The sequence below is a fragment of the Clarias gariepinus genome, chromosome 23 (assembly GCF_024256425.1).
Source record: "Clarias gariepinus isolate MV-2021 ecotype Netherlands chromosome 23, CGAR_prim_01v2, whole genome shotgun sequence".
Taxonomy (NCBI): Eukaryota; Metazoa; Chordata; class Actinopteri; order Siluriformes; family Clariidae; genus Clarias; species Clarias gariepinus.
This window is the reverse complement of record NC_071122.1, coordinates 8,862,909-8,932,123: the sequence shown is the minus strand read 5'-3', so window position 1 is coordinate 8,932,123 and position 69,215 is coordinate 8,862,909. Positions and strand designations below refer to the sequence as shown.

Genomic DNA, 69,215 nt, shown 5'->3' with positions numbered 1-69,215 from the left:
TAGCCTAACGTGCATTTCTTTGCACTGTGGGAGGAAACCGGAATAACATGAGCAAACAACACCAAGCACAGGGAGAACATGCAAACTCCACACACAAACCCGAGGCAGGGAATCGATCCCTCGACCCTGGAGGCCACAGTGCTAACGACTATACCAGAGATAATTGTAAAACTGTAGTAGACATAGATAATCAGTTGATCCCTAACTCTAAGCAAGTTCGTAGGTGATTTAAGGCACTGAACATTTCCTATTTTTCTATTCCTGGCATGACTGTGTTGTTATTAAGGTGTTAATTTTCCAAATCTTGAATTTTGTAAATCTTCCAGTTTTCTTTAAGAATCAGTGATTTTAAAATAAGTTTGATTTTGTTGAGCTTCCGTAAAGGTTGTTGAAATCATGAGAGTCATAAGAAGAAGAAAACAATGAAAAAAGATTAAGGAAGTGGGTGAGGAAGTAAAGCTGGACATGGCAAGGATTTAAACCCAAGCTGATCTGTAGCCAGAATGTTAAGAAAAAGAAAAATAACACTGTGTTAAACTTAAAAATAGAAAAAAATATGATGATTACAGTACACTAATATTGTCCATAATTAATGCTAGATTAAAAAAAAGCTCTGTACACACACAAACAATACAAAACTGACTCCTAATGTACTCATTCTGTTTAAATACATATAACGCTCCCCTTTGTTAGTTTAAGTATATTATTTATCTGCTCAAAGTTAACAGGGGTTGTCTCCTTTCGCAAATGTCTTCCTAACCCACTACAAAAATGGCCTATATAGAGAAGCAGACAATGAGTTACCAAGTGCACTATATATCTAAAGCTGAGTGATTTGGGATACAGCCTTTGCTTATGTATTGTAAACACTCTCTAATCCAAACATTAACCCATTTCCACAAGGCCTGCTTTGGAAAACGACGTTTTATTAACATTTTTAAAAAAAACCAATATTTCCTGACTCTCTAGCGACGACCGTTACAGATAATACAATAAAAATGAGTTGCTATGCTAGTTCTTTAGCTAGCTAGTGATAAAGCTCGAATGCTACTAGATCCAGAGGGTTTGTACCTGAGGACTGTCCTCCAGTGCTTCTTCTATCGGCAGTTTGTCAATTCCTGGCATGGTTGTGCTGTTATTTATGTATTATTTTACAAAAATATATCTAGCTTTATCTCTTCCTGTTTGCTGAAGATCCAAGACAAATCCAAGACAGTGCCCTTCCCACACACACACACATACACACACACACAGATTTTGCGCTCTCTCCGCCTCTCTGTGGCAGACAGACTGAGTTGTGTCCCAAATTACTCAATAAAACCTTCGCAAGGGCAGATTGTAGGAAATTGCCTTGTAGCGCTTTTGTAGTGCACTTTGTAGTGCACACGTGAAGATTTAATGGGTTTGTGATTCAGCCATGGGTGCTTGTGATGAGCAATGTTTGCAGTTATGGCGTCATAAAATAAAAGCCATTTTAGTTAGACAAATTTGGATTTTCCAGTTGTGTTTTAATGTTATTATTATTAATGATAATATAAATTTTAAATTAGTAGAAATTATAAAAAAGTATGTTTACAAACACCTCCAGATCAAAAGGTTCGATTACCACCTCACGTCTCCAGGGTTGATGGTTCGTTGAGGGTTCAAGTTCTGCCTTGCGCCTCCGAAGTTGAGGGTTTGATTCCTACCTTGCACCTCTGGGGTCGAAGATTCGATTCCTACCTCACACCTATGGGGTCAAAGGGTTCAATTCCCACCTCATGACTCCAGGGTTAAGGGTTTGATTCCCGCCTCGCTACACCGGGGTTAAGAGTTTGATTCCCACCTCACACCTCCAGGGTCAAGGACTTGACACCTACGTCGTGCCTCCAAGGTTGAAGGTTCGATTCCTACCTCGTGCTTCGAGAGGCGATGTTGAATTCCTACCAGGGTCTAGGGTTTGATTTTAACCTCGCCCCTCCAGGGTTAAAGGTTCGATTCCCATCTTCCTCCTTCTGAGTTAATGGTTCGATTCCCACCTTGCACTCCAGGTTTGAGGGTTTGATTCTTTCTTTGTATGTCCAGGATCGATGGTTTAATTTCTACCTTGGGTCTGTGTGAGTAAAGTCTGCATGTTTTCCGCATGTTGGTGGGTTCCCTCCAGGTACTCCGGTTTCCTTGCACAGTTCCTTGCAGCTATCACCCCTGTGGCCACACCTCTAGCTAATGACCTCTCCCACCACTTAAATTTGTCTACAAAACATTTACACAATGGGGTTGAAACTTATCTCAGAGCACAAGCTCACACACACACACACACTCACGCACTCATACACTATATCTGTCAACCTCCAGCGCAGTCCATGGAGGAAACCCACAAAATACTGGGAGAAAATGGACATTTTACACACACATACACACACACACATACACACACACACACACACACACACACACACACACACACACACACACACACAGACCAAAAGTGAGATTCGAAACCCTTCGACCCGGAGTTGTGAGGTGACAGTGCTAACCACCATGCTGAGTCACCATATAAGCCCCAATAAATACACACACACACACACATACACACACACACACACACACACACACACACACACACACACACACACACACACACAATACCATCTGTTATTCTAGGCGACAACACACAGGAAATTAAGTTATTTATTTGCTTATGTCACAAAAAAAAAATTCCGAGCTCATCTACAGGAAAACATACAAATACTCACTGGATATTTATTTTCCTAATCCATTATACTGTACTGTATTTCTACAAACCTAAGGTTTACCTTTACAAAACTCATAAATTAAAACATAAAAAAATGCTGACTGACCATTAAACATTCAAACACATTTTAACACGTCTACAATATGTCACTTATTTCAACAGCAATATTCACACAATCAGTTCTCTGAATCACAGTCTGACATTTTTCTATTTAGACTGGCACGTCTGCCTGTAAAGATCATACTCTTTGTATAAGATGTACTCCTTCAAGCGGTTTGGCAGAGGCAGGAAGCTCATGAAGACCGGGGCTCTGAGGCGCAGACGTCCCAAACATCTCCTGATCCTCAGTCGGCACAGGTGCTTTAAGCAGCGTGTGTTTTCTGGAACATTAAACACAAGAAGTGTAATCTATTTAAGAAATATTATCCAAGTGAGAGTGCTGTACTGCGAGTTATGGGGTGGCTGCGAGGAAGTGCAGAAGGTGCTATATCCAACAATGCAGCACGACTTTGAGCTGATATTGCTTTTATACAACTGTTCCAAAAACAATTTTGTTTGGTTTGTTGTTTTCCGAGATTGAATCTTAAATAGTAATGAATTAAAAGCTAGCGTAATCCAAGTGTGAACCGGGGTTTGTAATTCAGGTTTGTGCTAGGAGCTAGTTAGCTTTGTAGCCGCACCACGTTCCCTGCGATCCTCCAGTCTGTGACTGTTTTTTAATGTGGTTTTACAAGACACCTTTCAAACCTTAAGACTCACCCCTGATGTCAATGCTCCAATACTGCTACTTATACCAGATTACTCCAAAGTAGTAGCAAGCATTGTATTATTGTATGGCATGCTTGATTATTCTGGCAGGTAGCTGCCCTCTTCTCCCTATGGCGGACTATACAGACCTCTTTTCACCTATGCAGTGACCAATAGTTAGTGTAATTAACAGTGATTACGGTCAGAATTGGTTATATATACTATATTATAGTAACTGAATGCTGAACTGTATACCTATCATCACAAGATCCACAACAAAATGTCACACTACACATATGCTCACCTTGAATTCTGCAGATTTCCGGCCACTCTTTTTGCTCCATCAGAGCTGCCTTTATTTTGCAGCAAAACCTGACATGGTCAACGTAGTCTAGCATGATGCGCACCACACTCCCGGAGAGATGCCTCAGCCAATCGACAGTGATCACCTCGCAGAACTGCAGGCAGGAAGCGTGTCATCAATGTAAAAATGATAAGAAGTAATAAAAACGTTTTATTTCATAAGCTAATGGTCTGGAAAATGTTTTGAACCAACTGCTCAGATGTGTAAGAGGATAAATATATATCTCTGGATAAGGACAGCTGCCAAATGCCATGAAAAGTACTGGATGTAAATATTTGCATGAGATATGAGAGTTCTTTTGCATGTTTTCTATGTTAGCCCTGAAGCTCAAAACACAGTGCAAGTTCAACTAGTGCAAAGTCTCCCCACTTTGCAAAATCACTTCTGACAATTTTCTAAATGATTCCTATCTCACCGTGGTATCTTTGATGACAGTATTGCTCCAGCCCTCGTAATCATCAGGCACGTGAGCTCTGTCTCCGTACGGACAGTCAAAGCAACGCTCAACGTCGTAGCCGTAGTTAAAGAGCATCCTCAGCAGAATTTCATCCTTCAGGGCGTATTGCAGAGCTGAAGGGAAGTGCGTGGTGTTCACCCTGCAGAAGTAGTTGACGTTGGCGCCATACCTCAGCAAGATATCGATCAGCTGGTAGTTGCCTAGACGCAAGGCCACCTGCAAGCACTTCACCGGGTCCTGGTTGGGCATCGCGCCAGCCTCTAGGAGCATCTTGGTGGAAAAGATATCTTCATTGGTTACTGCGAAGTACAGGACGGACCTGCGCTGGTCGTCATAATTGCGCCTCACCCAGGGGTGAAGCATGAAGTTGGGGTCGTAGCCGGCTTTCAGGAGCATGTCTAGACACTGCGTTTGTCCGCCGGCTGCTGCCGAGTGCAGTGGGCTCATGCCGCTCCCGTCCACCGCCTCATATGTGGTCACAGGGATCAGGAGAGCCAGAGCTCTGGAATTAGAGAACATCCAAATATTCCTTCATACATTTATACATGTTTACAATCCCTGGTCACTGCTACTCCTGCACTTTTCTAACTAGCCAATTGCGTGTCAGCGACGTGTCAGCATCATATAAAGTCAAGAGTAATCACGATCGTAATGACCATTATTAAAGTTATTCTTGTCCTTGTAACATATTCTACATCTTTTATTTGATCTAGATGCAGTTCGCATATTGTTCAGAAATCAATTAGAAACACCTCGTACTTCACATATCCGCGATGGGCCACCCTGTGGATCGGCAGGTGCCCAGTGTGTCTGGGTATATTAGCATCAGCACCGTACTCCAGCAGCAGAGAGATGACATCAGGATTCCCGGACGCAGAAGCTTCATAGAGGATAGTGGCCCAGTCTTGAGCTTGAGAATCCACATCAGCCCCTGTAGTCCAAAAACAATATTAAATAACCAAGAAATTAGTCTAAACAAAAGCATTTTTCAAGAGTTTTTACTCTTCTGAAAATTTAAACTATAGCTAAAAATTTTTTTTTATATTACTATATGGTAAGTATAAGGGGTGTTCAAGTCGCGTACGTGTGTATGAAGACGTAAAGTATGAGAAAGAAGAAATTTTCATATGTTTTTGCGCTTTGATCAGTTTGCTCATTCAAATGACTTCCTTCAAAAGAATATAATCGTCTTTAAATATAAACAATTAAATAATATTGTCCAAGCATTACTGTCTTAAGTGTCTTGAACTAAATTCATGTTAAAAACTGTAGTAATACGTAAAAGTGCTGACCTCGGCGTAGGAGTTCCTGCACTATCTCCAAGTAGCCACCTTGTGCCGCCAGAGCCAGAGGCGTGAGGCCGTATGTGCTCCTAGGATCAGGATCAGCTCCAGACTTCAGCAGCAGCTTTACAATGTCTGTCAGACCCATACGAGCAGCTTCGTGAAGAACCGTCCTGGCGTTCGCCAGCTTTTGGTTAACGTTGGCACTGAAGCCAAGAAGGAGCTTTGTCATGTCGTAGTGGTTGTTTTTTATAGCTGTGGAAATGTAATGACACAGCCTGAGAAAATTCTTATTTAATAAAGTAAAATCCACAGTGCAGATTTAATACTTTTAGAGTTTGCTCACATAAACGCTGTAGGGTGTTAATTTAACATATTTTGCTGTGTAGTGTCAAGACAAGTTAAGACTAAGGTTAGGTGAAAAAACATAATTTCTACTTAAAAAAAAAAAAAAATTAAAAGTAAAGTCACGTGTCCTAAAATCATACATATTTACTGAAAGAAAAAACTTTTAGGGAGAGAAGGAAATCCATTCCAGAAAGCTACATTGATCTTATAGCATTATTGAAAATATAAGAACCAAATGTTGCATGTGTTGGCTATTCTAACATCAAAAGATAGGATGCTTTTCTTTAATCTTTTAATCTTTTAATCTATTTAAATTTAACCAGTTACATTATTTTAAGGTGTTTACTTTTACTGACCAACAACAAGAGATGAATTTTCATCATTGTCCTGGCAATCCACGCTGCTCCCATTGTCCAAAAGGTAGGAAGCATTTTCCAACAGACTTTTCTCCACCGCTAAAAAAAGGGCTGTCTTCCCCCCATGAGTTTTTCGAAACTTAGCGTCTGTTGGGGATGCTGTTGCAAAACAGGCATAAATGGCAATCAACTTAACTAACAGGTTAATGGAACACATTCATCTATAGCACTATTTAAGCTCCCACCAGACATAGAGATATGTGAACACTTATTGCCAAGGTATTCACTAAAACATCACATCACTTCTCCCCTGACCTTTAAAAGTGATCTCCAGGATGTGCTGGTTGCTCTGCACTGCTGCCTCGTGTAAGGGAATCTGGCCGGCACTGTCCTCCTCGGAGAAAGCTGGCTGATGGACTGCAAGCTTACAAAGCTCGGCTTCATCACCTGACACGCAAAGAACAAAACAAAACTCATTAACCACATCACAGAGGACATGAGGAATTCTTAAAAACACTCACTTACCTCGTCTGATGGCACTGGAGATTTTGTCCCTTTCTGGACTAGTGTGGATTATCCTGTGGACACAAAAGACATCATGTAGAAAAGTCTTTAAAGGAGACCTACTGTATTACTAAAAATAAATAATTTTTTGTCAATTTTGAGACTGGAAACATGACAAAGAAGCTTTTACTGCCTTTACACCTTATTTTTGTATTGACTAAGGTTTAAACAAGCCAGATTTTCCTCCTAATGTGACCTCATATAAGAAGATACATACCTCGGGCTTGTTGCTCAGCTCTCTAGTGAGCGTGGCTCAGCGGTAGTTCTCTTACATAGATACTTAAACAGCACGTTTATAGAGGAATATTTTTCCTTGAGAGTTTGAGATATGAAAACAATATACCTGGGTTAATATGTTAGGAATCTTTAACTAATTTTAAATTAAAATTAATATAATAATATAAATCCTGGATTATTTAGAATCTTATATCTATTTATTGCAGGTTTAACAGATGTTCATTTACCATTGACAAAACAAAACAAAACATGATGGCTATTCACTTAAAACTTCTTTCTTATAAAAATACATGGACTATTTTTAAATTTTAGGGGAAAATGTTTTTAGGTAGGCAGTTAAACAACATGGAATTGAGTAATGTCAATCCTTACACTCACAACACAGATCATAGAATTACAGATATCTAAAACAAATGTGTATGGTTTTATCAACGTCTCTGTTGGACTTTTGTCTGTTCCTGTCTAGGGGTCCTCACGGCAGACCACCCAATCCGCAATCACACCACATGTGGCACAGGTTTAAGCCAGATGCTCTTCCTGATGCAATCCTTCCATTTTATCCAGGCTAGGGACAAGCATTGCATCCAGGAGCTGGGGTTTAGACATTAGGTGGGAATTGAACCCGGGCCTTCTGCATGGCAGGTGAGAAATCTACCACTGAGCCACCAATGCTTTTATCAATCTTTCCAATATACAGTAAAAAACAACTAACCTTATATACATAACCTCGGGGTTTACTAAAAATCTATTCCCGTGTCAAAAAGACAAATTATTCCTATAAAGTATACTACATTTATATATGTTATTGTTGTACTAAAGACCTATTCTTAGACTTTTATTGACGTATTAAATATTAAATTATTAAATATTATTATAAATATGTTTAAAAAAAACCTCCAAACTCCAGAATTGTACCTGCATCCATCTGCAGATAAGATGTCCTTAAATTCAGTCTGCTTATTGTTTCCCAGAAGGCTCTGTTCTATCATATACTGAGTCGCCACATCTTCATCAAAAATCTCTCCTGACGTCTCAATATCCATAGCTGCACTGCCCGAGAACTGCAAAAAACCTTCTTCACCACTGACAGCGTGCCCATAAAGAAATCACTGTGCAACACTGACGCTGTTGCTGTCCAGCTTCATCCCACGTGGTTCCTTTCTTCTGGTCTGCAAACATGATATTTTAGAAATGAGTAACTCTTTGGAAATTGAATTGCATTTGTCAAAATTATGCTGGTTATAATAAACAACAGGTAGCGCAATCAAAGCATTTGCAAGACTGTAAAAATGAGTAACATGCAGCTCCGTGTAACAATTCTTTGACTGAATAAAATGTCACACTCTCCTTACACTGTACTATAGGTCGATTCCCAAATAATGAATGTTTACACTTGCGCTTACCTAAAGAGTTATACCCCTGTTAGATGTTGTCCGACTCCTGAGCTGCACGCTGGGTTATTTATGCCATGGTCCTGCTATAAATATCTAATCATGGGACAAAACAAGGCTGCTCAAGTGGCCTGACCCAGTGACCCCCTCTCATATTAACTCGTTCTACTGGGTTTTGCAACTAAGATATCTCACATGCATAAGAATATTATTCCCATTTCATCAGCCTTTATATTGGTATTCACATGAAACGTAGCTATGAGAGTGAAGGATGTAGTCCTGCACCTGGTGAGAGATTTCTGGAGGTTTAGAAGTTAATGTTAGTAATTAAAGCAGGCTGTGATCTAGCACTTCTTTACATGCAAAATGAGTCTGGCACAAAAGATGCTGCAGAAGGAAGACTGATCTAAAAAATCCTATGGATGGGAATCACCAGGGACAACTCGATACGATATATCCCGATACTTGGGTGTTGATTCAATTTGCATTGCGGTTCCTTTGGTATCACCATTTTATAAATATCTAATATATAATAATATTTAATATCTATAATTCTTTATTTAGATTTTTTACAATTCTAACAATCTTATCCACACAAAACAATTGCAATATGTAACCAAATAATTTTTCCCCTTAATCTATAAAGAATATACGCTTTCTCAAAATAAATCCCCACTATATGAGGGCGTTCAAGTCAAAGAAAAAAAAAACTAACTTAAAGCACAGTACCGTAATAAAACTCTTACTCTTACAACGCCATACATATGTGAATGATGATCTCAGCTGAGGTGTTTCAGAGCCCACTCCAGTCAACACCATGAACATTCAGTAAGTGGAATGTCTCATCCTGTGATGAAAATCCTGGTTTGAGTTGAACAGCCCTTGTACATTGTAGCTTCTGGCCACTAGATGGCAGTGTCAAATGGAGGCATTTCTCCCAAATGAATGAATGTTCTACCCTCAACCCATGAGCTGGGGTAATTATTAATAAATCATTTTGGCCTCTGAGTTCTTCCTCTCTTACACTCCCGTAACTTTATCAAAGTTTCCCCAAAAACATAAACTTAAGAATCAGTTATACATAAACATTACAAGATTTATTTACATGGTATTACAGTACAAGAACCAGGGCGACATTCTTGATATGTCTATTCAAATGATTGTTGAAATGATGTTATGATTGTGTTGTGGTTACTTTTTGTTACTGTTACACACCTTATTTATCCTTTTCATATTAGACTAGCAGCACGAACACTGCTAGGAGTTCGGCTGTGTCAGCTTAATAATAATCATAATAATCATAATCATAGTAAAAATAATCGCCTTGCACCTCCAGGGTCCGAGCTCGATTACCTGCCAGGCTCGATTCCCATGTGTGCATGGAGTTTGCATGTTCTCCCCGTGCTTGGTGGGTTTTCTCTGGGTACTCTGGTTTCCTCCCACAGTCCTAAGATGTAGGTTAGACCAATTGGCGTTCCCAAATTGCCCGTAGTGTGTGAGTGTGTGTATGTGTGTGAGCTTTATCCTGTGTTCACATCTATTTTGTAGATATTTTTACAGTTATTCACTCGTTAAAATAATTTAGATATATATCAATTTATTAATAACCACAAAAGTTCTGTCAACTAAGTTAACCAAACTCGAAAAATGATTTGTCCCAATACCAAATGACCAGCATCACATTAGCGCCTTCTTGTCTGTGGTTTACATTTTAAACACATTATGGTAAGTCCTCTCTCTTTTTCTTTTATATTTATAATTTTTTTTTATAATAGCTTATTTGCAGGCTTAGTGTTTAGCATTATCGCCTTGCACCTTGATTCCCACCTCGTCTCTGTGTGCATGGAGTTTGCATGTTCTCCCTGTGCTTGGTGTGTTTCCTCCGGGTACTCTGGTTTCCTCCCACAGTCCAAAGACATGCAGATTAGGCTAATTGGCATTCCCTAATTGCCCGTAGTGTGTGAATGAGCATATGTGTGTGTGTGTGTGTGTGTGTATGTGTGTGTGCCCTGCAATGGATTGGCACACTATCCAGGGTGTACCCGCCTCAGGCACTAAGTCTCTTGTGATAGGCTCCAGCCGCCCGCGATCCTGAATACAGAATAAAGCAGTACAGAAGATAAGTGAGAGTAAGTGAGTTGTGTACATAATAAGTCATAATTCCCACATCATTACAGTTATACAGTCTACTGTATATACACTCACCTAAAGGATTATTAGGAACACCTGTTCAATTTCTCATTAATGCAATTATCTAATCAACCAATCACATGGCAGTTGCTTCAATGCATTTAGGGGTGTGGTCCTGGTCAAGACAATCTCCTGAACTCCAAACTGAATGTCAGAATGGGAAAGAAAGGTGATTTAAGCTATTTTGAGCGTGGCATGGTTGTTGGTGCCAGACGGGCCGGTCTGAGTATTTCACAATCTGCTCAGTTACTGGGATTTTCACGCACAACCATTTTTAAGGGTTTACAAAGAATGGTGTGAAAAGGGAAAAACATCCAGTATGCGGCAGTCCTGTGGGCGAAAATGCCTTGTTAATGCTAGAGGTCAGAGGAGAATGGGCCGACTGATTCAAGCTGATAGAAGAGCAACTTTGACTGAAATAACCACTCGTTACAACCGAGGTATGCAGCAAAGCATTTGTGAAGCCACAACACGCACAACCTTGAGGCGGATGGGCTACAACAGCAGAAGACCCCACCGGGTACCACTCATCTCCACTACAAATAGAAAAAAAGAGGCTACAATTTGCACGAGCTCACCAAAATAGGACAGTTGAAGACTGGAAAAATGTTGCCTGGTCTGATGAGTCTCGATTTCTGTTGAGACATTCAAATGGTAGAGTCAGAATTTGGCGTAAACAGAATGAGAACATGGATCCATCATGCCTTGTTACCACTGTGCAGGCTGGTGGTGGTGGTGTAATGGTGTAAGGGATGTTTTCTTGGCATACTTTAGGCCCCTTAGTGCCAATTGGGCATCGTTTAAATGCCACGGGCTACCTGAGGATTGTTTCTGACCATGTCCATCCCTTTATGACCACCATGTACCCATCCTCTGATGGCTACTTCCAGCAGGATAATGCACCATGTCACAAAGCTCAAATCATTTCAAATTGGTTTCTTGAACATGACAATGAGTTCACTGTACTAAAATGGCCCCCACAGTCACCAGATCTCAACCCAATAGAGCATCTTTGGGATGTGGTGGAACAGGAGCTTCGTGCCCTGGATGTGCATCCAACAAATCTCCATCAACTGCAAGATGCTATCCTATCAATATGGGCCAACATTTCTAAAGAATGCTTTCAGCACCTTGTTGAATCAATGCCACGTAGAATTAAGGCAGTTCTGAAGGCGAAAGGGGGTCAAACACCGTATTAGTATGGTGTTCCTAATAATCCCTTAGGTGAGTGTATGTCGCAGCACACATTAATTCATATGAGTTCACTTTGACTTTCTCTCTCATCAAAACATTTTTAAAATCCAATTTATGGATTTAAAAGATACAGGGCTCGTTGGGATGCTGGTTCTGTTAGGAGGGGTGTACTGTATACTGTATTTAAAGAAGCAGAGAAGAGAGAAGCGCAAGTGTGATTCAAATGTATGCCACAAAACAAAATGACATCATTTAATCCCGGACACTTGGTTTCGGGGTAAATTATAGTAGTAAAGCTATCCTTTACCTTGAAAAACTGTTGTTAATGTTTTAGGTTTTAGATCTGTTAGACTGAAGGAATTCACTTGAATCATTATTTGTTCTGTTGAGAAAGAACAATGTTTTGATACTTTTTTATTCATTCATTATCTTCTATACTGCCTAACCTGTAACAGGGTCTTTACTTGTATCTTTTGACTAATTGGCTTTGAATCATCTCTTTTATGGCATTATTTTACTCTTAAATCACTTTTATTTTACATACGATTAAGCATGTATTTAGTGAACATTTTGTGCAGTATTTTGTTTGTCATTAAAATGACTTAAAAGAAAGCAATAGAAATTCACTCACTCTCTCTATACCACTTATCCTGGTACTCGCCTGTGTGAAATTCGCTTATGTGAAATTTTCCCAAAATTATCTAAATCATTGGCTTTTTCAATTTCACACATAACTTTCTCAAAGAATTCCTCCAAATCCTTTTTTTTTGTATCTTGTTTGAGCCCAGCATTTTGTAACCACTTTTTTCCCCACTACTTTTCCAAAAAAAACACAAAATTCGAAGCTTTTTTGCCAGTGTTCATGCTTCTCTGCAAGGACGTGGGATATTAATCCTTATGAATATGAGAGGTGTTGTGATGTTATTGCTGACAGCTTTATCTCAGGTCCGAGGTCATTCCACCTTTATGTTGTTCGAATGAAACACCTCCTTGATAGCATATGCGTGTCGTTTCTTTTTCCGAGTTGCTAAGCAACAGCAGCAGTCTCCAACCAGAATATTGTCTATCCTTTAAAATCACCAGTTACATCACAAACCTCAGATGACCAATTGTTACTCAATTGCTTTTTTCAACCTTCCTTAAATCATTAAGTGGCTGAAGTAAATCTCTTACTCTTTATTCACGAACAGACTTAATTCCTATAGAGCAGCCTGAGAGCTGTGCGTGTGATTCCTCCATCGTGACTGCTGTGAGAGGCCGAGGCATGGGCACAGTGGCCTGCTGAGTGTGGTACTGAACAAGGCAGGATAATATGTAACAAGTAATTAGAAATAAATCCAACAAGAAATTTGGTAATCATAAACATTCAGTTTGCTCTTGTGGTCGAGGATTTGATTTCCGCCCGTCTGTGTGCTTGGTGGGTTTCCTCTGGATGAGGCTAACTAGTCGTTTCCAACTTACCAAATAGCCTAATCTGCATGTCTTTGGACTGTGAAAGGAAACCGGAGTACCAGAGGAAACCCACAAGTGAACAACATGAAATCTTCGTGCAAACAGACCCAGAGGGAATCGAACCCTCAACCCTGGATCACAGTGCTACATCACTGGGTCGCTGTGCTGCCTGAATTTGAACAAATGCAATCTACATATTTAGACAAATAAGATGGGTCATTCAGTGTGTGCATGGTGGTTGTGGTGGTGCAGGTTAGTAGTGGCACCTTATATAATAGGGTTAGAATGAATGTCTGGAAAGGAATAGTTAATAACCTGCAATGATAATGATAATGAGGCAGTTTGCATTATATCATGTTTTTTCAGACTTTACTAGATAAGCTATGCCATAAATGAAGCCGTATGTTGTTCTGAAAAAAAAAAATACAGCAAATAGAAAAATGGTATAGAAGTGGCTTATGACATTTGGAGGAATATTAGACGTTAGATGTTGCTCACGTGGAATTTAATTTCTCACTCATAAGTGTGTTTATAAAAAATGTACAACGCTATCTGGTAAATTTTTAAATGAACTAACATTTTTACGTGTTACTGTGAAGTGCACAGAATGAAGGCGTGAGATCCCATTTATTTAGGGGATTTTAGTTGCACACTCATAAGTGCATAATAAAAAATATACAGTGCTATCTGTTGAATTTTGAGATAATGATTTTTTTTAATTATATAAGGGCATTTTTCCATTTAAATTGTGATGAAGCCTCATGAAAAACCCATTGTGAAAACCTTATTAAAATTTGTTTAGTAGTTTTTACGTGATGCGTGCACAAACAAACAGACAAACACAGTCTCTCTACGTCTCCCTTCGCACGTCTTCCTATGTTTCTTTTTCGCAGATATCTTTTATGTTTACACCAACTTTCCAGTTTTATTATATGGATAGATAGATTATACAGCCAAAAGTTTGTGGACCCATATGTGGGTTCTTTACCCAATTGTTGCGCCTAAATTGGAAACACACAGTTGTACAGTATGTTGTATGCATGAAAGCATGGTTCGTTGAGGTTGGACTGGAAGAACCTAAATGTTTTGCACATGACCGTGGAGTCATGACCTCCACCCCTGCGAGCACATTTGTGAACTCCAACTTCACCCCAGGCCACCTCATCCAACTTCAGTGCTTCATTCAGTAATGCTTTTGAGACTGAATGATTGAGAATCCCCACAGCAACACTCCCAGTAGAGTGGAGCTTATTATAACAACAAAAAGAAGACTACGTAAATCTGGACTGGGATGTTCTAAAAGGACATACGAGAATGATGTTCAGGTGTCCACAGACTTTTGGCCATATAGCGTATATAATTAGATTAACTTGTGCTTTATCCAGTGATTTAAGAGTAATATATAACATACGGGAAAACATTGTAAGTCAGCGAGTGCCAACACTGTTAAAGGGAACTGAACATACGCTTGGCTTTTCACACCCATGTGCCATCTATGGCTAATGTTCCAGAAACAGCAGCTGTTCCTGAAAATGTGAGAATCTAAAGCCAAATGAACTAAGGCTGTTTAGGCGACATGGTGACGATCATAATGCAGCATTAACAGGTGCCCTGAGTAATCCCTAACCAATAAATAGACCTGATAAATTTAACAAAAGGAAGATCATTTGTTCTCAGTACCACACAGCTGATATATATTTTTATTATTGATTCTGTTCAGTTCTGGCCCTACTTTCAAAGTCAGCTCAGCACCGTCTGGTCTCTATAATGAAGCACAGCAGGGACGTTTGCGGTCAGTTGGTTTCACACAACCAAGAGGGAATCCGGCCAGCATCCTACATTCACTCAGAGTATCGCATTTACGCAGCACAGTTTCACCCAACACATCCAGTTAATGTATCTCAGTAATGCATCACAGTGCCATATTACAGTTTATATACTTATAAATCTGATTACAATTCTCATTCTACACAAGCATTATTAAATATTGTGTTGTACTGCAGCCTTTCAGGGCCTATTCTGCTTAAATGGCTGCTTACAGACACAGAATTTCATTATCTTCCACTCATGCACATTAACACTCTGAACTGAGCTCACATATGAAACTGTAAAAGGGTTTGTCTCCCATGAGTCAGTTACAGTCAAAATTAGAACCAATGTCCAAATCTGATGATCCTAAGCCTTGTTAGATAAATTTAAAATAAAATTTTACTTTTATGACGTTTTGTCACTCAAGAGCCTTTAATAGGGTTAACGAAGCATCCTTTTGAACGGTCACTGAATAATAAAACCTGATATTTACGTATTTAAAAAAGCCAATGAAAGCTAATCAAAACATTTCGTTTTAGTTTTTGAACAGAGAAAACAGTGACCTATTTTAACACCCAAAACCTATCTTGAATTAAACAGTACTGGTCATAATTTTATTTATATAGTGCTTTTAACAATGGTCATTATCACAAAGCAGCATTACACATTTCAATAAAATGGAATTTTTTTTTTATTTGCGATCAAACATTTAGTTTTTAGATCAGTCTGTCCCTAATGAGCAAGGTGAGGGTGATTAAAAAACTTCCTGAGATGGCAAGAGGAAGGAACCTTGAGAGGAACAAGACTAAACAGTGAAGCCATCCTTATTTGGATATCATATAGCAGGGATTGATCTGCATTCATATTGTTAAAAGGCCTGAAGCTCAGCATAACAAGAGGTATTTAAGTTAACATGGAGTCCGCTTTTATTTTATGAGGCTCCGGTACAAAACCGCTTGTAGGAATTTCAATCCTTTGAGCAACCTCATTCCCCCACCATCAGAGATCAGCTGGCTACATCAGCTGAGTCCACCGGGGACCGTCCCCAGTCACAGCACACATCTGAAGTGGACCACATGGGGCCATCCTTAGCAGAAAGCCAAAGGCATCCACGGTAGACAATGTTTTTAAACCTGCAATAAAATTTCTATACAATCAATATTTAGTATAATGTCTTTTATTCTTCAAAACCTGCTGGATCCGACCAAGTATAGACATCTGCAGAACCTTGGTGTCAATCGCTTAATCCATGCCTGTTTGATTACTTCCAGAATATCTATAGAAATTTGCCATAAATGTCGACAATTGGAGAATTACTCAGTTTTAGCCCTTGTGCTCAACTGGACAACCCAGAATCCAACCAGCTGATTCTAATTAGCACTTTATTAACATAGACTAGACCCATCCATTTCCTACAAAAGAGAAACTGATGCCATATGTTGTCTTAATACTTTTGGCGAGCACTGTATATAATTACATCCCTGTATCTAACCTGCTGCTGCTGCTGCTACTACATGCAGCTGATAAACAAGCTGCTTAACATCTAACGTTACTGGTTATAGTACAAGTTATCACAAGCAACGCAACTTAAATAAATAAATACAAAAGCCACACAGTTTGTCTAATTGAAAAACATTGGTTTATTGTGTTCCAAGCATAACATTTATGACCTAGGTCTCTCCTTCTTGCCTTTGTAGAGGGCCAGCAGAGAAACGTTGGCCACCTTGACCACCTTGAAACGGACTCCGGGGATATCACCAACGGCGTGTCCCTTACGACCGAATCCTGCCACCAGAACCTCGTCGTTTTCCTGTAAAGCAAACATAGCTGTCAAACTCAAAGCAGTACGAGGTTCATTACTGCAATAACAAAAAAAAACCCCTCAATAACACTAACTCAGCCACAAAGCTCAAACACACCTCGATGAAGTTCAGGCAACCGTCGTTGGGGACGAACGCTGTGATCTTCTTGCCGTTTTTAATTAGCTGGACTCTGACACACTTCCTAATAGCAGAGTTGGGCTGCTTGGCTTCAACACCGCTGTGAAGGGAGACAGGAAATCATTCTGTTAAAATATATTTAAGATCAGAGACACCAAAGGGATAAGAAAATACAACTAAGTAAATTCAGGAACTTAAAAAGTGGTTTTTGGTCCCCATATCAAAACCAAACATTAGTTTCTAGAAAAGCAAAGACTTTCTTAGCATCTTCTGATGCCTTAATCTTTTTTAAAGACATCCTAGACAGTCTTAATTTTACAGTTTGTTGTTCTTGGAGTTCAAAATAAAATGAGAAACTCTTCTGTGCTTCAAGTGCTTTTATGGCAGCCAGTAAATGAATAGCACTCAATGCCATGCAACGCATATTAAACTGGTATCAAAAAAATAATTCATTTAATTTTATATATATATATATATATATATATATATATATATATATATACAAATACTTAATTACTCAAATAAAACTTCCTGACAATAAACAAATTGTGTTTATAAATCCCCTTAAACATTTTCACACTCTGATTTTATTTTTTTTTGTATGATATCAAAGCTTATTGGAAATCTGCGGCCAGAGTGCAATATCTGCAAGGATACAACTTCCTGGAGTAGACAAGGGGGCCCAAACGGCGGGTTTAGCATCGAAGGAGTTTGTGCTTGAACCAAGCTACTGCTGCCATTTTGGCTATTATTCCTATTTTGACAGTCCAACGCACAAAAGAACTTCAAAAACAAATCATATGATGCTAACGGAATCCAGCGTTATTTATAAAAAAATTATAATTAAAAAAAAAAATTATCCGAGGCTGTTGATGCCGGTGGATTTCCTGAAACTACTTAAATGCTTGTTCAGTTATATCCAGCGAACATAATGTCACTAACCATTATAACATTGGTTTTACTATGTCGTTGTTGAACTACTCTAGTCTGTCAGTGCAACTTTGATCAGTACAAGAGATGTATATTAATGTGTTTATTATTATATTTTATATCAGTTAACGAGGCTTACTGAAAAAAGTGAACAAAATCTGACAATTTGGCATGTTGATGTATTCATGAATATAAAACCCTAGACAACTTAATCCTTGCATTGAAATATTTGTTAAGAATGAAAAGCGCAAATTAATTGGAAATTACGTGCATTCAAATCTGTGTGCGCTAACTGTCGAGACTTGAGGCATTTAAGCTTTGTCTTTTAAGGTCACTGGCGGTCGTATAAGCATTTCACTACATTTCGTACTGTGAAATTTTTTTTTTATTTGATTTGTTAAATGGTCACCAATTCTTTCTAATCCTACAGGCGGTACACTACTTAAAAAAAAAAGTTTTTTGGAATATTTTCATCCTGTGTAGTAGGAGTGAATTATTTGCATGTTTGTTAAGAAATTATGTCAGATAACAGATACATATGTAATAGGGTAGTTTTTTTGCTAAAACTCTTGCATGCAAACCGAGTTTGTATTGTTTAAATGCTGTGCTTTGTTATTAATAAAAAATTATTATAAGGAGCATACTACAACTTACTACTAAGGTTTAAAATTGTTACTATTCGAGAAAAAAAATTATGAAACCAGGGTATTTATAAAATCATAATAATTGTAGACACCCCATTTTTATTTGAATTGGCACCTATGTATCTTGATATCGTATCAGATGAGAGGTGACTGCTATTATTAAAGACTATTATATCTTCACAACTTGCTTCGCTTTTTCCATCATCCTGTCATCCTTTCAGCGTGTGGTGCTGTGCGGTGTCTATGGGTACATCCCAGGGAACGGGAAAAAAACGCACAGAAACCCAAACTCTGGACTTACACTTTCTCAAGCACGATTCCTTTAGCGTGTGAAGCTCCTCCAAAGGGGTTAGCCTTCAAGGCTGTACCCAGATGGGCTTTCTTGTACTGTTTGTCATGCCACTTCTGCTCACGGCGGTGATCCCGCAGCTTCCTGGCAGTACGCAATCCACGGCACTTGCCTAAAAAACAATTTAACAAACCTTAAAAAGCATCCTCTATGCTTAATACAGCCCTAACAGTATGAAGTAGTGAACTACAGGGGAAACAGAAAGCCATCCAGGACACAGCGACGGGTTCGATCTATTTAACTCTTTCACCGTGCCTGAATATGAGACAGCTAAATTATTTAAACAGCTTAAACTTCTTCAAACACTGTATAATCCGCTTTTAATCACCTATTTGGATTTACCACTTTATTTCTAACACTATTTATCTGTATCCCGCAGTGGAACACGGTCGGCCATGTTGGCTCACCCTATGGCATGGCGGCTCTCCACGTTGTCGCGAAATAAATTACAAATATATCAATAATTACACAACACACACACTTTTTAATACTAAGTTCGGGTGTACAAACATATTATCTGTAAATATACATCACTATTTAAACACATATGTATCGTATAACACGCGTTTTAATAAAGTTTAAACCAGACTAAAGCGCGTACCCATGTCGGCTCGATGGAGATCCGGGGAGGAAAGAGAGATCCCAGAATGCTTTGCGAAGATTTCGCCTGTGCAGGATTTATAGGTGTTCAGTAAGATGCCTGATTATAAAAAAAATATGTGAGGAAAAACAAACTAGATAATGTATATTATTTACATTATATAAATCAGTGTTCGGGTATATAGAGTGTTATTTTTATAATGTTACGCAATAAAAATGCAACAACTGTGTACAATTATGTGTACTACTTCTTCTACACCATTAACTAGTACAGTACTAGTAATACTAATACATACAACATAGCCTGGATAGTACTGTATGTTATCTATTTATTTATGTACTACTTAGTTAATCAACATACTAAACATGCTTGGTTTATTTGTATTTGTAAAGGTGGACATGCAATTTCATGAATATAGTGCCCTGGAAAAGTATTTTCCTGTACCCTACTTTTCTTTTTCTTTCCTTTTTTTGGTATATTTGTGACACTTAACTAATTCAGATCATCCAACATTTTTAATATTACACAAAGATAACTCGAGCAAATACAAAATGCTGTTTTAAAATGACGATTTCATTTATTAAGTCAATATAAGCTTTCCAAACCTGCCTGGCCTTATGTAAAAAAAAGTAATTACCCCTAAACTGGTTGTTTCACCCTTTGCAAATGACCAGAACAACATGTAATCATGTGTATCTGTTCTATTTTTTCATCTGTTTTTTATTTTAATTGCTTAGTCATATTTGTATAGTTGGATCAAATATGGCCAGTCGTCCAGGTCCTGAAGTTGCAAACAGCCGCAGACCATCACACTACCACCACCATGTTTGACTGTTGGCATTATGTTCTTTTTATGAAACTCTGTGTTAGTTTTACACCAGACTCCTCAGTGGTTTAGTGGTTACTGTCACTTATTTGCACCTCCATGGTCTGCGTTCGATTCCTCCCTCAGGTCTGTGTGCGCGGAGTTTGCATGTTTGTGGAGTGGAGTGGTTCTGCTTATTGGGTTTCCTCCCAAAGTCCAAAGACATGAAGATTAGGCTAATTACTGTTCCCAAATTTCCCATAGTGTGTGAATGAGTGCATGCTCTGCATGTGTGCCTCATGGGAGGCTCAAGGCCTAGGATAACGCGGTATAGATGGTGAGTGAGTGAGTTTTATGCCAAATGTAACAGTGCACAAATGTAACTTTCCAAAAGGTTCAACATTTGTCTTATCAGTCTACACAATATTTGCCCAAAATCTTGGGTATAATCAAAATGATTTTTGGCAAATGTGATATAAGCCTTTGTGTAATACTCGGTACTTATACTAATACTAGTGGGTTTGACCTTGGAACTCCCTCATGGATGTCATTTTCGGCCCAGTCTCTTTTTAGATTGAATCATGAGCACTGATGTCATCCTGGTTCAGTGGAGTCTCAAAGCTGTAGAAATGGCTGGGTAACAACTTCCAGACTAAAGCACGTTAACTACTTTGTTTCTCATCTGTTCTTGAATTTCTTTTTTATTTGTTAGATCTTTTAATTAAAACGCTGGTTGCACTCCAGACCTTCTCTGTTTAAAACCACTGCCTGAGTTTACTTAAGATCTTGTGGATGAACCCAGAAGTTACAATTTAAAGCAAAAAGAAAAGATTATAAGTGCAGAGCAGAGACTACATCTCTATGAGAATAAGATGTCTACCCCCCACCCCCAATCCAGCATTTATGAATGTGTTGGTTAGGGGTGCACATACTTTTGTGCAATACAAACCGTACGAGTTATTCCATGATTCCTAGTAACAGATTATGTCGCACTTTGCACTAGTGGAAGAGCTGCATGTCTGTGTTCCGTTTTGATGTGGGCGTGGCCAGGATGCTGGGTTGTCCTCCGGGGCGCGTTGATTGGCTGGCGCTCACGCCAATCACAAGGAGGGTTCGGTCCTTTATCGAGGCAGATTATGAAGCAGCAGTGTGCGTTTCAGGAGAGCATCTCTGAACCTTTTACATGTATACATGGCAGCACTGATGTCTTTGGCTTTATTTTCAGTTCTTCTCCTGCAGATATCTTCTTCTTACGAGCAAGTGCCTGCTTTAGTCGAGGGGAGGTAAGTGCAAAGGTGAAATGTACCTGTGCATGGATATTATTAATAAGTAAATAATGTTAATAGCATTAATATACATTAGAAATGGTGCATTATTTTGAAAATGATGTTTGCAAAATAGATATATATATACCCAAGCAATATGCAAAGGTGTAAATGTTTTATTAGGCTGAGATATGAAGGTGATCTAGGTGCTCCTTTTGTCTGCTGTATGTGTTGTATCTGCATTGAAACTGAAGCCAGCTCTGTCAGAGAAAATCCATGGGAAGAAGGCGTCAGTTTACATGCCAAGATCCATACCTTAGCCTGAAATAATACCTCACAGATCTGTGTCGCTTTCGCAAAAGAGGTCGCTTAGGTAGTATAGGTAGATTTTGCGTAAGAGTGCAGTGAAGGAATGTGGAGGATGAGCTGATGAGGGAGTGCTGAGGATGCCTTCGGTGCAGTGGTGCTGATGCGAGTCTGGTTTCAACCTGCACTGGATTCCAGATGTCCTCAAACACGAAGGTGCGTTCCGTTTAACAATCCACGGTTGTAGGGAATCAGAAGCAGAAATATACATGAGGTGGGAGATACAACGGTCGGAATATAAAAGCTCAGATTTGACAGGCTCTGTTTTTGTGACACTTGTCTAGACGCAAAATACAAGAACCTGTAATTCAATTCAATTTATATAGCGTATAGCGCTTTAAACAATTGTCATTGTCGCAAAGCAGCTTTACACAATGTAATCTGTAATGTGTAAAGAGACGTAATGTCTCTTGATGTATCAGACCTGATGTTGTTACATGCAGAAATAGTTTTCTGCATGTAACAACATCACGGTGCTGTGCAATGTGGCCTCGCACCTCCAGGATCAAGGGTTTGATTTCTGTCCTGGTCTGTGTGCATGGAGTTTGCATGTTCTCCCTGTACTTGGTGAGTTTCCTCCGGGTACTCCGGTTTCCATCCCACAGACCAAAGTGTGTGTGCATGTGTGTGTGTTTGTGTACTCTGTAATGTATTGGCACCCTATCCAGGGTGTACCTCACCTTGTATCCAGGGTGAGGCTCCAGGCCTGTTCATTGTGTGACCCTTCACACAGGATAAGCAGTGTAAAAGATGAAGAAGATAGATATATAGTGGTTAGATGGACAGACAGACTGATATACAGTATAGATACTTTATTGATCCCAAAGGAAATTCCAGACATCCAGTAGCAATAAAGACCATAACACTAAGGGAGATTTGTAGATGTGACTGCAACCTATAGACCTTACAGACCCAAATTACTAATTTAATGCTATACTACAGGAATATATATATATCATAAGTAATATTTAAAGTAAAAACAAAACAGGGAATATTTAAATATATTAGGATTAAGAATAATCCTAAAATAAATGAAATACAGCACAGTGATGTGACAACAGTGTAAATATTAATAACTACGCATAAAAGATAAGCATAAAAGTGACAAGAAACTAGGTCTAAGTGTATCGGCGTAATTTGTAATCTTATGAGTTAGTGAGCAGACCCTTAAGCTAAAAGAAGAAATGGCTTTGCAGGTAGCACCATGATATAGGTTGCAGCAGAGCCGTAAGACGAAATTATTGTCCTAATAGGTAAAAACAAATGAGTAGTGTTAAGTCTGGTTCTGTCCCATCTTCTGAAATAATAATAATAATAATAATACATTAAAATAATAAGGAAAATGCATATGGATCCAGACTTTTGGCCCACCATCTATATCTTTTGTTTCTAAAACGTTTACGAATTGCTACAATTTCATAAAAAGTGATCCTGGACCACCAGAAATGACTGCTCATGTCTCAACAAAAAATCAAAAACAGCTGTGTGAAAGCATTACTGAGGATCATTCATCTCTATAATGATTCACAGAGCTGGCAAACTTTATTTTGTCCGTGTATGTGTCGAAAAAAATATCCATATGGTGTCTACTTTAGATATTTAAACGAGATGGCAGAATGTTTTGTTTTTCTCTCTCTCTCTCTCTCGCTCTCTCTTGCCACCAGATGGTGCTTGAAATTAAATCAATATAAATTTGTGACACAAATCTGTCCTAATATGGCGATTTGGTTCAGAATCACAGCCATGAATACCAAGAACAACTTTCAGCGTTGTTGCTCTCTAGTGTTTTTTTTTTTTTCCCACAGTAAGCACCTCTGTGTTGTTTACTCTCCCACATCGCCTCCGTTTTCTTCGTCAGTGGAGTCGAGTTAAATAAAATAAAGGTTGCAACATGTTGCATCATTTTCCGGCGAACCCCCAAACAGAGGCGGACGAAATAAGTTTACAACACAGCGCTGTGAAGACCTTTTATTGGGCGGAGAGCCGAGTGGCAGCTTCAGATGTACATTCGTTTTTCTTCCCAGGGGAGGATATTTAATCCAGACGAATTGTAATATAAACTTGCTTTTAACTGGTTAGTATGGTGCAAGAATTTATATGTCCCTCTGGGAAAAGTGTGAAAGAAGCAAAGATTTTGAAGGTTAAGAAAGAATCCTTAATTATCTTAACAAACCCTTGACCATCATCGAGAAGAAATATTACAGTGTCTCAGTTCAGACTGTTCAGACCCACATACAATACAGTAGAGTAAAGAATGTTCACGCTACAACTGTTTAAGATTCAGCGACGCCCACAAAACTCAGACTCTTAATGATCATCTTTAATATTACTAGATTAATAGATTTCCTCCCACAGTCCAAAGATATGCAGATTAGGCTAATTGGTGTTCCTAAAGTCCCTGTTTCCCTGGTGTGTGTGTGTGTGTCCTGCGATGGATTGGCCCCCTGTCCAGGGGATGGATTGTGCCCTGAGTCTCCTGGGATAGGCTTCAGGCCTTCACCCTTCTGTACACAGGATAAAGCGGTATAAAAGATGAATGAATGTGATTTATACTTGACAGCATAATCCGTGTATAAAATCCTAGAAATGTTCATGGCAGTTGTGAGAATTGAATCTGTTCCATCAAGGTTTGCATTTACACTAACTGGATTTTCATGACTACCGTATACATTTTGTGTAAAAGCTCCGCCGAATAATTTGGGAACAAATTTCTTTTCCAGTGCGATAAATGATAAATTTTTATTATTATACATTTAACATCATACTTTAAAATGCGCAATAATTAAAGCCTTTTAATTGATCTGTTAAAACTGGCCTCCGTATCTTAACTCTCATCTTTCTACTAAGGTGTTAGTGAATGGTTGTGCGTACAGTTCCCAAAGACAAATGCATCACTTCTGCAACTTGGCGACAAGTTGTCTGTTGCTTTTCAAAGATCATTCACCAGAAATTTCATCACGAGTCCCCGTTTGACTTGAACATCTTGTATATACACTCACCTAAAGGATTATTAGGAACACCATACTAATACGGTGTTTGACCCCCTTTCGCCTTAATTCTACATGGCATTGATTCAACAAGGTGCTGAAAGCATTCTTTAGAAATGTTGGCCCATATTGATAGGATAGCATCTTGCAGTTGATGGAGATTTGTGGGATGCACATCCAGGGCACGAAGCTCCCGTTCCACCACATCCCAAAGATGCTCTATTGGGTTGAAATCTGGTGACTGTGGGGGCCATTTTAGTACAGTGAACTCATTGTCATGTTCAAGAAACCAATTTAAAATTATTCGAGCTTTGTGACATGGTGCATTATCCTGCTGGAAGTAGCCATCAGAGGATGGACCATCACATGGTGGTGATAAAGGGATGGACATGGTCAGAAACAATGCTCAGGTAGCCCATGGCATTTAAAGAATGCCCAATTGGCACTAAGGGGCCTAAAGTATGCCAAGAAAACATCCCCCACACCATTACACCACCACCAGCAGCCTGCACAGTGGTAACAAGGCATGATGGATCCATGTTCTCATTCTGTTTACGCCAAATTCTGACTCTACCATTTGAATGTCTCAACAAAAATCGAGACTCATCAGACCAGGCAACATTTTTCCAGTTTTCAACTGTCCTATTTTAGTGAGCTCGTGCAAATTGTTGCCTCTTTTTCCTATTTGTAGTGGAGATGAGTGGTACCCGGTGGGGTCTTCTGCTGTTGTAGCTCATCTGCCCTCAAGGTTGTGTGTGTTGTGGCTTCACAAACGCTTTGCTGCATACCTCGGTTGTAACGAGTGGTTATTTCAGTCAAAGTTGGTTTTCTATCAGCTTGAATCAGTCGGCCCATTCTCCTCTGACCTCTAGCATCAACAAGGCATTTTCGCCCACAGGACTGCCGCATACTGGATGTTTTTCCCTTTTCACACCATTCTTTGTAAACCCTAGAAATGGTTGTGCGTGAAAATCCCAGTAACTGAGCAGATGTGAAATACTCAGACCGGCCCGTCTGGCACCAACAACCATGCCATGCTCAAAATTGCTTAAATCACCTTTCTTTCCCATTCTGACATTCAGTTTGGAGTTCAGGAGATTGTCTTGACCAGGACCACACCCCCAAATGCATTGAAGCAACTGCCATGTGATTGGTTGATTAGATAATTGCATTAATGAGAAATTTAACAGGCGTTTTTAATAATCCTTTAGGTGAGTGTATGTTGGAAACACTTGTGCCAAGTGCTAGTCAACTAAACTAGTAAATTTGTCACCTTGGATTGAGCTCAATTTCAGAACGGCTTTGCTGATGTTAATTTCATTTTCGGCGAAAGATTTTGGACTTAACGTAGAAAAAGATACACATGAGCTGGTAAACATGGTTGTCGGAGAGTCTCCTCATGAAAATGAAAAGTAAAGGACGTCACGTGGAAAAACTCGGCTCATATGTAATGCTCTTTGAAATAGCTTTGTTTATACCGAACTAGCAAGAAACCATCGCTCATCAGCCACGAGAACCACTGAGCTCTCCCTGAATGCGTCCCACCTCGTGCGTCTCTTGCATTATGTAACTGCACGGTTGCCAGACGATTGACCCACATGTGCAGGTGCCGTGACGCAGGTAGATCCTTTAAGCTGTCGCAGAATGACAGAAAATGACAAACTTGGTGTCTGTGTGTTGTGTTTTATCACCACCGCTCTCAGCATCCCGAGTGTTTGAAAAGCCTGAGTGTTTTTTTTAGGGGGATTTATTGGAGGTGTTGGCTCACGCTGCTAAGTTTGGACGTCTCACAGGGACGGATAAATGATTACTCACTGCTGGGCTAAATATAGTTGCATAACACGGACATCTACGGAATGCAATAACTTCTCTCAGTGCTTTTTTGTCCGGTGACCTTTTCATCACACTGTACCGGTTTTAAACAGCGACTCTATTTGCTTGCGGCACACGTGTTGTGTAGGTGAGTCAGACTGTTAGAGAAGAACAAATCTAATATGCTAACTACTGGATGTGTAAAACTTCCTTGAGCTAAATTGAGTCCGGAGTGGAATCACTGAGAATGTGCACTGGGTAAATCATATACACATAAGCTTCCAGGATGGAGTATGACAGTGTCGTACAGTGTATTACTAGCTGACCTATTTATTAGTGACACTGTACAGTACTTGATACAACTGGATTGGATTTCCTCTATGTCTCTATAAAGGCTTGATCAGCAGTACTTAAATAGGGTTTGATTCCCCACGCCATTACACGACCACCACCAAGTTGAACTCTTCTTGATGCAAGGCAAGTCAGACATGGTGCCTTTGTTTCAATTGTTTGCTTCCAGTTGATGTAAGTCCGGTGGTGTAGTGGTTAGCACTGTCGCTTTGCACCTCCGGGGTCCGGGTTCGATTCCCGTCTCTGTGTGCATGGAGTTTGCATGTTCTCCCCGTGCTTGGTGGGTTTCCTCCCACAGTCCAAAGATATGCAGGTGAGGCTAATTGACGTTCCCAAAATTGCCCGTAGTTTGTGAATGGGTGTGAATGTATGGGTGTGTGCCCTGCGATGGATTGGCACCCTGTCCAGGGTGTACCTTACCTCATGCCCTAAGCCTCCCGGGATAGGCTCCAGGCCCCCCCGCGACCTTAAATAGGATTAAGCGGTATAGATGATGAGTGAGTAAGTGATTTATGAGTGTAGCCCATCTGAAATGTTGTGTGTTCTGAGACTCTTTTCTGCGCAGCATGGCTGTAAAGTCTGGTTGTTTAGAGTTACTGTAGCCAGCTTAAACAGCTTGCTCATCCACGCTGCGTTTCTGATGCTGAAATGACTCCTGCCGTTCTGTATAAAACTCTGAAGACAGTTATAATTTAAAAAACAAACAAAAAATAAATCTATATATTCATCATAGCACCCTGAATCGAAATCGAATCACGAGGTTCCTTTAGCCTATACAGTATGTATCCATGGGAACAGTATCGAATATCATGATGTATCACGTAACCAGACGTGTCTACGGCCCTGCCACCCGAGGAGAAGAAGTCCGAGTGGAGCTGACACATGCGATCCATTTACGTCAAGCAGGCATGGTGATTATCGCCGCTTTCGGGACAGGAGATCAAGTCTTAAAACAGCTGTATCCACCTCTTAATCAGATTCTCCAGTGCCTCTGGGGGTGAAAACCCATTTTATCAAGCGGAGATTAGGATGTCTAATCAGATTGCATGTTGATAAGAGCAAAGTGGGAAAGATGCTCTGAATGAAAATGGGTTTGCGTGCGTGTGTTTGTTTGTTTTGTGTGAGTGATTTCAGTGTTGATTCGCAAACATTTCTGTAAACATTGAAAGTTTGGATTAAAGTGAATTTAATGGATGTACTGTATACGGAAGTGTACATATCTCAGACTTTGAATGAGACGTCTTTTAATCTATAATTTATTGCGTTTTCATCTCCACAGTTCAGATGAAGCAGCATCACAAGACAGAGAAATCGGAGAAAGTGAGTCATTTCATCTATATTTCCCTTTCACACCAATTTGCTTTTATTAGCAAGTCATTCCACATGATTATTTAAATACCAGCCCTGACATTCACCATATAATTACTTGTTTTATGCAACCTATATAAGGAACGCACCCCCCTCCCCCTTGTTTCTCCAGATGGAGTCGGCGGTGAGCGTCAGAGCGTCTCATATGATCACGGCTCGTTGGTCACAGCAGAGGAGATGAGACGGCCGCTGCAGGTGAGGCGTGGCCTCGTCTGCCGGCACATCGATGTGACCTTGAGCTTTTTCCTCTACGCCGGATCAATCCAATCCCACACGGCCTGCACAGTGGCTCAGGAAGACAGATTACAGGAAGAGCTGTGTTTCAATCTTATCAGGGTTTAAAACTAAACATTATGTTGGAAAGGGAAAAAAAAACTGAACAATGAGCAATTGAAATGTGATTAATAGTAATGTAGCTGTTATGTAGTAATGGCTTTAAGTGACATTACTAGGATAGACAATCTAATGGAATTAATATCATTCTGTCACTCGCAGAACCTGGTCTTATTGCGCTTTTTAACACAAAAAGACTCGTTATTGAGGAGACAATTTATGTTATCCAGCATCCTCCTAAGCGTTCCAGTTTCCGTGACGTTTCGTGCATGCTTATAGATTACAGTAAGTCCTAAACAAATCTTACTGTATGTATTGGATCAGGAAGAAGATTTTCAAAAAAAAGATTGCCATCGAATGTGTATCTGCTTAAATTCAATTCATATTTAAGAATAGAAGATTCACATGCGTCACTGCTCTGTTCCAGGCACATGACTTGAGGCCAGTGTCTCCTCAGCCCAGCAGGAGAAAACTTCTGCAGTACGGAGGAATCATGCCCTACTCTCCTCTGAATGTCGTTTACAACGGGAAAACGTGCATCTTGTTTAGAGCCAGGAAGCTGGCCATCAGGTACAGAAATCACACACTAGTGGACCTCACGCAGAGAGTGTTCGGCCCTGACGCAATAGTGGACACCAGAGGCTCATTCTGCAGCAAGGACAAGGCCACGTGAGTTACAAATGATGCACGGATTGATTGTATGGAGATTGCGTAAGACTAATGGAAATTGTATTTTTCTTGTAGGCAGATTCTATAGTGATGTACTGTACAATGTGATGATATAGTTCACCCCTGGGATTAATAAAGTACTCTATCTGTCTGTCTACCTGTCTATGTATCTATGGGGGAAAATCGATTCAGGGATGTATCGTGATTCATTGATGTATCACTGACTCCAGAATTTTATATATATAATATATATTTCATGTAATTTATATATTTGTATTGGCGACACAGTGACTTGCCTAGCATTGATTAGCACTATAGCTTCGCGATTCGAGGGTCCAGGTTCGATTCCAGCCCCTAGTCTGTGTGCATAGAGTTTATCCCCGTGCTTTGTGGTTTTCCTTTAGGTAGTCCGTTTTCCTCCCACAGTCCAAAGACGTGCAGATTGGGCTAATTATCATTTCCAAATTGCCTGAGTGAGCATTTGTGTCCTGTGATGGATTGGGACCCCATCCAGAGTGTCCCCTGCCTAGTGCTCCATGTCTCCTGGGATAGACTCCAGGCCTGCTGTGACCCTGTACAGGATAAGCAGTATAGAAGATGAAAGAATGAATATTTGCATTTGAGGCGGTACAATGTAACTCTTCCTCTGTGTGATAGGAGTAAAGTTTTTTTTTTTTTTTATTGTAACAAAATCTAAAAAAAAATATTAATATCAAATCATGAAATTTATAAAATCGTGATACTTACCCAATCACAATTCAGATCGAATTAGCATCTAGGTGTCATTATGATATCGTACTAAATGGTCCCTGGTGATTCCCATCCCTACTTACTATCTATCCATCTATCCGTCTATCCATCTACGGGTACACACCTCTACCATTTACAGCACTCTGTTGAAGAAAGCTGAAATTTAATACTTTTATCCAATCAAACATAACCGTCTTGCTATTTCTATTTCTCTAAGACTCAACATACGATTTGGAGACGTGGAGGAGATCAGAGGACTTGCCATCAGGTCAGTACAGATCATCAGCACCCCCTCAGTAATTCCTATAACCTTCATCACGTAAAATAAACCAGATCTCCCGGTTCCGACAGACTGCAGATGTCCAACACGTTCTACGAATCAGCAGGACAGAACTGGTTCACTCTGGACAGCGTCCACATCCACTACAACTGGACACACGAGGCCACGTTTAATGCCACGGATGTTTACGCTCCCTCCACCAACTCGTACCACTGCCAGCACGTCAGCAGCCTGCAGAAATACGACACGCTGCTCGTGCCCAGCTCCCACACGGACAACGCGGCAAACTGGCACATCACCTTCACAGACTTCCAGGTGAGTGAGCAAAGACGAAGATGATAAAGTAGTACTGTATGTATCTGCGATGCCTTGAAAAATTTTACACCCCTGAATTTAACTTTTTGCATATTTGTGGTGCTTAAATGATTCAGATTATCAAACTAATTTTAACATTACACAAAGATAACCACAAAATGCAGTTCTAAAATACTGATTTCATTTGTTAAAGCTGAAAAAGCTGTCCAAACATACCTGGCCCTATGTGAAAAAGTAAGTGCCCCCACTGAATAAACAGTGATTTTTGGAAAGCTGAGTTAAATTTCACCAGCCAACAGTTCATGAACTCAAACTCACGCGCACTTGGGATATGCAGCAGGATAATAATACAAAACACACAGGGTAGTTCACCTCTGAATTGTTAAAAAAAACAAAATTAAGGTTTTGGAGTGGTATAATGAAAAGTCTGCACTTAGACATGACTGAGATCCTTAAACAGGGCATTCATGCTTAAAAACCCTCCCAAGTAGCGGAATTAATACGATTAAAACAATTCACAGTTATTGCAAATGCTTGATTGCAGTTGTTGTGCCAAAGGTGGGACAACCAGTTATTAGTTTCTGGGGGCAATTACTTTTTCACGCAGGGCCAGGTAGGGTTGAACAACTTGGGTTATCTTAATGTAATATAATTTTTTTTTTTGATGATCTGAATCACTTAAGTGTGACAAATATGCAAAAAAAATAAAATAAAATAACGGCACTGTATGTATCTTGCATAAGTATTTACCCCCCTTCCTTTTCGTAATGCTACAACCTGGTATTAAAATGCATGCAACTGAGAATATATGACATGACTACACAAATAAATCTAAAGTTCACAGCAATAGAGATGAATACTTATTACTTAATCCTATTTCCAGATCATATTGATATTCCTTTCATATTAATACCATGGCCTAATATATGCATTCATGACATATAATCCCAATAAAGTCCAGTTCTAGGTAATAACATTACACAATGTGGAAAAGTTTAAGGTACGCAAGACACTGTCATATCATCGCACACCTGCTGCTTTAATTCCCACCAGATTCAAGCGTTCAACGTTCACTCGAACAAGTTCTCCTCGGCCAGCGACTGTGCCACCTTCTTCACCCCGGCCATCCTCATGGGTCTCATCACGTCGCTGATCTTGCTGCTCGTCCTGGCCTACGCCCTGCACATGGTGGTCCACCTCAAGCACATCGACCGCTACGAAGAGCACAAGACCACCGTGTACTTCCCCCGAAGCACAGAAGCCGAAAGCACAGAGAAGAACAACTTGTAGATCAGTAGGATCCCCCGCCGACCTCCGGGCACAGAGACGGAGTGTGTTGCAACTCTGAGCTCCTAAGCCCGTCCGAGAGAAAGAGCAGGAGCAGGCTAGAGACGTCGCGTCAAGAGTGTTCTCGCTTCTGACTGTGCTACTACACTTTGAATTGTGGTAGGACAGAAAGAGCGGATTCCTGCGGGATTCAAAAAATTGAAAACAACCCGATTTGTATCTGTCGCTTTTTTTGTTTTTTTGCAAATAAAGTCAGAATCTGAAGGAGAACCTCAGATTTCTAAATTAATTCTAATTAGCACAGTGTACTTTCAATTTATATTGTCTGTCTCATGTAAGCATATAACCTCCTGGTGAGAATCAGGTTAAATAATGTATGGACGCTTTATTACACCTCACGTACAAACTGTCTATAAACCATTATGATTTCTAAGTGTATTAGACAATAAACATATGAAAGTATTATAGTTAAAAACTTTGATCTTCTCAGTAATTGAATGTTTTTATCCTCTTTACACAAAATTTCAAATGAATAAAAAGTAAAAACAATTGTCTATACAGGACCAGTCAGAAGTTGGGACACAACTGATTGAATGTATATTATTGAATAATATTAAGATGCTTATAAAAAAATTACTTTAAAAAAACACAAAAAAAATGATTTGGGGAAAATCATCCATCAGACACCATGAATATTACAGTATTATCAGGATTACACTTAAGTATCTTAACTACAATAGGTGTTCGAATAAAACCGGGACTTATGGTGAATGAAGGCGTACAACTGAGTGATATTTACAGAAGATTTCAAGCACAGTACAGTGATGAGACTGAGACACAATAAAGGATTTGTGAACATGTTTACTGTAAACATTCAGCGAGTAACTGATAGATAACTTGTCATTAACTTGTGGAAGAGATGCGTCTATCTGTGGGAACTGTACACACGATACACACGATCATGCACAAACATCACTTGCACATTACCGGAATCAAAAGTCCCGGTTTGACTTGAACACCCCTTATATTAAAGATCTAAAGTATACTCGTTTCTTTTTAAAGACCTTTCTAAAAAACAAATGTTAAAGAAACTTTTCGAAAATACCTTTTATGAGTAGGTGTGTCCAACCTCTATCACTGGTACTGTATATAATCAACATCCATAAATGAATGGTTTCTATGCAGTGTGTAACATCCCAAGTGGCATGAAAATCTCTCAGAGATTTAGAGGATGCCGTGAGATATTTGATTGTTTACGGCCACTCTTTCTGGACGATGTGTTTTTCAAATAGTTGCGTTCTTGCTTTTTTCTTTTTTTTTTTTGGTGCAACTTGTATGTTTAATCCGGTTTTTGTAATTTCTTATTTCATTTCTAAAATTCTTTTGAAGTGAATGCATTTAAGCTGAGCCTTTGACAATGACATGGAGCTAAACCTCTTATAAGCTACTTGGATTTTATCTACAAGCATTGAAGCACAATGGAAGCAACGTTAAGTTGTCCCATACAGCATGTGACTAGAAATACTTCAGTACCACAATCATATAAATGTATACAAGTATACAGTACTGATAATAGTCATCATATATTAATTGAGGGATTAGCCCGTTTTTTTTTTTTTTTTTTGTTATTTACACATGTATAAAATGGGCTATTGTGTATTGATGTGGAATAACTGTTGTCCCCAAGACTTCTGTTGAGTTAAATAAAACCAGCAGCTCATTCATGACAGATGTCTGTGTCTTTGTTAATGCCTAATGTTGAACATTTTGACCTTTTTATAGGGTACACATAGTATTTAGGTGCATACTCTTTACAGATGTTTTACAGTTTCAATTAATAAATAAGGACATCACAGAACCTAAAACATGCCAGTAGATGGATCTCTAAAAAGACCTTGAATTGCCTCTTTATTAGGCACACCTGTTGTTTGTGTGCCCCTTGTACACCTTTAGTCCAAAGTACAGTATGTACAAGTACAAATTTGTCTTATGTATTTTGCGATATGATATATGATTTATAATAAGATATATGATCATATATTATATATAACAACATAAGATATATGATCAAAGATAAGTAGGTATAGTACTGTGCAAAGGTCTTGAGCACTCCCCACACACACTTTTCCTTTTAATTTTTTTGTGTTAAGTTAACTGATGTAGATTAAACTAAAAAAATGAAAACAAATGTTTTGCTGTGACGGGCTATAAAAATTTGGTTGGTTACATAACAACCTCAGCAGCAACCTCATTTCCCCTTTTGTCTGTTTCAGTCACTCATCATTCATCATCTCCAGTAGACTTATTTCCAGCCTGATCATCTGTCATCATCAGCACCTGTTTCTCACTCGTTCATGCCTCAACTTTGATGTATTTTATGCTTCATAGGTCACTGTGTGTGGCTTAACAAGCAAAAAAACATTTCTTTAAACCTGGTCAGGTATAGGGACTGGACTGAAAAGACTGAGTGACAAAAACTTGCAAAAACAAGAGGCAAAAATGTCAGAAAGCCTGGCGAATTATTCCTCAAGACTACATTGAATTTCCTGGAAGAGGGACAAACACACATGCATGCATGTTGTGTCTGAAATTCTCTGTTTACTATAAGCAAGGAGAGCACATTTAAGCTTTTGGCCAAATGCTCTGTGTCACATACTGTACATCTCGTACATCAAAAGAACCAGCCATTAACATATAAGTCATAGAGCGACCCGGAGGCAGACAGACAATAGGAAATACATTAGCATTTTCCGGTTAAACAAAAGGGTTCCTGCGGCTACAAGCTATTTCTATGTATATTCATCTGGACATTTCATAGAAACATATATATAAAGTATTAAGGGATGTCTCAAGACTTTTAAACAGTACTGTATATCTAAAAAAAAATCTGCTGGGTGAACATTAATTATATAAAATATAATTAAAATATTAAAATAAATAATTATTAAATAGCATCACCTTAAAGTGTACTATTTACCTTTCCTGTGTTATTATAATTTATTTGTGTCATATACACTCTGTAATGCCACAAATATGCACACACCTGATAAAGCATAACTATATTAGATTTGCAGAACATCACACTACAGATTTTATCACACGCTTTGCTGTTATAATAACCTTCACTCTTCTTGGGAAGGCTTTCCGCTAGATTTTGTGTGCTGCTGTGGAAATTTGCGATCATTTAGAAGGAGAGACATAGAGATCTCAGTGTCTCAGATGAGGCCAGGGTTCTGTGCAGGATGCTGGAGCTCGTTCACAACAACCAGAACACACCTTTTTGTGTCGAACTTTGGGCCTCTTAGTTCCAGTGAATTCTACAACATACTGTTGTGTGCTTCATACTTTGTTGCTGCAACTTGAGGACAGAACATGTACACATCAGCCATAACATTATGACCACCTGCCTGATATTGACTAGGTTCCCCCTTTTGCCCCCCTAACAGTGATGCACTAGGTGTTCTGACACCTGTCTATCACAGCCAGCATTAACATTTTCATCGATCTGATCTACAGTAGCGCTTCTATTGGCTTGGACTACACGGGTCAGCCTTTAATCCCATGTGCATCAGTGCACCTTAGCCACCAATGACCCTGTCGCCAGTTCCTTTCTTGGATCACTTTTGTCATGTCCTGACTACTGCAGTCCAGGAACATCTCACGAGAGCTGCAGTTTTGGATTTGCTCTGACGTCTAGCCATCACAAAGTCACTGAAATGCTTATCCTTGTCTATTTTGTCTACTTCCAACACATCAACTTCTGGAAAAAAGGTTCACATGTTTCCTGATATATCCCACCCGCTTCCAGATGCCACTGTAACAAGATATTGAAAATGTTGCTACTTTGAGATGGGCCAAATTGTAATGGTTAGACAACTGGGTCAGAGCAACTCCAAAACCGCAGCTCCTGTGGGATGTTCCCAGGCTGCAGCGGTCAGGACGTACCAAACGTAATCCAGGGAAGGAAAACCGGTGGTCATGGGTCATGGTCAAGGCTCACTATGGCTCAAATTGAGAAAAAGGTTAATGCTGGTTGTGATAGAAGGGACGAGAACATGCAGTGGATTAATGTTTTGGCGGCAAAAGGGGGAACTACTCAATATTGGGCAGGTGGTCATAAGGTTATGGCTGATCAGTGGATGTACTGTAAAAAGGACAGGTGTACACATACTTTTGACTATTTGGTACGGTGCGCCCCCTAACGGCGGCGATGCAAGTAAGACATTTTGAAAAGATTGAAACATGAAAACACCACCAGACTAATTTCATGTGAAATACTCCGATAAAAATTTAATTGTCTTCGTGTGGTAATTCTACTGAACAAATTGTTGATTTACCTTTTTTTTTTTAAACAAAACAATAAAAAAAACCCTTGGAATTTTTTTCTTTCTAAAAAAAATAACACTAATTCTGTGTCACGGTGCCTATTATTTGCTGTACAGGCTGTCGAATCTAATAATCCCAATCACAATCTAAGCGCTGTTGCGAAGGACGACGTGATGACGCAAATATTAAGCGACGCGCCCGGCGACGTTACATATTAAGGATGGTTAACAAATCGCAGTCTTTAGGACTTTTAGTACGCGGTGTAGGTTTATAATGTGTCTCTCTGTTCTACCCTATCTAGTGTACGTATCTAGGGGTCGTTGGGGCGTTTGAGATTAGTGCGCTGTTTCCAGGTTCCCCCATGTTAAGCCGCGGACTGTACTTGCGTTATGTTTTTTCGCAGAAGAGAATATTAGCAGGTAAAGGTTTATTTAGATCTTTCTGCAGCACTATGGATCGCCTGGTTGTGCGCTGTGTGCCAGCAGAATCCAAGCTGAGCATTTCGTTCTCCCTGGCAGGGAGTTACAGGCACATGCTGAGGGAGCAGGCGGAGGAGCTGGGGAAAGCGTTGTCCCGGATATCTAAGAGCGCTGTCAAGGCGCAGAGCAAAGGCAAGAAGTCTAGAAAGGAGTGTAAGAGCGAGAACACTGAGGTGGAGGCGGTGGTGCGGCTTTACTTTAACGACGAGCCGGTGGCTGAATCCGCTCTGAACCGCGACGCGTGGCAGGATGGAGCCGTTCTCCAAGTTGGAGACGCAAAATACAAAGTGGAACGCAATCCTCCGACTTTCACCACGGCACTGCTTCCTGCTTCAGTCCTCGCCGGATTTCCTGTCTGCCCAAAACTCGAGATCGAGTTCGGAGATTTGAGGTTTTGCCTGTTTAATTGGTACAAGGAGAGCTCTCCAAATGCGCATGCGCGCGGCGGAGAGGACTCCTGGGTGGAAGCAGGAACCGACCGAGTTTTTACTCCATCTAATTCAGACATAGGGCTGCGACTCAAGCTGAAATGCATGCCGGGAAACGACTCGAAGTTAGGCCTCGCTCTAGACCTGGTCACCTCAAGCGCAGTCGAGGCAGGGCCAGGGGTCTGCACGTTCGACGCCAGACACTTCTACACCCTCAAGGTGACTGACGAGACCACAACCAGAGTCGTCACCTACAACATCTTAGCAGACGTCTACAGTCAAACCGAGTTCTCAAGAACAGTCCTGTACCCTTACTGCGCTCCGTACGCGCTCGAACTCGACTACAGACAAAACCTGATCAAGAAGGAGCTTTCTGGCTACAACGCAGACATCGTCTGTCTCCAGGAGGTCGACAAAGGCGTCTTCGGCGACAGCCTCACACCAGCGCTCGACGCTTTCGGCATGGATGGGGTGTTCAAAATGAAAGAGAGGCAGCATGAAGGACTGGCGACGTTTTACAGGAGATCAAAGTTTAGGTTGCTGTCCAGGCACGACATCATGATGAGTGAGGCCTTAGAAAAGGATCCGATCCATATCATGCTTCTGGAGAAACTGGGCTCCAATCCAGTGCTAAAAGCAAAGGTGGTGCAGAGAAGTACGACGCTGCAGGTATTACAGACTTTAACTACGCACTGGTGATCACTGCCCGGGTCAAGATTGAAACCCAGGTCTAACACGGCATTGATCCGTATATGATTAGCAAGAAAGTGGTTTAGGTCAGGGGAAAAGCTGAACAAATAGATGGATCGGTCAGTAAGGGTTAATTCATGGGGCAGTGGGTTTTTTTAATTTATTTTTTATTCTTTTTAAACAAAATTTCACACCAGTGTTGGTGTCCAGTCTACGTTTTCAGGTTTCCTTTCTCCGCCCAAAAACTTGCCAGTGGATAGACCATCTTTAACGTGCCCCTAGGTGTGAACGAGTGTTGTTTTGTCTATAGTGTAGCACCATCTTATACAGGTGTTTCTAGTTCCAGATCAACTGCATCATTCCATTGTCGATTTTTTTTGTTTTCCTCCCCAGTTATATGCTATTATAAGGTGCAGATTTGTAGCCCACGTCTAGCTCTTTATCAAGACATTCGGATGTGATTAGCAGTGGGTGCTAGACTGTTTTTGTCTGTATGGTTGCTATACAGGTGTGGCATAAGCAGCAGAATTTGGGTGTTTTCACATTAGTGTCCCAGGATTGTTACAGAGAACACATGACCCCAAAGTCTGGTTCGTTTTGATCAGTGAGAACACAATTGTTCTGTGATCTCGAACCCTGACCACGTCTACTTGAAGAGGTGGTCTTAGGAACAATACAGCGCATTAATCAGATATGGAAGCCAATCGTCCACGAACAGAAGTAGATCACTGTTTAGACACCTCATCATTAGCACAGTCCTTTTCCTCTAAAATCTGTGTGCACAGCACGTGTCAATCTCATTCTCTGACCAACACAGCCATAGCGAATAAAGGAAAAAGGCACACAAAAGCATTACTCCTGACGTTTTTTTTCTGAAATATAAATAATTTTAGGTATAACACAAAAATTTATGTTTTTTTTTTATCTTGTGTGTAACAGTGGCTCATGAGTAGGTGCATACTGCCACCTGCTGTATTGGCGTGCGTAAACGTTTAAGCATACCCGAGTATAAAGAACTAAAAAAAAAAGTGAACCCTGGCCAGCGAGGGTGGTAGGGAACAATCGTTTCTGGGCACGGTACAAATCAGTCATATCTAATGTAAAAAACGCAGACACAGCTTGACGAGTGTGTTGAGAAATGATCCATCAGCTGAAAATATCCATCCAGCAGCAGTGACTGACAGTGATACCCGGTAAACGATTACATTTACATTTAGGCATTATCCAGAGCGACTTACATTTTTTCTCTCATTACACATCTGAGCAGTTGAGGATTAAGGGCCTTGCTCAAGGGCCCAACAGTGACAACTTGGTGGTTGTGGGGTTTGAACCTAGGATCTTCCGACCCGTAGTCCAATGCCTTAACCACTGGCGATTAAAATGCACTGCACATTGAATAGATGAATGAACAGAATACAGAAAAAAGTTTACATCCGTAAACTTCGCGGTTTAATCTTAGGATTACATTACTGTAGGTTTCTTTAGCTGACTGTTAAGATGTCTAATTTATTCCTCATCAGAATTTTCTTTTATTCAGGTATAATGACTATATGCTTATATTAAATATTTTAAAATGTGACTTTAAGAAGGATTTAACAAGGGCGCACTATACAAATACATTTTAATTTGCTTGTTAGATTTTTTTGCTCAAAAAACAGGTATTAACTGTTTCTTGTTTACTTTTGTAAGGTAAGTGTTCTTCAATCTGTAAGTGATCCATCAAAGATAGTGTGTGTTGGAAACACACACCTCTACTGGCACCCTAAAGGTAGGAAACCTTGGTCTTGTTTAAAAAAATAATAATTGTGGATAACTCAAATTCTGAGCGTGTACCTTCAAGAAGTTTTTCTTTTCTTCAACAAGGAGCAAACGTTCGATTAATACAGATGGCTGTGGCTCTGAAGCACCTCAAGAAAGTTGTTACGGAAGAACATGCCAGCACGCTGATATTCTGTGGAGACTTCAACAGCACACCATCATCAGGATGCTTCCAGCTGCTCAGTCAGGGTTCGATAGCAGAGGAGCACAGTGACTGGGCATCTAATGGACCTGAGGAACATCTACAAATGGTGCTCCACAGCCCCTTCAAGCTGACCAGTGCATGTGGAGAACCCGAATACACCAATTACGTAGGCGGCTTTAATGGTTGTCTGGACTACATTTTCATAGAGTCTCAGGCTTTGCAGGTAGAACAGGTAATTCCTCTGCCGAGTCACCAGGAGGTCACCACGTACCAGGCCCTTCCCAGTGTCTCTCACCCGTCTGACCATATCGCTTTAGTCTGCGACCTCAAATGGAAATAATGTTGAGACACAGCCTCAAAGGAACAATCGAATCGCCTTTGCTTTCCGGGCTAAAGATGGAGCATTTCGATTTTTTTTTTTTATTGAGCAAGGCAACAAGATGTAATTGACTAAATGATTACTGTGGTGATATTTAAGATTTATTCAAATAAAATCATCTTGAAGGCTACTGGAATTTTTCCGAGTATGATATGACACTAATAAATTGATTACAGATTCTGAAACAAAGCTTCTTTAAGTCACAACTGTTTTATTTCAGGCTTTATTAAGAATTATAAATGAGCCATGGGAAAAAGGGGGAAAAAAAGCACTGATATGATTGCAAACACCCGATTAAGCTGTTAACTGGAATATCAAAGTACTTTGGGTATGCATATACAAATAAATCTGATTTGGTCGTTTTCAATTTAGATGAACGTTATATGAAAATGAAACAGTCAAAAAGCAGGAAACGTGCATGTTTTAAGGCAATTGTTAATGCAGTTAAAGGCTGGTTATATAGCGAGATGGCTGAGTCAGGCATCACAGTTAGTAAGCTGTATTAAGGCCAAATAAATCAGGTCATTAACTCATTTTATCTTTCATACAAAAACAAACTGTTATCCCACCACACACCCTTCCCTCAACCACTAGATTACATCATATTTATTGATCTATTTCTTGTTTTTATGTATGTATAGATTTTTTTTTTATTTATATAGGTGTTACATAAGGGGATCTGTAATCAATATTTATTAAAGGAAGCTGTTTAGATTAAAACACATGCAAAATTTTGATACATAGAAATGGAATGAGAGCAAAAAAATTGTTTTATATAAATATAAATATGTTCCCATTTTTTTTTTGGACAAAATACAAGCCTTAGGTCAGGTTCTCATTGCCTTCACTTTATGTTGGAAATCGCCTTATATAATTCAAATCAAACTAAAACAGGCAAACAGTTACGCACACCTTATTGAAATGTTGAAAATAACAGAACTTAAACTCAGTCAACTTAAACTCAGTCAACCCAAATCAAGAAAAACAATTTTTTTTTAAAGTTGCTCAGAGGCCAATTTGATAGCCATGAGCTAATATAAACGAGTATATCCATTCTTTGTCAGTTGTGTAATTGTGTCCTTTGTTAAAACACCCCTTCATGTGTGCCAATTCGTGTAGCTTAACGTTTGCTCAGCTGCTCAGAAAGCCAGTCCAGTCCTTCGTACAAACCTGTTCCCTGAGTGGCACAGGTCGCCTGGACGTACCACTGTGGGAGTGGAAAGGAAAGAGAGCAGAAATCCAAACATTACTGCCGTTTCATCACAAAGCAAGTACAGCACATAGAGGTTTTATTATTCAGCATGTAAAACCAGTATACATCCTAACATTACAGTAAGGCTGATTTCACACCGGTGACTCCGGCACAGATCGTAGTAGGCTACACTTGACTCCAAAGCCTTTTATATTTTGAGGAGTGTAACCACTCTGTACTGCTACTAGAGACGGGAATCACCAGTCACAGTCTGCTACGTTATCAGGGTGCCAATTCGATTAAAATTGTGATTCAACAAATAGGATTCAAAATTAAATATCCAGATTCTATAATCATATTTTTTCCTGATTTTGTTACAATTTGAAATATTTATTAAAAAATGTACATATTAATTAAAATGTAGCCCATTACTTATAACATACATAAACACAAGAGTTTAGCATTTTTTTTACAATAAGCAAAAAAATCTATATTTATCTGTCATCTGCCATAATTATTATTTCTAAAACTCTGAGCAAAAAATTCACTCCTACCAAATTTGGTCTTAGAGTTTAAAGAAAAAGACAAGATAAGAGGCTTTCAACGAATATGATTTGTGATAGCACCATAAAAATGCATTTCTGTTGTGCAACTTTCTGTTGTGGAGCTTTTTCACTCGGTACAGAATTGTTTATATCTGAGGCTGATCATCAGTCATGGCCAATCAAGCTGAAAAACCAGCCAATTCTGGTCCCTGGCCGATCTACCAGTTCATCTTTATTATAAATGTAAAAACAGACAAAAGTAAAATAAAACACTTGATTTTGGAGGGTTCAACCCCCCTCCCCCATCTCTCATTTGCACTGATGGAGAGATTTAGGGCTTTAATCCCAATGATGACAAAGTCAATCACCTGCCAGTCACAGAGACACTAGGCAATTGTTAACATCTGTGAGTTCAGGTATGAAAAAGAGGGAGGACAGCAAGAAATATCTGTAGTCTATGTATACTTACAGTTCTGCTCCTGAGCGTCTGCAGGCCAAGTTTGTCCGTCAGCTCGCTGATGGCCATGGCATTGGGCAAATCCTGTTTGTTTGCAAACACTAGCAAAACTGCATCTCTGAGCTCATCCTCTTGAAGCTATTACAGACATACAAAGATGACTTAGAGGACACAAGAAATGTAACCTGTGATAAATTATAAGCATCAATTTGTTCTTACTTTTAGCACACAGATAAATTAAAGTTATCCTGTTTTTGGTAAAAGTGCTGTACGATTAAATAAAAAGCATGACAGTATATTCATTGTTTCTGTCAGGATCAGAGCTGGGTATCACTGTTCTGGAAATAAAGATAGATATCTTGCTGCATAACTGTACCATCAGAAGTAGTACTATACTTTCACTAATTAGTAAATATTAAACAACTTTGTCACATATGACTGTAGTATAAAAGAAACTAGATTTTTTTTGTTGTTGTTGATCTGTTTAGTTACATGGCAAGTTTGTCTCTATACCACTATGTGAAGAGTGTGAACACACAGGATGTTCAGTCGAAGGACAAAAGAATTTGAATATTGTGATGTTTGGGCGTGGCTCACTAACCATCTTCTGCAGCTCTTCGGCAGCTTCCTGTGCACGCTCACGATCATTGCTGTCTACAACAAAGATGAGACCCTGCAAGAACAACGTACACAGATGTGAATATTACGCTTCTATAACTGTTTTTTGTGCAGCCTTTTCCCATTAACATACCTCTCACCAATCTCAGCTCATAACACTTGCCCACGTTTTTACTTTTTTCTCTATTATGTGTATTTAAACAACAGGGATAGCAAATGAACCAACAGGTTGTAAAAGCATCCATCAAAGCAGTTAAACCAAGTTACACAAAACATTCAGAAAAGAAAATAATCGTTAATACATTACCACATGTATGAATATTGCTTGGTTTAAGCTTTTGTCTACGGTACATACAAAGTACAGTATTTCTCATGTGCCAGGGAGTCATGCAGCTCTGAATCATTCCCTTAAGCTCAAGATAAACAGTGTAACCCAGAGACATCTATATATTCCCGGTTATGTCTGGCTGACACAACCAGAAATACACTTTGCTTCCTTGCACTCTTTTAAAGCAAGTTAACAAGGCTGAGTGACCAAACTTAATCACGGCTCTTCATGAAAGGATGATCAGATCCCAGGATAACAGAAGCAAAGAAAGGAAAAGAGATTTTTTTTAATCCTGACATAACTGTGGTGTCTATGTTGGTGCTTTAGCATAATATGATTACCTGTGTATTCTGGAAGTAGTGCCTCCATAGAGGTCGGATCTTATCCTGGCCACCCACGTCCCAAACAGTGAAACAAATGTTCTTGTATTCCACGGTTTCAACGTTAAAGCCTGCAGCAGAGAAGAGAGACACACTTAGAAATTACTAAAACTGTTAAATCTGATCAAACACGGATACAGAGAGGTTACAAATTAGAGAGAAAACAAACATAAGTGTCTCTGTACGGATTTAAGCCACCAGGAGCTAAAGGAACAGTTGCCTTTTGATTCTCCAGGTGTCTGAAACTGTATGACAACAATGTACACCTTTATTCCTGACTGTGGAGGTCATGACACATGATTTACACCTTCACTGTAGGTAGAGGTGGAGTCATCCTTAAGAGCCCATCCGGATAAAAAAAAAAAAAAGGTCAAGAAATAAAGCGATGAGTCAGGAAATGCTGTGCATTGACTAAGGGGGACAAGCTGTCAAATGATCAAAATCATGGCAAAACAGTAAGGAAAAGGCCCTGGCGCATTACAGAGACACAGGTTTTTCTTTTTTTTGTCCTTACTCCAACTGTTTATCTTTTAGTTTTACAACATTAAAGCCTGAAGGAGAGAGATCTGATCAAAATCTGATTAAACACAGATCGGATTTTGGTTAATATAAACAGAAAACAAAATTGGTGTGGTTGGAACTATAATTTTGGACATTATTAATTTAGTAATAATAACAAACACCAACACTATGACCAGCTTGCCTTGAGCAAGACCCTTCACCCTCAACTGCTCAGACGTATATGTGTAAGTTGCCATGGATAAGGGCGTCTGCCAAATGCAGTAAATGCATTCATTATGGACACAACTGTTGTGCTAATTGCTGCGTACCGCCCTTTGCTTGTGAGAAGTTAGTTGACAAACCAGTTCACTATTATACTCTACTTTTAGGTAAAACTTTAAGTGATGCTCTACAGTATACTGATAAAAGGTAACTTCGAAAAGAACTGATTTATATTCATGCACAAAACAGAAAATTAAAATGCATTGTACATGTGTTTTTTAGCACATGTGACCAAGTTTCCCATCTTTGGGGTGTGTGTGGGGGGTTGGGGGGTATATTTACATTTACATTTAGGCATTTGGCAGACGCTCTTATCCAGAGCGACTTACAAAAAGTGCTTTAATGTATACAACATTGGATACATACTTACACTGTATATGAAATTATATAGGTGATGTATAAATACAACACAGAAACAAACCTATAGTGGGAATTGTTGTGACGATTTCTCCGAGTTTAAGTTTGTAAAGGATGGTTGTTTTCCCGGCAGCATCGAGGCCAACTGCAAAAAGAAGAAAAAAAATGATTTACCTCAGAAAACATAAAAATATTTTTACTCTAAAACATAAGGTAGAGTTCTAGTAGTAGCTTCAAATTGCAAGCTTATAATAACAATAATGCCCTTGTTCTAACAGGGTGTAATTTCCTAAGGATACCTTACATCATGAAAAACTGTAAATATTTAAAAACGTGCCATTATCTATCAAACCAAAAGGAGATGATTGTTTAAATGTTTGTGGAAGAAGCCTCCAGTGCTACTGCTTTGTAATAGCTAGTAAGAGGCTTCAGGAAAAAGAAGTGACATGTTTGTTTTAATTATTAACATAAAGGAGGATAGAGAGATTCTACTCCAATACACTATGGGGGGGGGGGGGGGGGGGGGGGTGAAATTAAGTGGCCACTCTGAATTCATCTCTGAGCTAGGAAAAAAAAAAAGAAGGTGTTTCTTCACAGAGCTGGCTCTGAAAAATTAAAAACAAACAAAGTGCTTGGACCAGTTATATATTTATCTAAAGGGTGAAAAGCTGATTTAATATTGTTAACATCTCAGAGAATTTAAAGGCACTCTGTTTTTTTTTTTTTTTCTCTTTTGGCCAGTTGTTTGAGACACTGCCTCAAGGCTGATTTATGCTTCTGGGTCAAGTCGTTGCCGTAGGACTTGATTACCTTAAGGCGTAGCCTGGCATGCATGCCTAATATTATTGATATTTCAGGGGAAAAAAAAGGTCAAGAGCAAAGCTCTTGCATGCCTTACTACTTTATCAGCTAGGGCTATGTAGGTCAGAAGAGGAGCTTGGCGTGTGCTATACTCATAGAGTTTTCGGGGGAGGCCGACGGCTGATGTTGCCATATTCCTGATTCGATCTGTGCCTGAGTACACTGTGCTGTGCCACAGACTCCCTTTTTAAGTGGACTCAGGCACAGTTCCTTTATAGGTATATAGTACCTGAGCAAGGAATGATTGTGTTCTTACTGATCAAAGTGAACCAGATTTAGAGTCATCAGAACAGATGAGGCATCATAAACGATCCCGGGGCCTTAATGTGAAAATGGCCATTAAAAAATTACATGCTAAATATCTATCATCTCTGCCACCAACAAGATTTGCTTAGTTTAATTTGCCATTGTTTGCAGGACATTAAAAACACACTTGCCAAAGAGTGGCATATAAACTCCACCGCAAACTAGTGGCTCGGTGGTGTATTTGCACTGTATCGATGCAATTGCGTAGACTTGACAATCTTTCTAAAGAATCGCTGACTTCTCCTTTAAAAAATGGAAAAATAAATTAAAAAATATATACTGCCAATGGAACTGTTTCTTGTTGCTGTTATATATTAGTAAGAAAAACTGCTTTGCGGACAATCCACAACGGTAAATGTAATCATAAAGGGATAAAAAAAAATTGTCTGTGATGGATTTTTATTAAAAAACATAGAAATGCCCAATTTTGGAAGAATAAGAGAAACAAAACACTCAAGTTACGAGTTATTGTTATCTTCTACACTGACTCTGAGATACACTAAATGGACATGTATCAACTTCTACTCTTCTTTTAAGTATGTCCACAGGATTTTGGAATGTTCTGTAAGAATTTGTGCCCATCAATTCTGTAATGCATTTGTGAGGTCAGGCAACGATGTTGGACGAGAAGGCATGGCTCACAATCTCCGTTGCTGTTCGTTCCAAAGGTGTTCGATGAGATTGAGGTCAGGGCTCTGTGTTAGAACCAGTCAAGTTCTTCCACGCCAAAATCATTAAACCATGTCTTTATAGTCCTTGCTTTGTGCACTGGGACACAGTTATGTTGAAAATGAAAAGAGCCTTCCGCAAACTTTTACCACAAAGTTGGAAGCTTAGCATTGTCCAAGATGTCTTGATATGCTGAAGTATTAAGATTGCCCTTCATTTAAGGTTAGGGGCCTGGCTAAAACACCTGAATTGAATAATTAACTGGTTTGCCTAGAGATTTTGTCCATATAGTGTGGCTTTAAGCGTGATCTGTCTTGGCGTTGATTGCTTTCCTATAACAGCACACCTCATAGAGATTCATTCCTTACAGCAAAACAGATTACTAAGCAGGTAAATAAATAAACAAATAATAGTATGTTTATTGTTTAAACAATTAACATGTAAACAAGCATCTTCAAAAAAAAAAAATCATAAGAAAACCATATTCAGGATTTAAAAAAGTATAAAACATTTTCGACAACATTTTATTAAGCCAGTGAGCTATTAAACTTTACACTTTAGAGTGTTGGGGTTTGAGAGCTAGTGCTAGCTAACAGGCTAACCGGCTAACTCCTGCCAACACACCACTTGGGTTTTTGTGACTCACCCATAAGAATTCGCATTTGTTTTTTCCCAAAAAGCCTCGAGAAGACGCTGGAAATTGTTAGCCCCATGTTGAACTCGGATTCACAGGAAGATCGAGGAGCGGTGAGAAACAGAATTTAGTTTTCGAGATGTTTTAGAGAGAGCGAGAGAAATGCTAACAGGCTAACAGAGTCCAGCGCGCTCACGCGCACAAACACAGCACGCGCACAAATACAGCACCGAGGGATTAAAACACCGAGATTCTGCTCGATAAAAGCACAATCCAAGCGACTGGGATCGGAAATAAACTCGCTGTTAGTCCGTCAACAAAACTAAACACGGGCTTTAACGCTGCTGCAGCAGCTCTTTTCCACGTCACGAGCTCCACTGCGGGCGGGATGACGTCACACGTGCCACATCACACGAACAGGAGCAGGCACGTGCACCGAGGAGTCTAAGCATCCGCCACACAGCGTCATCTATTGTTGAATATCCACTACATACTACATACACAACTCACACTATTTATTCTTTGATAAATAGTCAGTAAAACTCTAACTTATTTATTTATTTAGTTTATAGTGGTCAGCATTGTGGCCCTGCACCTCCAGGACCAGGAGTACGGCCTCTCCTCTGTGGAGTTTGCATGGCTTTCCTCTGGGTACTCCAGTTTCTTCCAACATTCCAAAGACATGCAGATTAGGCTATTTGGCATCTCCAACAAGTTGCTCGTAGTGTGTGTGCTTTTGTGCACTGTAATGAATTGGCACCCTGTCCTGGGCATACCCCACCTTGTTCCCTTGCATATGATCCAGGCACAACCTCCCCCCCCCCCCGTCCCAAAATTGCGCAGTATGGATAATAAATAAGAAATATTTCTGAAATTATTATTATTATTATAGGATTTTGTTTTTATTTGCCAAATTTCTTTTTTAATACAAAACCTATGCAAATTCAAAGGTCACACAGTATGCATGCACTCATAAAAATAATCTTATCTTCTAGAAAAGGTAGAGAAGATAAAACCCATAATATACAATAATAGATGCACAAATAACGCATGTCAGAGATTGGGTATTCCTCTAGATGTCCGAAGAAAGAGCTGCGCACGCGCGCGCTTGTTTTCATTTTGAAAATACGGAAACACAGACACGCTCGCGCTTCCAACTCACAGGCATTGACAAGCGCTCGCTCCACGTAGGAAGTCTTTCTCCAGTTAAAGCCAACGTGTTCCAAATGACGTCACTTCCCACCGACCAATCATGAGTAAATTAGAATAAACAATAAACATTAATGGTAACTACTTGAAATATAATTCTTTAATAAATTTTATATAATAAAAAAGGTTGGTTTGATTGATGATAATTTGGTGTTATGTAAATAGAATACATCACTTCTTATAACAACACATCTTGTCATCTTTTATTGCTTGCATGGTGTATATTGCAACTGGAAGTGAATTAAAATAGGCTAAAATTAAATAATATTATATAAATTAAATTTTAGCCTATGTTAATCCTGATAACAGGATAAAGAGGTATAGACGATGAGGTATGAGATATACGAGTGAGATCTATGCTATTCTAGATGATTTTTGGGTGCTAGGTTTCTTCATATTCCCTTTTTGAAACTTATATAGGAATATTTTTTTTATGTGCACCAAATTATGCACCAAAAATAAAAAATGATAAACACATGCTAATTTAAGAATAAAAATATATTTTTGCAGCCTTCACTTATGCTCAGGTCGCTGGAGAGCTACAGCTGATCACCAGGTTTGTAGATCAGTGTCTCTCCCATATAACTAAATGTCAAGTACAATCATACTCATTTTTTTTTTATAAAGCCTCAGCAAACCATTAAGATAAACTGGGCTCACTGGTTATTTGCCTTTGGGATGCAAGAAAGATGTGAAGAGCCTAAATCTGTTTTGGAAAATTTATGTTCCAAACTTAAAGACTTTGGGTAGGGCAGTAATTGTCATTTTTTTTAACAGCCATGCCAGAAGTTGTTTAGGTGGAAAAGATTTTAGTGTGTTTTAGTAAGGTTGAATTATTAATATAACTAGATATATAATTATTATATGTGTTTCATATAAGGTTGACTAGCATCAAGCAAAGAACAATAATTATTGAATATGGGATAGGAAATGTCTAATGCATTATTCAAACCTCTAAGGATTCTGAAATAAGCTTTGTCAACGAAATGTAATAGTGAAAGTAAGAGCGCTTCCACACACACACAATGCCATGAGAAATGAAAAAATTGGGACTAAACAGCTAAGTGGTCAAGGCTTCAGTTTACTAGGAGCAAATTAAATAAAGGTCATGTGGTTTAATGAATCCAATGTGACCCTATTTCAGAGTGATGGGTGCTTCAGGGTTAGAAGGTAAGCGCACAAAGCGATAGATCATAGAGCCAACTGGGATATTAATCATTGCAGTAATAATAACAATCTCAAGTATTTGCTTATTTAAATCCTAAATTGTTTGCTCTATTATGGATTTTAGGGCTGTAATTGTGATTAGATGTATACTTGTGTGACAGTAAACAAAGCGTTTAAAGAAAAAATGTCTTGTTCATTAAAATCTATGTGACCCCAAAAAGTCTTCTGACTTCAGTTATATTTGAAAAAAAGAGATATTTTTATTTTCATATAAAAATAAAGCAACAAATTATATACAGTATTATGTATGCAGATATTATAAATTACAGTATATTAGATTTTTATCTTATAAATAAAAAAAAAAGAAAAGATCTACATTAAATTGTCATAATATACATAACATCATTGGACATTTAAATAATAACAGTAAAATATTTAATGACGTAGTGTAATCAATTTTATCGTTTGGAGAGTTGACTGGAAAGCCAGTCCAGTCCTTCATATAAACCTGTTCCATTTGTCGCACAAGTTGACTGGACGTACCACTATAAAAAAAAAGAGACAGAGAAAAATAAACAAATATTTCAATCCTAAGACTTTGCATGTTAGTCTAATAAAGAGCTTTAAAATTTAACAAATCTATTATCAGAATTATGATGTACTCACAGATCTTCCCTTCATTGTATGTAATCCGAGTTTCTCAGTCATCTCATGCACTGGCATTGCATTGGGCAAATCCTGTTTGTTAGCAAGTACCAACAAAGTAGCGTCCCTCAGTGCATCTTCCTTAAGCTAAGAGAGAATTCAGATTTTTCTTAATGCATGATATAAGGATAAATGCTAAGATGACATAACAAACAGAATGAAGGATTCATTTACCATCATCTGCAGCTCCAAAGCGGCTTCTTGGATGCGTTCACAGTCACTGCTGTCCACCACAAAGATGAGGCCCTGCAGCAAAACACAATGTAGTACCAGGTTCCTTTAAATGGATTACACTGATCTAATGTTTATAATACTGTTATAGGTAAGAACACATGCTAGATCATGATGTAAAAACAAGATACCAGCAACCAGACATTAGATATTAGATTTGATCCCTGATCTGAACCAGACATGAAGGTGTTTGTGATATTATTTTAAAGATGAGTGTCTGGTTGGATTTTAAACTCACCATAGTGTTCTGATAGTAGTGTCTCCAGAGTGGTCTTATGACATTCTGTCCTCCTACGTCCCAAACAGTGAAGGAAATGTTCTTGTACTCAACCGTCTCGACGTTAAAGCCTGATTTGTGGCATAAAAACAGATTTTTTTGTAAAAAACAAAAACAAAAAAACAAACAAAAAAAAAAAAACGCATTCAAGGGTTTACCATTAGACAATCAGTTACAAACTTATAACAACAGTCTTACCGATAGTAGGAATAGTTGTGACAACTTCACCCAGTTTGAGTTTATAGAGAACAGTAGTCTTTCCGGCTGCATCCAGACCAACTTAGGGGATAGAAATACATATTTATTATTATTAAAAAAAAAAAAAACAATATAAGCTACATACACTAGACATTAAAGCAGAAATAGATGTGATTTCACATTTTTGTGTTTTTCATTATTACACTGCTACTGTAATCTGTGCAACAGCTAAGTTCTACAATAGTATAACATGCATTATTTTAGAATCATTTTAAACGCAACACTGAATGCACTCACCCATTAGTAATCTCATCGGCTCCCTGCCTGGGATACGAGAGAAGATAAAGGAGAAGAAAAGACCCATGTTAGAGACAGAGGAGAAGGCAGTCAGTGATCTGTTCTCCTTTAGATTCCCCCTAACGGTGTGTGAGGAGAGAGCTGCTCTGGGCCGTTTATATAGGGAACCGCGCGCTTGCTTTCGCTTTGGCAACTCACACACACACACACACACACACCCTGATAAGTGCACACACAGCGCAGGAAGGTTTTATTATGAGGCGCCGTATAGGGCTTAAATCAAACTTTACTCATGCACACACATATGAAACACTTGCATACACATATATGAAACACTCACACATACATATATACTACTAACCGCTCAAACAACTACATATGAAATGCGCGCGCACATACATACATACTTTCCGCGCACACACATACATACTTTCCGCGCACATACATACATACTTTTCGCGCACATACATACATACTTTCCGCGCACACACATACAAACTCTTCTCGCACATTCACCTATGAGATTCTCAGTGTAACCGGAAGGCATTTCAGTGTAACCGGAAGGCATTTCAGTGTAAAAGGAAGGCATTTCAGTGTAACCGGAAGGCATTTCAGTGTAGACGGACTTGTCGCTTCATTCTCCCTGAATGGTAGTACTGGTTTGTATCATCACTGCTCAATCACATGGCATATTCAGAACTATCCACATAATGTCTGAATATTTCAGCGGCAGAAAACGCAGGTGATGATTTGCAAAAAAAAAAATTAAAGCACGGAATCTGTGGCTAATATGTCGGATCCTACAACAGAAAGAAATACTGTTTTTTGAAATGTGTTTCCTCGCCTTCGCTTATATGAATAAACAACTCATCGGAATCCCACGGGACAAACATTGTTCCGACCCCCCATATCACCCACTTTTGTGGTGATAAATAAATCACTCGTTGTCTTCTAAACTGTCCATTAACGGTCTATTTAAGAAACGCTACTACTAATCAGGGAGAATGAAGTTCATATACATTGAAATGACTACACCCTACACCCTACTCCCTGCGCAGGAAATGTCTGAAAAGGGAACTTCACTCTACAAAATTCCACCATTCAGAACACCATGCAACGTCACTTCCTCCTTGCGTTACCATGGTAACACAAGCACCTCGGATACCTGCTGCTGTGGAAATTTCACGCTACGGACATTAAATATAGATTATTTATTGAAACAAAAACTGATACCATAAAAAAATATAAAACGTATTATTTATTTATTTATTTTTACAGATTACTAGCCTATATAATACGAATGGTTTCTTTATTAAATCAAAATGTAAATTATTGTGTCCTATTTATATGATGTCCTCGCCTCGATAATAATTATAATAAAAATATAAATTCTTTTTCGAGTAAAATTTTTTCACACTCCAGCGATATGTAATGACTTATAGGAAATTATCCATTCCCTTTTTCGCTAAACTAAAGATCCGTTGTTCACTCGTTCCCTACACCGCTACAGTTGGCTTTGCGCGCGTGCACAGAAAGTATGTATGTGTGTGTGTGCGTGCGTGTGCGCGGAAAGTGTGTATGTATATGCGCGGAAAGTATGTATGTATGTTTGTGCGCGGAAAGTATGTATGTATGTGCGCGGAAAGTATGTATGTATGTGCGCGGAAAGTATGTATGTATGTGCGTGAAAAGTATGTATGTATGTGCGCGGAAAGTATGTATGTATGTGCGTGAAAAGTATGTATGTATGTATGTGCGCGGAAAGTATGTATGTATATGCGCGGAAAGTATGTATGTATGTGCGCGCGCATTTCATATGTAGTTGTTTGAGCAGTTAGTAGTATATATGTATGTGTGAGTGTTTCATATATGTGTATGCAAGTGTTTCATATGTAGTTGTTTGAGCAGTTAGTAGTATATATGTATGTGTGAGTGTTTCATATATGTGTATGCAAGTGTTTCATATGTGTGTGCGTGAGTAAAGTTTGATTTAAGCCCTATACGGCGCCTCATATTTTCTCCAGTCAGATCCAACGCGTTCCAAATGACGTCATTTCCCACAAAACCAAACAAACTTGAAACGGTGCAAGAACGTGTGGAATCTGGGGTCAGTCTGATATTCGGACACTAGACTGACATTTAGAAGCGGTATTTTAGGGACCGTCAACACATTTCACACAAAAGTGTCGTAATGTTACTTACCAATTATTCAAATTTCTTCTTATATGTTATGATATGCTCCTACTGTTAATTTATTATTAATGATCTAATGAAGTCATGGTTGATGGGACTTAATTTGTAGGACATTTTTACTGTACTTTTGTCAATACCTTCCATCTCCTTGGTGACCCCACAAGGTACACCTCTTGGTCTCCCAAAATATGTCGTCACTAATTTTTGTGTAATTTCTAATTATGAAACAATCATAATTTCTTCAATATCATTGTATTCATGTATTCTGGCCATTCTACAAGGTGTACCTTGATATCCCAATTATATGTTCATTGATAAAAAAAAAAAATATATATATATATATATATATATATATATATATTTTTTTTTTATTTTAAAAAAATTATAAATATAAAAAAATATATAAAAAATTATAAATTTATTATATGTATATAAAATAAAAACTTTTAAAAAATGCACAAAAATAACTATTTGCTTAATACCCTTCAGGTCATGTGCCCCTGTGACCCCAAACTAGAACCACAATAATCTGCTTGATCAGCTTACAAGTTAGTTATTCAAAATAAAAAGTTAGATCATTGAGGTACTATGGAAGCTTTGAGTGAAAAACTGTAAAAACTTTTCTTTTTCTTTTTCATCGAACACATCAGAAGCTACAAATCCTTGAGTAAGAGGGAAAAATCTAACTATTTTTTAGTTTTTCCCTCAAAGGTTTCATCCATAACCTTTTAAAAGAGTGATTTTTATTATTCAAGTTAACCCTCCCCTGAGCTACAGTAGGAACACTCTATGCACTAAGTCCACATATACTGTATGACAGCAAGAAAAAAAGATTTTATACAAACAAATCTCCTCAAAAAACACAAAGTAAATGCTGTTCTTGTTTATTAAACAATACTTTACCCCAAACCTACTATGACTAGAATGATAATATATATATATATATATATATATATATATATATATATATATATATATATATATATATTTGTATTTAGATATATTTTGGGGGAAAAAACTTTGTACATATATTGTAAGAAAATTTAAGAAAATTAAAGGTTCTATAATAATATATTATACAGTAAAATATTTGAACACAGGTTTGTATTTATTTTCTAAATTCTAAAACAATGCTGTATTTTTTTTCAAAATCTAGAAATAACACATATAGCATTAGGTAACAACAACAGACAGTTGTTATTTTATGACACAAACATCAGCTGTTCTGGAACAGTTCTTGCAAAAACAGTATTGTCAAGTGCATTTGTGAAACATATTAATACACCATAATGAAACTGGCTCCTATGAAGACCTTCCCAGGATAGCAAGACCAAAGCTTACCTCTGCTGCAGAGGAGAAATTTGTTTAGAGTTACCAGCCTCAAAAATCACCAATTAACAAACAGCACCTCAGATTAGAGCCGTTATAAAGGCGTCACAGTGCATAAGTAGCAGACACATTTCAATATCAACAGTTAGAAAGAAATTATTGCATATTTTTGATGCCTTCAGCATTGTTTTACAATGTAAAAAGAAATAAAAATCAGGAAAGACCATGGAATTAGATGGTGTGTACAACCTTTGGACTGGTAGTGTATATAATACAGTGTGTAACATACTTTACATTATTACACATTTAAATATAGTACAATGTCCAAAATGTACTCTGACTACAGTTTTTTTAAGGAAAATATATTATTTCCATAGATTTGAAATAAACAACCTTTACAAAAATTCAAATGTAAGGACAAATATTTATACTTATATTTTATAAAAAATCTTTGTAGCACTTTATATTAGATTTTAGCACAGTATGTTCGATTTGATATATTGTAAGAAGAAGGATCTACATTAAAGTATCATAATACACATAACATAATTGACATGATTAAATACAGTAAAATATTTGCTTAGTGTAATCAATCAGATTTATTGTTTGGAGAGTTGATTAGAAAGCCAGTCCAGTCCTTCATATAAACCTGTTGCATTTGTCGCACAAGTTGGCTGGACGTACCACTTTAAAGAAAGCAGACAGAGAGAAATAAACAAATATTTTCTTTCTAAGGCTTTGGGTTAAGAAAAAGTTGAACAGCATTACAATTTAACAAATTTATTATCAGAATTATGATTTACTCACAGATCTTCCCTTCATTGCATGTAATCCGAGTTTCTCAGTCATGTCATGCACTGGCATCGCATTGGGCAAATCCTGTTTGTTAGCAAGTACCAACAAAGCAGCGTCCCTCAGGGCATCCTTTTTAAGCTTAAAAGAAAAATCAGAATTTCTTCGATGAACAATATAAAAATAAATCATAAGATGACATCACAAACAGAATGAAGGATTCATTTACCATCATCTGCAGCTCTAAAGCGGCTTCTTGGATGCGTTCACAGTCACTGCTGTCCACCACAAAGATCAGGCCCTGCAGCAAAACACAACTTAATAACAGGTTCCTTTAAATGTGTATTACACTGATCTAATGTTGATAATACTGCAACCAGGTATTAAATAAAAACAGCAACCAGGTTATTAGATATCAGATTTAATACCATCAAGCATGGTCAGGTTACCCAAAGGTGTTTGTGATATTATGCTGAAGATGAATGTTGTGTGGGAATATAAACTCACCATGGTGTTTGGGTAGTAGTGTCTCCAGAGTGGTCTTAAAGCACTCTGCCCTCCTACATCCCACACAGTGAAGGAACTGTTCTTGTACTCAACCGTCTCAACGTTAAAGCCTGATATGTGGCGTAAAAACAGATTTAAAAATATACAGGCTTTAGGGGGTTCAGTCCTATGTATCACATGTATTACACTATTCAAACAACAGTCTTACCGATAGTAGGAAAAGTTGTGACGACTTCACCCAGTTTGAGTTGATAGAAGACAGTAGTCTTTCCAGCTGCATCCAGACCAACTTGGAGGAGAAAAAGAAAATTTTATTGATTTATTTATTTTGAATCTATTATAAGCTATCTACAGTAGGCTATGCATTAAAGGAAATTGCATTATTACTTGCATTATTTTTTTTACAACAGCTAAGCAAATCCAAAGTTCTAACGTAGTTGTATTTGCATTATTTTAGACAACGAAAGCCACACTCGACGCACTCACGCATCAATAATCTCAACGGCTTCTTCCCTAGGAGACGAGAGAAGACAGTGGAGAGTAGGTATAAAAGGAGGAGAAGACCCATAATAGAGACAAAATTGAAGGCCGTCAGAGATCTGCTCTCCTTTAGAGTAGATGATCCTCCCGCTGAGTGATGAGGGAGTTGCTCTGCACCGTTTATATAGGAAGCCGCGCACTTGCTTGCTTTCACTTTGAAAATAAGCACACACACACACACACACACACACTAAGAAGCGAGCACACACGGCACAGAAATGTTTTCTTCAGTCAAATCCAACGCGTTCCAAATGACGTCACTTCCCACAAAACCAGGCAAACTTGAAAAAGTGGAAGAATGTGTGGTATCTTTGGTCATGGGCAATTGTGTTGTCAAACTAACAAGACTGCTGTTTCTACAGCCGGCCTGAGACCTAAGACCAAAAAGAGAATGAGCTCTTGGGGCTGCCTAATTTTTCAGATATGACTAGTCCACTAATTCACTCACTCACCATCTATACCCCTTTATCCTGTATTCAGGGTCAAGGGGGCCTAAAGCCTATACCAGGAGACTTAGGGAATGTTTGTCCCATGTTTGTTGTTTAGTCATGGATTAAAGAGGGAACAGGCCACATGTGGTCATTCAACTGCTTATCAGCCATTTGTTCCATTATTTATAGGCACTGCTAATAAATAAAATAAAATAAAATATAAATGTGGTGTAAAATAAAAAAAAAGCTGGACTTTCTGAATATTTAATGCCACGATTTTGTTAAAGCCCTTGATTCATTTCAAAATCAGGGTGGTGGTGTACAGAGGACTAATGGCAAAAAAACATATCTTTTCAAAATTTATGGACCTGCCTCTAATAAAATGGAACTTTGATTCAAGTACCTGCAATTTTTCCTCTTATCTTTCAAGGTTTTGTAGCTTCAGGTCTGTTAAACCAGGAAGAAACAGTTTTTCCCGCACGGGTTACATGTAGAACCTTTTAACAGTGGGATTTTTACTATACAAGTTAAACCCCACTTATCTATGGACACTTTTTATGCATTTCAGCACTTGAATGTACAAGGTCTACATGTATGACAGCAAGAGAAATACATTTTCCATATATTTGGAAAAACTCTGATTTTGTAAGTACAAACCCAAGGACAAACAATGCAACACATTTTGTACGAAAACGGAAGGTTCTATAATAACAATATTATATTGTTTATATATATGTGTAACAGTATACAATCATGTTGAAAAGTTAGTGACCCCTCTTTTAATTTTATGTGCTTTTGTGCAAAATCATAATAAAGAATCATCTGATCATAGTCTCAGTATTAGACAAATACAACCTCAGACAAACAACATGTTACTCTTTTTCACTGTGTAAAACAAAAAACATGTTATAAGTACCCCCTTACTGCTTCCACAGGATTTAAGAGGCTAAATTGCAGCCAGCCTTAATTGATCATCAGCAGGTGTGTAGACCTCTACATAAGCAGAAGTTTTGCTGGCCAGTTTGCTGGTCTGGGGTATTCAGGTGTGTGTTAACACAATGCCAAGAGAGAAAGACATAATTAATGGTATTAAAGAAAGTAACTGTTGCTGCACATCAATCTAGAAAGAGTTATAAAATTAATTTTAGAATTATATTGTAAAAATTATATTATAAAGATTATTATATATTATTAAAAATTATATTATAAAGAATTTGAAGTTTACCTATGTACAGTAATGAAGATTATTCACAAGTGGAAACCTTTTATAACAGTTGCCATTTGTCCCATAAGTGGACGTCCCAGCACATTCCCCACAAGGTATGGTCGTGCAATGCTTGGAGAAATACAGAGAAACCCAAGAGCTACATCACAGACCCTATAGGCCTGAACATGTTACATTGTGACAGCACAATAAGAGGAAGACAGAAAAAGTACATTTAAACAGTCAAAAAGAGACCAAAGTGGAACTGTTTTGCCTTTATGCAGAGTGCCATATTTGGCAAAACCCAAATGGCATTTCACGTAGCAGAAACATGTCATACCCACTGTCGAGCATGGCAGTGGAGACGTGATGTTTTGCAGCCACAGGACTTGGGCACCTTGCAGTCACTGAGTCGACTCTGTATACTACAGTATTCTAGAGGCAAATGTGAGGCCATGCACCTGACAGCTAAAGCTTGGGTGAAACTCAGTCATGAAACAGGACATGAACCAAAGCACACCAATAAATCTACATCAGAATGGCTGAATTTTTTATTTAATGACCTGGTTAAAGTCCAGACCTAAACCCAATTGAAATGCTGTGGTGGGACCCTCAAAGAACTGTGCATAAGTAAATGCCCGAAAACCTCAATAAACTGAAGCAATGATGTAAAGAAGAATGGACCACAGTTCCTCCAAAACAATGTAAGAGACTGATAAAGTCTTACAGGAAACAATTACTTCAAGTTACTGCTGCTAAAGGTGCCAAAGGCTATTGATGATGGTGGGTACTTAGTAATGTTCACATTTTTTATTCTTTTTGGCTTAATTTATGTTAAATATATAAAAATGTTACATGGTACTTGTCTGAGGTTTTATTTGCCTAACACCGAGACAAGCTATGATCAAATGATTTTTATTAAATTAAAAGCACATGCTAAACATTTTGAACATGATTGTATAATAAACTTAACATTATTAACACATTTAAATGTAAATCAATGTCCAATAGACCACAAAAAGTACTCTGACTACAGGTATGTTTGAAAAAATAGATTTTGTAATTATTATTATTAAATTTATTAATTTTACATTATTAACAAAAAATATATTTTTATTTCCATATATTTGTAAATTTATATATATAAATAAACAGCCTCTATAAAAGCCAAACATGAGGACAAATAAATCAACAAATTATATATTATATATTATATATTATATAGCACAGTATATTTTGTTTCTTATATATTGTAAGAAAAAGAAAAAAATCTACATTAAAGGATCATAATATGCACTTTACTGTATGTAAACATTACTGATGTTTAAATACAGTAAAATATTTACTTGTTTAAATCAATCAGATTTTATCGTTTGGAGACTTGATTAGAAAGCCAGTCCAGTCCTTCATATAAACCTGTTCCATTTGTCGCACAAGTTGATTGGACGTACCACTATAAAGAAAGGAGACAGAGAGAAATAAACAAACATTTCCTTTGCATGTTCTAATGGTTAAAAAATCATTACAATTTAACAAATCTATTATCAGAATTATGATTTACTCACAGATCTTCCCTTCATTGCATGTAATCTGAGTTTCTCCGTCATCTCATGCACCGGCATCGCATTGGGCAAATCCTGTTTATTAGCAAGTACCAACAGAACAGCATCCCTCAGGGAATCTTCCTCAAACTAAAGAGAGAATTTCTTTAATGCACAAGATAAAGATAAACGGCAAGATAACATAACATAAACAGAATGAAGGATTTATTTACCATCATCTGCAGCTCCAAAGCGGCTTCCTGAATGCGTTCATAGTCACTGCTGTCCACCACAAATATGAGGCCCTGCAGCAAAACACAACGTAATACCAGGTTTCTTTAAATGGATTACACTGATCTAATGTTTATTATACTGTTAGGGAAGGACATGTGCTAGATCATGATGCAAAAACAAGATAACAGCAACCAGGCTTTAGATTCGATCCCTGATCTGAACCAGACATGAAGGTGTTTGGGATATTACATTAAACATGAGCATCGTTTTGGAGTATGAACTTACCATGGTGTTCTCATAGTAGTGTCTCCAGAGTGGTCTTATGACATTCTGTCCTCCTACGTCCCACACAGTGAAGGAAATGTTCTTGTACTCAACCGTCTCAACGTTAAAGCCTGATTTGTGGCATAAAACAGATTTTTGGTAAAAAATAAAAAAGACATTTAAGGGTTTAATTCTATGCCATTAGACAACCAGTTACACACTTTAAACAACAGTCTTACCGATAGTAGGAATAGTTGTGACAACTTCACCCAGTTTGAGTTTATAGAGAACAGTAGTCTTTCCGGCTGCATCCAGACCAACTTAGGGGATAGAAATATATTTTTTATTTTTATTATATAATGGTAAAAATTCCATTAAAAGCTATATATACACTTTAAAGCAAACATAGTTATGTGATTTCATTATTACCTTAATAATGTGATTTTTTTTAAACTAAAAAAAACAGTATAATTTATGTTTGTATTATTATTAATTTATTAATTTATTTATTTTACAATAAGCAACACTGAATACACTCACCCATCAGTATTCTCATCTGCTTTTTATCTAGGAAACGAGAGAAGAGGGAGGAGAAGAGAAGACCCATGTTAGAGGCAGAAGTAAAGGCAGTCAGAGCTCTTAACGGTGTGTGAGCAAAGAGCTGCTCTGCGCCGTTTATATAGGGAGCCGCGCGCTTGCTTTCGTTTTGGAAACACGGACACGCTCGCGCTTCCAACTCACACCGAGGCGCGCGCACAAACCGCGCAGGAAGGTTTTCTCCAGGTGAATCCAACGCGTTCCAAATGACATCACTTCCCGCCGACCAATCAGCTTCTCTATTACAATTAAACACATACTTGTGCCATGAAAAATCTAACTGATGAAAAGGTTAATGGTGGATGTGATAGAATGGTCACTTCACTGTTATTGCTGATCGGTGTACAGTATGCTGTATGGATGAACTCTTTTGCAATTTATTATTTTTGTAAAAAATATCACCTTTAAATGTAGTATTTGTCTACCCTGTGTATTTTTTAAAATTTTTGTAATTGCAAAATATTAAGAATGATATTTTATTGAACATGTATGATTGAAGTTTCTGGCAGCTTGCTCTGCTAAGCTAGAATGTCTTTGCTACTTGTGACTATTGGTATGGCCTTTTTCCTTTTGTTTTTTACATACACTCTATTTGTTTAACAAAACCAGGTGTCATGGATACACCATGACAATGTAAAACTCTGCCTTTCCAGGTTCTGTCTCTACATTTGAAAAGACATGTTGTCTTTCACAGTTCTCTCTAAATGGGATTTGAAATCTACCACTTAGTCAATACTTTTAAAATATAATTTTCACGGTTGTGTAAATCCAGTCTGATCTTATTTTTCTCATAAAGACATTGATGGTTGGTTATTTGAAACACTGGTGACAAACTGGTGATATGTAGAGCCACAACTCTTCTGTAGAAAGCTTTTTACTATCAATACAAACAGAGCAAATCCTGAGCAAAAACTGATTTTATGCAAAGATGAATATTTTAATATTCATTTTGAAAACCCAGAAGACCCTCTGAGAACAGCATTTATGTCCATACTGGACTCGGTAGGAGTAAATCAGTGTGTAGTAGGACCCACTCATAAAGCAGGTCACACTTTAGATTTAATAATATTATTCGGATTAAGTATAAGAAATTTATTCACAATTCCACTATCTGAAGTTATCTCAGATCACTATCTTGTCTCAATTCAAGTGTGTCACAGTAATAATGTACGCACAGCGCCGCGCTACCGTATGAAACGTACATTTACATCAACTACCAAACAGAGTTTTATCAGTAATCTCCCAGAGTTCCCAACTTCGATTAGATCACCGTCTGACCCCACAGAACTCGATCAGGCGACTGAATATTTAGAGTCAACATTTCGCTATACCTTAGATAATGTAGCTCCAGTTAAAAGAAAAATTATTAGAGATAAGAAACTTGCTCCCTGGTATAACGATCACACGCGCACTTTAAAACAGACCGCTCGGAAATTAGAACGTAAATGGCGTCAAACTAAATTACTAGTATTTCAAATAGCATGGAAGGAGAGCATCCTGAACTATAGAAAAGCTCTTAGTGTAGCTAGATCAACATATCTCTCCACTCTTATAGAAAATAACAAAAATAATCCTAGATTCTTATTTAATGCTGTAGCCAAATTAACCAGAAATAAGACCACTGCAGAAATCTCCACAACAACATCATGCAATAGTGAGGACTTCATAACCTTTTTTAATAATAAAATTGTAAATATTAGGCATAAAATTGAGGTTTTGAAACCGAACAATGTAATTGATGCAGATGTTAATCTAGCCATGTCAGATCAGAACCTACTGTAGAATACTTTACTCCCCTTGAAGAGAATGAACTAATTTCACTCATCTCTTCTTCAAATTCATCAACCTGTATATTAGATCCTGTACCAACACATTTTTTTAAACAGATAGTACCAGCAATAACAAAACCCCTGTTGAGAATAATTAATTCTTCACTCAGCATTGGTTATGTTCCAAAATCTTTTAAATTAGCAGTTATCAAACCAATAATTAAGAAACCTGACCTCGACCCCTGTCAGCTGTCCAGTTACAGGCCAATATCAAACCTCCCCTTTATCTCTAAGATTCTGGAAAAGATAGTAGCGGAGCAGCTATGCTCATATATACATAGAAATGGCATACATGAACTGTATCAGTCAGGATTTAGGCCTCATCACAGTACAGAGACAGCACTCGTTAAAGTAGTAAATGACATTCTATTGGCCTCTGATCAGGGTTGTGTAACTATGCTTGTATTACTTGACCTCAGTGCAGCTTTTGACACCGTTGATCATAGTATTCTTCTTCACAGATTAGAAAATGTAGTAGGAATTAAGGGTACAGCCCTCTCCTGGCTCAGATCCTATCTGACCCATCGTTATCAGTATGTAGACTTAAATGGTGATTATTCTGCATGTTCTCTAGTGGAGTTTGGCGTTCCGCAGGGTTCAGTTTTAGGTCCACTGCTTTTTTCCCTTTACATGCTTCCTCTGGGCAACATAATCCGTAAGCATGGTATTAGTTTTCATTGTTATGCTGACGATACACAGTTATATGTCTCAGCAAAACCTGATGAGAAAAAACAGCTTACTAAAGTTGAGCAATGTGTGCAGGACATAAGAAATTGGATGCTAATTAACTTCCTTCTGCTAAATCCGGATAAGACAGAAGTTCTAGTCATAGGACCGCATACAGCTAGGAGTAAAATTTTAGATCACACCGTAACTTTAGATGGCCTTTCTGTTCCATCAAATGCAACAGTGAAAGACCTTGGTGTGATCATTGATTCCAGCCTTTCATTTGAAGCACATGTAGATAATATTACCAGGATAGCATTCTTTCACCTCAGAAATATTGCCAGGATAAGACATTTATTGTCGCTAAACGACGCAGAAAAACTAGTTCATGCTTTTATCACCTCTAGGTTGGACTATTGTAATGCCTTACTGTCTGGATGTTCAGCTAGATGCATAAATAAGCTTCAGCTAGTCCAGAATGCAGCAGCGAGGGTTCTCACTAGAACCAGAAGATATGAGCACATCACCCCTATCTTATCTTCACTCCATTGGCTCCCTGTGAAATTTCGCATTGATTTTAAAATACTACTCTTGACATATAAAGCATTAAATGGTCTCGCGCCGCAGTACCTGAGCGAACTGCTAGTGTCTTACGATCCGCCACGCCTACTTCGATCAAAGGATGCAGGCTGCTTGTCAGTACCGCGTATTATGAAAAATACAGCTGGGGGCAGAGCTTTTTCTTACAAAGCCCCAAAATTATGGAATAGTCTTCCAAATAGTGTTCGGGACTCAGACACAGTCTCAGTGTTTAAGTCCAGGCTAAAAACCTATTTATTTAGCCAAGCATTTTTATAAATAGATTTGCCATAGGTAAAGGAGCAGATCTGGGGGACTCATGGACGTAGAGTATTATGGTGAACTGGTATGTTTGGATGCTGTCTTCCTCACTCTCATTGATCACTCAGGTTTGCTGACGGTGAGGTGATTGTTTGCTTTACATCTCAGGAAGCCCTCATGTTTGTGTTTCCTTCTGGCTCTCCCTTTTAGTTATGCTGTCATAGTTAGTCCTGCCGGAGTCTCTGCTTGCACTCTACAGTTAATATACATTCACATTATACATTGTGTGACTGTGACCATACCTAACTGCCATCTCTCCTCTTCTTCTCTTTCCCCCCTCTTTCTCTTTCTTCTCTCCTCCTGTCTCCCCCTTTCACTCTTTCTCTCTCTCTGTCGAGCTACACATGTTGTTCCTGAGCTGCCAGTGATCCAGACTCCCTCTGCCCTCCGGACCTGTCTGACCCATCCTGATGCCCCGCTTCTGGCTGAAGATCTTGTCACATGGATGCCCCGTGTGTCTCTCTGGGATGCGTCTCGTGTCTGGGGATGGTTCTCTCTACCTAGAAGACGGTTCTGGCCTTGACTGGTGTTGGCAACTGTTTCTCTGGGGACTTGACAGTTCGATAGTTCATGACTGGAACTTCTTACAAGTCTACCTGGGTCTTCAATAACTACCTGGACTCCATATTAACATCAATTAACATCAGCTATTATAGCTGAACTGCCTCCCACCCTACACACTGTATAAATGCAGATCATTTACTGCTTTCTGTTTCACCCAAATGAGGATGGGTTCCCTGTTGAGTCTGGTTCCTCTCAAGGTTTCTTCCTATTACCATCTCAGGGAGTTTTTCCTTGCCACTGTTGCCCTCGGCTTGCTCACCAGGGACAAACCGACCATTTTGATTCATACAAATTCACATTTCATACAAACTTAAATAATTTTTTTTGACTGTGTAAAGCTGCTTTGCGGCAATGAAAATTGCTAAAAGCGCTATACAAATAAAATTGAATTGAATTGAATGAATGTAAATGCAAAGTACACATCATGAACGGAATGAAGGATTCATTTACTATCATCTGCAGCTCCAAAGCAGCTTCACTTTTGTCCACCACAAAGATGAGGCCCTGCAGCAAAGCACAGTATAAGGTTCCTGTAAAAGGATTATATCAAGGCAATGTTTATCATAAAATACAGAGGAAAACCTGAAGGGGGGACAAAGCAATCAGAGGTTTGATCTCTTATCTCTTGCAGATATGTTTTGGATAACCTAAAAGTGGTCATGATAATAAATTGAAGTAAAGCCTAATATAAATAAATGCGGCGTTATATCATGAACTTTCAACAAAGTTATGGAGTAATTGTTCAAAATGCAGTCTATGCCTAATTTATGGCATAAAGCCAGAATTGTAATAGCTTTACTCCAGCACATTTTTTTTATTTATTTATAATTAGGCTTGTTGTACCCCTGTATTATACCTATACGGCATATCTTTTTCCTCTTATACCCTTTTGTTATGCTACATTGCTACATTTTACATAATATACATTTTATATATTTCTATTTTTTATTTTATTGTAACTGTATATCGTAAAAATTGGTAATTTTAAATTTGTAAATTATATAGTTCACATTCTTTTTAGCTTTTTAGTGCATTTTTTTTCTCCTCTTACTGCAGAGAAATCAATCTATCTTTGTGTCTTATTCTATCTCATCTTTCCATTTCAGGTAACCAATATATGTGTCTAATATATAAACAAATCTAACCCGCATATTACCCGCATATAATCTGGGAGTTCTTTACTTACTACACTGATTGATCTTTTTTCTGTTATTTACTTGTGCCTCATTTCTAAGCTTTGGCAATACAAATGTAAATATTTGTCCAAGTGTCATTCCAATAAAGCACTTTTAATTATTGAGAGAGAGAGAAAGAGAGACAGCGCTATCAGACACTAAAGCTCCAGAGCTTTATTCCATCAGCATTTTTTATTTATTTATTTGTTTAGTCATTAATCTTCTTTATTATAGGAAACCTTTTTGCCTCCATCCTGTCTGATTGAGGAGAGGCCAGTCAGGTCACTGATGATGGGTGAGCTCTGTCTCTTCATTTCTCCACTCTCATTGTCCCAAACGTTGATGACAGGTTTATTTAATTTTTATGTAAGGAGTCAGTAATACAAGTCATTAAAGCCCTTTGGACAGAGGAGTCTGCGTTTTTCTCACTTAAAAGCAGATTTTTTTTGTGTTGAAAAGTTAAAAAGAGGAAAAATAAGTGTCTACATCTTCCATAAGTGACAATAGGAATCAGATTGTTTTGTGGACATTCCCATAAAGCTGGTGAAAAAAAATGTTGTTGCAGTTATGTATCACAGTTGTGTGGCAATCCACGCATGACCACATTGTCTCCAAAAGCAAAAAAAATTAATTGTATTTAAAATTTAAAATATTTGCAATTTAAGCAGCATGATGGCTTAATAGTTAGCACCTCCAGGGTCTGGGTTCGAGTCACGCCTTGGGTCTGTGTGCATGGAGTTTGAATGCTCTCCCTGTGCTTGATGGGTTTCCTCTGACTGCTCTGGTTTCCTTCCACAGAAGACGGTTGACTATAAGAACATCTTTCTCACGTTCATCTGTAAACACTACTATCAGGACACCAAGGTGAGTTTGCCCCCTTCCTGATTTCTTATTCTTTTGCATGTTTGTCACACAAAATGTTTCTGATCATCAAACACATTTAACTATTAGTCAAAGATAACACAAGTAAACACAAAATGCAGTTTTTAAATGATGGTTTTTATTATTTAGGGAGAAAAAAAATCCAAACCTACATGGCCCTGTGTGAAAAAGTAATTGCCCCCTGAACCTAATAACTGGTTGGGCCACCCTTAGCAGCAATAACTGCAATCAAGCGTTTGCGATAACTTGCAACGAGTTTTTTACAGCGCTCTGGAGGAATTTTTGCCACTCACCTTTGCAGAATTGTTGTAATTCAGCTTTATTTGAGAGTTTTCTAGCATGAACCGCCTTTTTAAGGTCATGCCACAACATCTCAATAGGATTCAGGTCAGGACTTTGACTAGGCCACTCCAAAGTCTTCATTTTGTTTTTCTTCAGCCATTCAGAGGTGGATTTGCTGGTGTGTTTTGGGTCATTGTCCTGCTGCAGCACCCAAGATCGCTTCAGCTTGAGTTGACGAACAGATGGCCGGACATTCTCCTTCAGGATTTTTTGGTAGACAGTAGAATTCATGGTTCCATCTATCACAGCAAGCCTTCCAGGTCCTGAAGCAGCAAAACAACCCCAGACCATCACACTACCACCACCATATTTTACTGTTGGTATAATGTTCTTTTTCTGAAATGCTGTGTTACTTTTACGCCAGATGTAACGGGACACGCACCTTCCAAAAAGTTCAACCTTTGTCTCGTCGGTCCACAAGGTATTTTCCCAAAAGTCTTGGCAATCATTGAGATGTTTTTTAGCAAAATTGAGACGAGCCTTAATGTTCTTTTTGCTTAAAAGTGGTTTGCGCCTTGGAAATCTGCCATGCAGGCCGTTTTTGCCCAGTCTCTTTCTTATGGTGGAGTCGTGAACACTGACCTTAATTGAGGCAAGTGAGGCCTGCAGTTCTTTAGATGTTGTCCTGGGGTCTTTTGTGGCCTCTCGGATGAGTTGTCTCTGCGCTCTTGGGGTAAATTTGGTTGGCCGGCCACTCCTGGGAAGGTTCACCACTGTTCCATGTTTTTGCCATTTGTGGATAATGGCTCTCACTGTGGTTCACTGGAGTCCCAAAGCTTTAGAAATGGCTTTATAACCTTTACCAGACTGATAGATCTCAATTACGTTTGTTCTGATTTGTTCCTGAATTTCTTTGGATCTTGGCATGATGTCTAGCTTTTGAGGTGCTTTTGGTCTACTTCTCTGTGTCAGGTAGCTCCTATTTAAGTGATTTCTTGATTGAAACAGGTGTGGCAGTAATCAGGCCTGGGGGTGACTACAGAAATTGAACTCAGGTGTGATAAACCACAGTTAAGTTATTTTTTAACAAGGGGGGCAATCACTTTTTCACACAGGGCCATGTAGGTTTGTATTTTTTTTCTCCCTTAATAATAAAAACTATCATTTAAGAAACTGCATTTTGTGTTCAATTATGTTGTCTTTGACTAATAGTTAAATGTGTTTGATGATCAGAAACATTTTGTGTGACAAACATGCAAAAGAATAAGAAATCAGGAAGGGGGCAAATAGTTTTTCACACCACTGTATATATATATATACTGTCCGCTTTTAAGGGGTAATAAATCTGCCATTAAGTTTGGAAAATGAGTATCAAATGTTGTTACTTATAGCAAGTTACAGTTAATTTTAAAATAAAATAATGACAGCTTTAATTTATTTCTTTTTAGCTTGAGGATGATGCACTGATCTCTTCAAAACATTTTTGCAAAAACGTAGTAAAGAAGTTGGTACAAATTTATATATAATATGGTCCTGCCCTAGGATCAAATAAAAAAAATAATAATGTTCTGTTGCAGTATTGAGAGGTATCCTTGTTTTATTTAAAGTGTTGTTAAAGATAACATTAA

General features: G+C 38.5%; 9 protein-coding genes across 12 annotated transcripts in view; 2 read left to right on the top strand and 7 right to left on the bottom strand.

Moving 5' to 3' along the window:
• Nucleotides 1-1,249, bottom strand: part of appl1 (adaptor protein, phosphotyrosine interaction, PH domain and leucine zipper containing 1) — a 13,486-nt gene extending 12,237 nt beyond the window's left edge. For both annotated transcript variants that reach the window (XM_053484482.1, XM_053484483.1), the window contains exon 1: nt 1,072-1,249. In XM_053484482.1, coding sequence (XP_053340457.1) covers nt 1,072-1,125 — 54 coding nt within the window. In that variant the 5' untranslated portion in view covers nt 1,126-1,249. The remainder of the gene's footprint in view (nt 1-1,071) is intronic.
• A 1,439-nt stretch (nt 1,250-2,688) lies between these two features.
• On the bottom strand, nt 2,689-9,358 carry asb14a (ankyrin repeat and SOCS box containing 14a). Of its 2 annotated transcripts, none has more exons than XM_053484337.1 (10): nt 9,228-9,358; nt 8,006-8,259; nt 6,815-6,867; nt 6,605-6,736; nt 6,290-6,448; nt 5,595-5,840; nt 5,062-5,233; nt 4,261-4,804; nt 3,786-3,939; nt 2,689-3,114 (listed from the first exon to the last, which is right to left on the bottom strand). In XM_053484337.1, exons 2-10 carry the CDS (start codon nt 8,131-8,133, stop codon nt 2,942-2,944), a joined length of 1,761 nt encoding a protein of 586 aa, XP_053340312.1. In that variant the 5' UTR covers nt 8,134-8,259; nt 9,228-9,358; the 3' UTR covers nt 2,689-2,941. The 2 variants fall into 2 exon arrangements, with proteins under 2 accessions (XP_053340312.1, XP_053340311.1); XM_053484336.1 differs by lacking the exon at nt 9,228-9,358 and adding an exon at nt 8,494-8,541.
• A 7,384-nt stretch (nt 9,359-16,742) lies between these two features.
• Nucleotides 16,743-19,674, bottom strand: rps23 (ribosomal protein S23). Its single transcript, XM_053483689.1, has 4 exons — nt 19,591-19,674; nt 18,942-19,101; nt 17,046-17,166; nt 16,743-16,936 (listed from the first exon to the last, which is right to left on the bottom strand). The coding sequence occupies exons 1-4, from the start codon at nt 19,592-19,594 to the stop codon at nt 16,790-16,792; spliced, it is 432 nt and encodes a 143-aa protein (XP_053339664.1). The 5' UTR covers nt 19,595-19,674; the 3' UTR covers nt 16,743-16,789.
• A 1,849-nt stretch (nt 19,675-21,523) lies between these two features.
• atp6ap1la (ATPase H+ transporting accessory protein 1 like a) lies at nt 21,524-33,123 on the top strand. Its single transcript, XM_053484377.1, has 7 exons — nt 21,524-21,678; nt 28,456-28,496; nt 28,657-28,739; nt 29,305-29,546; nt 30,514-30,564; nt 30,648-30,891; nt 31,945-33,123. The coding sequence occupies exons 1-7, from the start codon at nt 21,587-21,589 to the stop codon at nt 32,179-32,181; spliced, it is 990 nt and encodes a 329-aa protein (XP_053340352.1). The 5' UTR covers nt 21,524-21,586; the 3' UTR covers nt 32,182-33,123.
• A 3,569-nt stretch (nt 33,124-36,692) lies between these two features.
• pde12 (phosphodiesterase 12) lies at nt 36,693-40,501 on the top strand. The gene is made up of 3 exons (XM_053484162.1): nt 36,693-38,080; nt 39,791-39,869; nt 39,965-40,501. The coding sequence occupies exons 1-3, from the start codon at nt 36,866-36,868 to the stop codon at nt 40,402-40,404; spliced, it is 1,734 nt and encodes a 577-aa protein (XP_053340137.1). The 5' UTR covers nt 36,693-36,865; the 3' UTR covers nt 40,405-40,501.
• A 900-nt stretch (nt 40,502-41,401) lies between these two features.
• LOC128511337 (ADP-ribosylation factor 4) lies at nt 41,402-47,975 on the bottom strand. The gene is made up of 6 exons (XM_053484157.1): nt 47,586-47,975; nt 45,168-45,248; nt 43,925-44,034; nt 43,239-43,310; nt 42,650-42,775; nt 41,402-41,650 (listed from the first exon to the last, which is right to left on the bottom strand). Exons 1-6 carry the CDS (start codon nt 47,650-47,652, stop codon nt 41,564-41,566), a joined length of 543 nt encoding a protein of 180 aa, XP_053340132.1. The 5' UTR covers nt 47,653-47,975; the 3' UTR covers nt 41,402-41,563.
• Nucleotides 47,976-50,362: 2,387 nt separating this feature from the next.
• On the bottom strand, nt 50,363-51,770 carry LOC128511340 (ADP-ribosylation factor 4-like). Its single transcript, XM_053484159.1, has 6 exons — nt 51,658-51,770; nt 51,361-51,441; nt 51,124-51,233; nt 50,829-50,900; nt 50,616-50,741; nt 50,363-50,494 (listed from the first exon to the last, which is right to left on the bottom strand). Exons 1-6 carry the CDS (start codon nt 51,722-51,724, stop codon nt 50,408-50,410), a joined length of 543 nt encoding a protein of 180 aa, XP_053340134.1. The 5' UTR covers nt 51,725-51,770; the 3' UTR covers nt 50,363-50,407.
• A 3,952-nt stretch (nt 51,771-55,722) lies between these two features.
• LOC128511341 (ADP-ribosylation factor 4-like) lies at nt 55,723-57,087 on the bottom strand. Of its 2 annotated transcripts, none has more exons than XM_053484161.1 (6): nt 56,965-57,087; nt 56,687-56,767; nt 56,479-56,588; nt 56,181-56,272; nt 55,987-56,092; nt 55,723-55,865 (listed from the first exon to the last, which is right to left on the bottom strand). In XM_053484161.1, exons 1-6 carry the CDS (start codon nt 57,044-57,046, stop codon nt 55,779-55,781), a joined length of 558 nt encoding a protein of 185 aa, XP_053340136.1. In that variant the 5' UTR covers nt 57,047-57,087; the 3' UTR covers nt 55,723-55,778. The 2 variants fall into 2 exon arrangements, with proteins under 2 accessions (XP_053340136.1, XP_053340135.1); XM_053484160.1 differs by having other exon boundaries at nt 55,987-56,112; nt 56,201-56,272.
• Nucleotides 57,088-59,892: 2,805 nt separating this feature from the next.
• Nucleotides 59,893-61,323, bottom strand: LOC128511339 (ADP-ribosylation factor 4-like). The gene is made up of 6 exons (XM_053484158.1): nt 61,233-61,323; nt 60,932-61,012; nt 60,714-60,823; nt 60,428-60,499; nt 60,219-60,344; nt 59,893-60,106 (listed from the first exon to the last, which is right to left on the bottom strand). Exons 1-6 carry the CDS (start codon nt 61,297-61,299, stop codon nt 60,020-60,022), a joined length of 543 nt encoding a protein of 180 aa, XP_053340133.1. The 5' UTR covers nt 61,300-61,323; the 3' UTR covers nt 59,893-60,019.
• Nucleotides 61,324-69,215: the final 7,892 nt, after the last annotated feature.

Bases quoted from the DNA above. Each gene is read 5' to 3' on its own strand.
- LOC128511340 (XM_053484159.1), bottom strand. From the start codon at position 51,724: ATGGGTCTTTTCTTCTCCTTTATCTTCTCTCGTATCCCAGGCAGGGAG. The intron at 51,234-51,360 runs GTAAGACTGTTG...GCCACAAATCAG, and splicing joins CACAACTATTCCTACTATCG to GCTTTAACGTCGAGACGGTT. The intron at 50,495-50,615 runs GTGAGTACATCA...TTTTTTTTATAG, and splicing joins ATACAATGAAGGGAAGATCT to TGGTACGTCCAGTCAACTTG.
- rps23 (XM_053483689.1), bottom strand. The intron at 17,167-18,941 runs GTAAGTCCAGAG...CTCCCTTCACAG, and splicing joins GGAATCGTGCTTGAGAAAGT to CGGTGTTGAAGCCAAGCAGC. The intron at 16,937-17,045 runs GTGTGTTTGAGC...TTTGCTTTACAG, and splicing joins GTTGCCTGAACTTCATCGAG to GAAAACGACGAGGTTCTGGT.
- LOC128511337 (XM_053484157.1), bottom strand. From the start codon at position 47,652: ATGGGGCTAACAATTTCCAGCGTCTTCTCGAGGCTTTTTGGGAAAAAA. The intron at 43,311-43,924 runs GTAATCATATTA...TTGTTCTTGCAG, and splicing joins ACTACTTCCAGAATACACAG to GGTCTCATCTTTGTTGTAGA. The intron at 41,651-42,649 runs GTAAGTATACAT...CCACTCCCACAG, and splicing joins AGACGCTCAGGAGCAGAACT to TGGTACGTCCAGGCGACCTG.
- pde12 (XM_053484162.1), top strand. From the start codon at position 36,866: ATGTTAAGCCGCGGACTGTACTTGCGTTATGTTTTTTCGCAGAAGAGA. The intron at 38,081-39,790 runs GTATTACAGACT...TACTTTTGTAAG, and splicing joins AGAGAAGTACGACGCTGCAG to GTAAGTGTTCTTCAATCTGT. The intron at 39,870-39,964 runs GTAGGAAACCTT...TTCTTCAACAAG, and splicing joins CCTCTACTGGCACCCTAAAG to GAGCAAACGTTCGATTAATA.
- LOC128511339 (XM_053484158.1), bottom strand. From the start codon at position 61,299: ATGGGTCTTCTCTTCTCCTCCCTCTTCTCTCGTTTCCTAGATAAAAAG. The intron at 60,500-60,713 runs GTAAGTTCATAC...GTTTTGCTGCAG, and splicing joins ACTACTATGAGAACACCATG to GGCCTCATATTTGTGGTGGA. The intron at 60,345-60,427 runs GTAAATAAATCC...TTCTCTCTTTAG, and splicing joins CTTTGGAGCTGCAGATGATG to TTTGAGGAAGATTCCCTGAG.
- asb14a (XM_053484337.1), bottom strand. From the start codon at position 8,133: ATGGATATTGAGACGTCAGGAGAGATTTTTGATGAAGATGTGGCGACT. The intron at 6,737-6,814 runs GTAAGTGAGTGT...TTTGCGTGTCAG, and splicing joins CTCCAGTGCCATCAGACGAG to GTGATGAAGCCGAGCTTTGT. The intron at 3,115-3,785 runs GTGAGCATATGT...TTAATGTTCCAG, and splicing joins GGAAATCTGCAGAATTCAAG to AAAACACACGCTGCTTAAAG.
- LOC128511341 (XM_053484161.1), bottom strand. From the start codon at position 57,046: ATGGGTCTTCTCCTCCTTTTATACCTACTCTCCACTGTCTTCTCTCGT. The intron at 56,768-56,964 runs GTGAGTGCGTCG...TTCTCCTCCAAG, and splicing joins GCCGTTGAGATTATTGATGC to TTGGTCTGGATGCAGCTGGA. The intron at 56,273-56,478 runs GTGAGTTTATAT...GTTTTGCTGCAG, and splicing joins ACTACTACCCAAACACCATG to GGCCTGATCTTTGTGGTGGA.
- atp6ap1la (XM_053484377.1), top strand. From the start codon at position 21,587: ATGGCAGCACTGATGTCTTTGGCTTTATTTTCAGTTCTTCTCCTGCAG. The intron at 28,740-29,304 runs GTGAGGCGTGGC...GCTCTGTTCCAG, and splicing joins AGATGAGACGGCCGCTGCAG to GCACATGACTTGAGGCCAGT. The intron at 30,565-30,647 runs GTCAGTACAGAT...CGGTTCCGACAG, and splicing joins ATCAGAGGACTTGCCATCAG to ACTGCAGATGTCCAACACGT.